Here is a 71,695-nt window from a genome sequence, read left to right as displayed (position 1 = left end):
TAAAATTTACTAATACTTATTAATTTTAATTATAATTTTTTGTCAATTTTTTGAGTAGATATTAAGATATGAAATAAATATAAAAAACATTTTAGATTTTTTTATTTGAAGGAATTTATAATAATTGGTATTAAAACTCATTGCAAATTTTTCAGGTAGAAGAAGATTTATTTTTAATGACATACAACAAACAACCATTTTTGACCAAATTTCAGAGTTTTTAAAACTTTCCTTTTTGATATTCTTAATTAATTGTCTTTAGATATTCAAAAAATTCAAGTTCTTCTAAGGTCTTTTATAAGATTCTAAAACCTTCCTTAGACTTTAAAACTCTTCCAAAAACTTTTGTAATTGTGTAAGATTGTTTGAGAAGTTAATGTAAGAATTGATTGCTATGGTATAGATAAGGGAAAAATATTGAAAATCATTTTTGTCTTACAAACTGAGTATTAGAGATACTTAATTGTTTCTATGATCTTGATCTAATTATTAAAATTATTTATAAATTAATGTCTTATATAACTTAAAATTTATATATTTTAAATTTTTTTGATAAATAAAGTAATAAAATTTTTAAAAAGATATCAAATTTCAAGTCTTTATTTTATATTTTATGATTATTATTATTATTATTATTATTATTATTTTATCTATATATGCCAATAATATGTTGAAATAAGTTGTAATAAAAGTTTTCACTATGACATCAAAATAGAACACATTATTTTAATTATTTGTAATTTAACAAATAATTTAAATAATTAAAAAACATTTACTATGTCAAAGTTTATAGTGGCAAAATTTTGATTATTTTGAATCCAATTTATTCTATTTCTATTACAAATATATAAATATAAATGAATTGAATCTTTGAAGAAGATATTTTAAGTAAATAGCTAAAATAATAGTTTCATTTTTTATTTTTAACATGAAAGATATAATTTATATTCAAAGATTTATCTAAGTGATATTGTTTTACAATAAGCATGGTTCAAGATAATCATCTAATTAAACGAAATGATCTAAAGTTTTGTAGTCTATATATCCTAATACTTTAAAAAATTATTAAAAATATATTTTTGGTCTGATACAAATTAGTTGGAAGTTTTTTAATTTTTTAGAGCATTTGTAAAACTTTAGAGTTTACTTAATATAAAAAATGTTGGTAAATTACATGCACAGGTTGGAGTTTTGGAATTTTTGCATTAAGTTTAAAAGTATGATAATGGAAATTGTGGTTTTTTTAAAGTTTGAATTATTTTTTCTATATCTAATTAAATACAAATTTTTAAAAAACTAATTTTTTTTAATTATAAATACCAAAATTTGACCATTTTATTCACTTTTTTATTCTTTAAATTATGAAAGGTCCAGAAAGTTAAATTTTATTGAAATTATAATTTTTCAATAATAAGCCATCATTATATACATATATATATATATATATATATTAGTTTATCAAGTTGAAATTATCAATTATTTTTATTATTTAAAAATATATTCTGTTCTTTGATTAAAAAATAAAAATTGAAAATATATCTATAGACCTTAAATAAATTGCGAAAAAATTAAAAATAAAATAATTCAATAAATAATTAAATAAATATACTTTTATAATTTATTAAAATTCCATGTTAACTCCTTTAGCAAATAAAAACTAGCAACTGTATTTATATCTATTTTACTTAAGAACTAGATAATTATTATACATTCAAATTATTTACATAAATGTATAATCTTAAAAATAAAAATTAATATATCAACCTTTTATATTATAATACTTTTTCCAAAGTTTAATGTTTTTTGAAAACTTAAAAATATTATAATCACTTTTCAAAAAAAAAAAGAAAAAAAAAGAATGTATGATATATTTTTTTAATATGTAGAGCTATTACATATTTTTAATGTGACTAAAACTATTATAAATAATTGGTATTAATATGTGATGCTAAATTTTACTTTAGTATTTAGATGAAAATTTTGAAAAGAATTAAAAAGAATTAAATATGCTATTTTTTAAAAAATAAATATCCAAATCGTATTTCAATATTTTAAGTAAGATTTACCGAAAATTTTCTCATTTCTACCAATTTTAATGAAGATATAGAGGCAATGTAAAAGCTAGCAAATATATGTAAATTTTAAAATTGTACTAGTTGAAGATAGTAAAACAAACTTACAATGCAATGTAAAAAAATCATTTTTAGTATAATAAATACATGTTTAAATTTTACTAAATACATGTTTAATACTGGATAACTTTGACTTATGGTATTCATCAAGATTCTACAAGTTTTGTTTTTTTCTTTAGTATCTTTTAAAAATACTTCTAAATGAAAAATAATTATGTTTCTAAATACATCTCCATTGCTAAATATTAAAGTTAAATGAATGGGTAAACTCAAAGGTTATTTAAAAATCGATCCTTACATTTTCAATATTTTCTAAATATTTTCCTAATCTAGAAAATTTAAAATAGATATGCCTATAGAAGCAAAAACCTTTTTGATATAAAAAATTGTAAGCAAATATAATAGATTTACTTTTTTTATAGAATTTTAGTACGGGATAATAAAATAGGTTTTCTTACAATAAAATGAATAAATAATGAAAGTAAGTTCAGATAAATTATACATATAGTATTATTATTATTATTGTAGTTCTATTATTTACTTGTTTTTAAAGTAATTTTGATAATAAAAGTAAATGTTTTAATCTTTTTCAAACTTTCATTTTCTCAGTATAGTATATTATTTCAATGAAGTCAGGATTAAATCCTCTCTTGAACAAAACTTTGATAAAAAAATCACTGAGCTGTGACAAACATATATTATTTCCTTGGATGGATCATTCGAACAGTTTATTCAGGTATTCAAAAAAGTAGTCAAGAAACTTTTCTCCTCTCAGTTAATATTTACATGAACATGTAATCTTCAATTATAGATTATAGATTTCAATTATTTTTTATTATAGATAAATGAATCTCCTTACATCTAATTAAATCATTGTACTATTCAACAAAATAAATTAGAACTATAATATTTTTATGTCTTAATAATGTTGAAATATTAACTATCATAATATATAGTTACTAACTTTTAGGTATGACTTGAGTAAATTATATTTCTACTACAAAATTTAAATCAAATTTTAATTTTTCATGAGCAATGAAATTGCTTGTGCAAGCTTGTAAAGTTCCCAACTTTGACCAAGTTCAAATAATAATAAATATCATTTTTATACTTAATAAATTTATGATAAATTGAAATATTTTTCTAGGGTATTGTCAAATATGGAGTGAAAATCAGACAATGATTTTTTGATGACAAGCCAAGGAACTTCAACAAAACCAATTCCAGGAGTTATCTGTATAATTTTATCATTAAACTTTTACAAATTCAAAATACCACCTCACGATGTGTATGTTGTTGCTAAACGTGTTTTCTCCATAACATATATGTATGTATGTCTATATATATATATATATATATATATATAATTCTCTTAACATGATTTTCACACAGTTTTTTAAACTTGTATTAGAAAAGTGCTTGATGTATATATATATATATATATATATATATGTATATAGTTCTTGTACATATAAAAATAATAATTATTATAATGTTAAAGAAGTGCAGTGCTTGGATAGAAGATTTTAGAGGCAAAGTCAACAGAGATCATCATCTTACCATAAAAAAATATTTCACAGAACTAAAGTGTTGCAACAATTTCAACTGAGCAAGTTTTATACAGTATTAGTTAATTTATTAATGGCAAAGATTGGTGTGGGATATATACCATAGAAGTTAAGGAAATTGTATTATATGGTATGATAGATTCCTTTGTGTATGACTATTGAGTTAGTTACTTGTGCAGTATAAACAGCTTGTGTTTGATTGATTTCCAAGCTCTCAATAGACAAGTCTCTTAAATATCGTTTTGTTTTCATCTTTTATTTTTTTAGATGTAAAATAATGAAAATTGCACATTAAAAGATATTTTGTGTGGCAATGTGAATGCCTTTTTTTATCTCTTTTTGTTCAATGAACTTTAATTTGAGTTCATCTTTCAAATCCATTTCATATCAAACTTTTTTATATTTGATAATTTGAGTGTAACTAGTACATAATTTTAGAAGGAATGTAAGTTTGAGATGGTGCAATTTTTTGATCAAACTAATTCATACTTGAGTGATTGAAATCCAGACATACAGAAACACAATTAAAAGTGAAAAATTAAATTAACAAATGTTGCAGAATTAATTTTAAAAAAATAGTACTGTGCATACATGAGTGATCTTTAAACATTTCACCCATTTGGAGTGATACTTCAAATCTCAGATAAATTTACTACAGAAACTTAAACAAACACCATTTATTAAACTATAATCATCTACACCTGACCAATTTGCAAAATCTAACTTGTGAATTCCAAACTTTGTACATAATGTAAAAACACACGATAATCAATTGAAACTTTTTTCACTAAAAAAGCACGTAAGTTTATTATCTAATTAAAAAAATTAAACAAAACTAAATTTAGAAGGAGATTTTTAAAAAATATATATTGATGGTGTAAATCTCAATGAAAATACATCAAAATTATATATATATATATATATATATATATATATAAATGTATTTATATAACAAGCCTGTTCATTAAGGTTGAAGTAGCATGTTGAAACTTGTTTATTACACAACCATTTGATAGCTTGCTATAATTACTCGTTGATCACCAAATAATGTAATGACTACAAGGTATTGTAGAAATGTGACAAATTTCTTTAACAAAACTGAAGTTCTATGATATTTTTCCAAAGAATCTTCCAAAAAAAGTACAACCAAACATAATTTTCTAATATTTACTTAAAATTAAAACACATGTATCATACAAAAGCCCTTTATCAATGGCATGGAAAAACACCATTATATACTTGAAATAAAGAATCATAAACACTCTGCAAATCATACACAATCTAAAATTGCATGTCAAGGTACTGCCCAGTATTTCTTTGTAAATCCCTGATCTAGAATTCTACTTATGCAATTGATTGAACTTCTGTAGCCTTTAAGCTGGCGCAGTTCTCTTTGCCACAAAGGAGGATAATTTTTCCTCAAACAAAAAACAATAAACATGTATATATATAAAAAAAAATTCCTTCAACATTTTAAATTATACCATGTTTCTATGCAGTTGTGGTATGATCTTCCACCAAGCGTTACCACAAACTGAGAGAGATGGGTACAGTGAGAAATAGTTTTTTTCCATCCAGGGAACACTTATTGCATGGCAATGCAGCAGATAAATGTCATTATCTGTAACATTTATGCGAAGTTTTTCAACCAGTACAAGACTGAGGGGAAATTTACATATCATTCTGCATGCACAACATTTGCATTCTATTGGGTTCCAGGTACAACCTTCTGCATGCAACTCATCTCTTTACAAGGAAAGAGTCCTTCCTAAGAAGTAGCTACAGAAGAAGAAGAAGATTTTAAAATGATAAATAAAATAAATAAAATAAAAACAGAAAAGGGGGCCTGGAAATCAATCTGTGTGGGTAGTTGGGTCAGACTCTAGGTTTGTCAATCTTCCTTCGTGTGACGTGAACGACGCTTTGATCTTTGGGGGCTCAGAGAGTACGTTACACGAGAGAGAGAGAGAGAGAGAGAGAGAGCAATACTGCCGCCGTGCTGGGCTTGCAGAGATCTGAACGTATGGTGAGTTCCTTCAGCTTTCTGTATTGTCATGCAGAAAAAGAGAGGAATATATAATCATGCAGCAGAAGATATGGATATGCCATGACCAGAAGGGTTGGTTTCTGGTTGAGACGTTGAAACAATAAGAAAACAAACGAAAAACGAACCAAAGAAACAACAAATGACACTTTTGTGACACGAAGAGTTTCTGGGTTCAGCAACTTATCGAATCGTCGTTCAATTGGTGCTCTCCCAACGGTGAATCGCCTTCGAATGTGATTAGTGTGGCCGCGCCATTCCCTACAGCGTTCCTCCGACTCAATGCAACCTGGATTCAAATTTGGAACTTTTGTATCTTGGAATTCATGCCTTCGCGTCTTCAGTGAGTGCTGTGTTTCTTTCTCTTGGCGTTGATGTCATCGGTATGTGCACACAATTTTCAAGTATGGACTACATAACTGGTCACTACTGTCAATGAGGCTGCATAAAGAGTTGATATAGTTACTTAACCAACTAACGAAAAAACATCTCGTCAGCGACGTAAATATTGAAGCGACAATCCTTGAACTGAATTAGCTAGGCATATGCTTGGTGAGCTACCTTCAATATGAGATGTGAAAATCAAATGAAAAGACAAAGATGCAAATTCAAAACATTAATATGAAGCACAATATGAGGAGTCGCTCCACCAACATCCACTAGTTTTTAATTTTCCAGTTCTAGTCAGTTTATAATGTTTGTAAAACACCGTTGAGAAAGTCACGTGTGTTAATAACAGGAGCTGTTACAGTAACAATTACAGATTGAACCCTAACGGCACTCTTTAAAACAGTCACGACAGAAATTGTGGCAATCAAGCGCTATAATCAGTCTCTATATCAAGCACTATAACACCGCAAAAAGAAAACAGTACAAGCTGTTGTACATTTGGCTCTTGAGATAATTAAATCCAAAATTAAACATTGATTGGTACATCCAACTTGGTCTCTACCCAGACGACATCCATTCCGCAGGACAATTATATGTAACACCACTGTCCAGCCAGAAGGGAGGAGTGATCTCCCGAACGCGAACCTGTTTCAAAACACGTTGAATAAGATCATAAGACCAACGACCCGAATGGTTACACCGATCAAGAGTAAAATGGTGAGAAAGTTTCTTCTTCTTATAGGTGAAAAGGTTCAAATAACCACTTAAGCACTGTCCATAAAATTGGTCATCTGTAAGTAAAATAATCAACCGTTTCTTAATGATCATGCTAAATTCCATGCATAGCACTAATCAACCTTTTTGAAACAAACTGCAAAGACATGGAAGTGATGCATCATAGCACATCTACTTTATGATAAAAACATGCGGAAATTTAGGGATTGAACGATGTTTACGTGGTTGTTGATGATGGAGAGACAAATCAAGTAGCAGCAGGAGTCTCATTCGCAAGAAACGGATTTGCAATTTCCTCAGTACCGTCTGTTGGAGCAACCAGCATTACAGCAGTTCCTCTACAAACCTGACACAACCAAGAATGTGTCAGAATGGAAAATATTCAACTTATAATGTTTCGACTTCAAAGGAAAAAGATAAAATTTATAAATCATAGATCATCAGGTTCTGCAGTGGCACCCCAAATCCTTACAAACTTAGCATACAGAAAGACATAAGTAGGAACTTACAATCAAGCCTAATTGTCTCATTTGATCTGTCGTCTTCAAAGGATCATCCGAATCTGCAATAGATGAAAGACCCGATCGGTATGGAGTGATACGCATAAATACACCAACTACTCGGTTTATATATCACAAGGTATCGTGGAACTCAAAACCGGACTGTTACCGGTACATGCATACGAGATTGCGACTAGTGTAACTTCTAATCTGACGTTGTAGCAAAAAACAAATAAACGAGATTTACAAACATGGATATCATCGACGATCCACCAAACGAGTGGGCTCGAGTTTAGATCTATAGAGCACGAGGAAGGGAGACTAAATTGTGGTGCAAGTCTAAACAAACTATTCATTAGCTCTAGGGCAGCACATAAGCTTCTGTGCATACGAACGATAACAATGCAGCATGAAAATTGAGTAAGAAGGGGATAAAGAAAAACCTCACCCCTCAAGTTTTCCGTAGCCTCGTCCAGCACCAAATTCAAAAGCTGATCATATCCTTTTAAAGTTCCTGTCACTGCCAGCCCATTGAAATGTCAACAGAAAAGAATGTTGGAGGCAATACGCATCACAACCCGGGAATTCTATTCAGCTGGCAGCAAGAGTAGCTACAAATGATCAAAGAGAAGAGATGATCGATCAACTACGAAACAACTGTCTTCCAACTAAGAAACAACAGTCCTCCAACTACACCTTTCAAGTCGAGATAGTTGGGAGTTGTCACTTAAGGAAAATCACACGGCCAAGGCGCAGTCCTTTCAGAGAAAACGGCTATAGTTCATCATAAACCCTACTCTCTAATTCGATGTGAAATGTCAAGTGACTGCAGCTACCTTGAGCTTAAATGAACTGACAAGCAGCCAGTACCCACAAACTGCGTTCATGAGCTAACAATTCACAAAGAGTGCCCACATCACCAACATCTAGCAACAATGTGCCCTGCACACATTTCCTCACAATGAAGAATAACCAACCTTGTCGGCCACCACTCAGCTTCACAGATACTCCTCTATCCACAAACTTGGCCAGATCCAGCACGGTTTCTTTTCTTCCCGACTGAGGCCCCACAGACCCACACAACACAAACATATCAACCATCGAAGCATGGAGCGACCCATATCCTTAAAACCCACATCGCAATTGAGTCTTCATGACAACGAAACAGAAACCAAGCGAATAATTCAAACAAAAACACAACCTTCCCAACACACAGACCCCACATTAGGGTTTCCAACACACGAACACATGCAATGCGAATCACCTGAATGCAAAGTTTAGAATCAATCATACCATGTTGGTAAAAATAAAGAAAAAACACAAGCTTTGATGCGCTCAGAGGAGATGGCGATGTGATTGAAAGGAACGCAACACGTGATTCTGCTAAAATCAAACCCGAGGCATAAAACCCTAGAAAACAGCACACCCAAGAGCAAACCCTAAGGGGTCCCAAAACCCCCTTCCAAGGCAAACCGTCTCCGTTTGAATTGAAGCCCCTAGCACATGCCTAATAGATCTAACACATGCCTAATGAATTTTAGATCTAGTAGGCATAAAATGTTACAAGTTTGATACAAATTGTGAGAATAATAGTAATATTAATAATAAATTTATCAATTTAGATGTGATAAGAAATAATTTGTACTTTGTTTTAGTAGTGCATATGTAAATGAAAAGTGGAGATATTAAATTGAGATAAATAGATTACAATTATTTTTATTTTTAAAATTTAATTAATTTTTAAAAAATGAAATCACTTATAATATTTATAAAACTTAAAACTTATTAATTTCAAAGTAGATGAAGATTTTTAAAGGTGAAAAGACATAGAGAATAAAAAATAAACTTACACATACTTTAACCAAATACAAATTTTTCAAGTATGGAAGGCTCTTGTTTTGCATTTTGGATGCAATATATTAAAGTGAATCATGTATGTAAAGTAATATGTAATTTAAGAATGAATAACAATGCAAAACAATGTAACTAAGTACTACACAAATATTTTAAATTAATATCATAAAAATACTAAATGAAATAATATAATTAAAAAATAAATAAACTTACATATATACACAAAGAGAAAAAGATAATAATAATAATAATAATAGTAATTAATAAAATAGCATGTGAACACACACAAGTAATTGTAAAACTGCAACACAAAAGAAATGTGGAATGCAAATACTCAAATCACATGATTTTGGTTTTTGCTGTATTTTGAAATTGTGTATACATAATGCAAAATGGATATTATCAATGTTTTTCTTTTTATTTCAAATTTGAGTTTTATAAATACATTTCGAATTTTGTTTTTGAAAAAAACTTAAGTTTAATCATTTTGAATGAATTTTATTTCATTAATAAATCATTATGTTTCATGATGTATTTTAATTTTATCTCAGATATCATGATATATATAAATATATATAACATTCTTTTAAAATAAAACAACAAAATAATATGAACATAGATCCAATTGAATTAAGCAAAAAAAATTCCACCTCTGCAAATGTGGCATCACATTCTGTATGGATAGAACATGAAGCAAAAGCAAGTTCTTTAGCAAATACTTTGACCATTATGTGCATTTGTTATCAATAAATACCTTTAAAAAGATAAAGAAAGACATAAATAAATAAATCAATCAATCAAAACTATTTTTTTACAAGAAAAGTGTACATCCTTCAAAACTTTCATTCTCCATTTTATAGGAAGCCCATTGATTAGTTGTAAAAATTCTACAAATAAATTAATGTGTAGGTAAATATTTTTACTTCTTTTAAAAAATAGAATACTACTAATGTCATCACAATTTTTGTTATTACCACCACAATCTCATGAAAATTTTAATTAAATTTTGGTAAAAATTTATTTTTGTTATTTTCACCAAAACCATTCCATCATATATATATATATATATATATATTCATATTTATTGGAAATAAATAAATAAAAACTATATAAATATATCAAGTGAATGGTAGTTTGTAGCAGCAGAAGCAAAACATAGTGACATTAGAAATACCAAAATTTTTTTATTTTAACATATAAGTATATATATATATATATATATATGTATGTCTTTGCGTACATATGCATATATTTGTATATGTTACATGGCAAAAGTGCATTATGTTTAAATTAGATGATGTTGATGATTGATGTTTTGTTTTTTTTCTTCTTTGAATAAAGTAGCATCCATAACCTTCAAGTTTATAAGTTATTTTTGGTCCAAGTTTATCTCAAAATTATTTTTAGGTTGTATATCTCAACCATCACCACCTTCATTAGAATTCTTCAATTAAACAAAACAAAGCTCTCTTCAACAATAAGTATATTAGTCTTAGCTCCTCAGCTTGCCCTTCAAACAGGTATTACTACTCATGACGGGTATTAAACGTATATTACTGTTTTTCCAACAGTTAATTTTGATAATCAATCACGAATTTTCTTTGTTAGTGTAATTTCTTTCTAAAAACAAACAAAAAGAAGAAGAAAGAACATCCCCCACCGCTGCACCGAAACCCCAACCTCGGCGCAAATCGATGCTGCCGAAGTTCATGCAGACCTGCACATTGGATCCACGCCCTTCCAATTGGAATTGGTGGGTGATGAAGAGATCATAGCGATCTAGCGATCACTTCTGGTGCCATTGCTTTTACAATTGCGCATTCAGTTTAGTTTTTGCTGTCGCATCTCGTGATTCTCCCCATGGTTTTCCCTTGCGTAAGCGCTCTCGGTGGATTCCTTAAGATTACCGCACAGATGTTTAACTGGAGCGGCAAACCATCGCTCCTAATCCATGCAGGCAGCGTCGAGATCGGCAGCAAAGGTATTAAGTTGGCCTAGTTGGGCCTGTCCGACCTGGAACTGATCGACGTTGGGAGTGAGGTAGTAGCACAATTTGGCACGATTAAAATGAAATTGCAAACACAGGATTGTTGGAATGTAAACTACATATCTATCTGGTTGAATCTTCACCTCGTGGAAGTGGTTGTTTCCGTGCCTTCACTCTAGCTCATGAATCGGCCGCAATCTCTTGCTCATCGCTGCAACTTCGACAATTGGGGTGGTTTGAACAGTAACTCGGAGTCATCTCAGATGGGTCACGTTTTCTTCGAATGATGTTTTGCGTATAATTAGTGTTATGAATGGTCAAGAGCTTGAGTAACGCACTGGAAGGGCTGTGGTGCTGATCGAAGTGAAGCTTCGGGCTTCATTAGTTAACCAAAGCAGTGGCAGCCTGTTCTGCTCCATCGTTGGATTGTGAAGAAAACATTAGAAAAAAATTGAGGGGCGTTAAGACAAGAGATGCGCTGGTAAAGTGCTCCAAATTCATGCAAACAGTTGGTTCGATGAATGAGTTGGAATTCGCACGGCGGGCGTCATTCTGAGCTGACATTCCGAAGGTGAAATTATGCGATTGTGGTGACTGGTGAGCTGAATGCGAAGAAACCCGCTAAAGAAATAGATACATGTGCATGGTCAACAGTGGTGTGGGCTTGGAGTTGTAGAAGGCGCCGACTTGCCGATAATTGCGAAGACCATGCCAACGGTACATCTGCATTTTAGTTTTGATCTGAGCTCATTTTACAGGTTCCAACTTCCTCGCTTGGGTGGGCCTATATAGGTATTCAGCTCATCGTACTTTATGCGTGAACCAAGCACCAAGCCTGGAGTTTAATTCTCCAGGTCGTCTTGCCGCCGCTGATAATACTCATCTCCAGAATACAGTATCAGAATTCTCTCCTGATGAGATAAGGTGCCGCATTATAGATCAATGGGAATGCTTTGTCTTAATTATCATTATAAAATATTCTAAGCTTTGAAACTTGTCACAAAATGAGACATTTCAGTTCGTTTTTTCCAACCCAATGTGAAGCTAGCTTCGCAATGGGAGACTTCAATCAGCGATCGGGTTAATCACTTGGTTGCAAGCAGATTTCTAGCAAATGAACAGATAACGTTATATACAACCTTGTACTGTGGAGCTCTGTAGCACCGTGTTCCTTAATCTTCACCAAAGAATTTTATTTACTTTCTGTTTTCATGAATAATCACTCGCTTCTTAATCATCCAGCCGGCAGTCTGGCTTTCGTTGCAATCAGGAATCATTTCTTACGTGATTATTGTGAGTTACCCCATGCTATTACGCACTAATCGACAGAAATCCCTTCTACACCTGTCATACAAGAAACAATATACCAACTCTGCACTGAATAAGCAAATCCTTGGGAATCAGATGCTTGATTATTCATGGGCCACTGTAGATTTCTGCACCGCTGGAGGCATACAACAATAGGATATTATGGCGGGCTTTATTTTGACTTTCTGCACCCTATTCCCGTTTCAGAAAATGAATATTCAAGATATATGAGGTGAAAGTTTATATTGAAGAGAATCATTCACCGTGAGTAGGTATATGTAAGGCGCGGGTTTCCTATAGACTTCAGTGCGCCAATGAAGGTACCCAAAACCATGGAGCGCCGGAGTACGCCCACAATTGGACATTTATCGAATCGATCTGGAGGACAGCATCATGAGGTTTGACTGGTGTCCAAGTGTGAACAACGTGGAACGCTGCCAAAACCGGCTGTAAAATGTCCGACGACGATGGAGACGGATGCGAGCCAATTACCACGAAAAAACAGTACATGTTTCTGATCTCTAGAGCTGCATTTTGATTGCTTGTTTGCATGGAAAGGGGTATCTATTACAATTGTTTCACATCAACGTTAAATTTGCATGGAGTATCTCTTTTCTTTTTGGCAAAGAACGTCTCGATTGCTCCTCAGATTGCAACAAGTATATTTTTTCATGATAAGGACCTAAGCTTAGACACACTGGATGTGCAGGTGGCTGTTTCCCATTTTCTTTCTCCGTAACCCGCGACGTTCTCATGTTTGATCGATATCAGGAAATCAATTTGAGATAAATGTACAGGGACAACACAGCAGTTTTTATTTTTTCCCCCCTTGTTCCCGGTGTCTGCCTCAGGACACAATCTCCTGCATGTGACTCAACAAAAGGTTCATGCTCAAGCATTCGAATCCCTCCACCTCCGTTGATCAACTCAGCTTACTGATTTGAGGGGACTTGTACAACAGTACCACATCTTGCTCCTCGTGAATAAAACAACTTTCGCAATGCTCCCGAGGGCCATCTCATGTCACCCAAACCTAACCAACATTCCTTCCCCATGAACAAACACAACATTCCCTCCCCATGTACACACACACAGCACTGCGAGTTTCACCATATCAAGTCGAAGTGAAACCACCCAGCATCACGGCATCTTCTTCACCCCAGATCCCCATCAACCGTCATCGCAGCGGCAGGTCCAACCCACAAGTTGGGCTTAGGACCAGTGCCTACTAGCACACCTGCGTGGGCGATCCTACGCAAATGGTGCATGCGAGTCCCTCCCCCGAATACCCACCCGCATACTAACATAAGAATAATTATTTTAAATAATACTAATACTACCGGATCGGGCCATCTGCGACAGGCCAGAGAGATCAGTGTAGACACTGGCATCGATGCAACCGGGCGGGGCAGGGCACCACCCAGTCGCAGTAAGCGGTGAATCGGATCTGCTATTTCTAGCATCAATATGTCAGTAAGCATCCAACGGAGGGGCTCATCTCCGGGTTTTCGATGTTCGCATCCGTGCCAAATCCGGTAAGGATGGACACACACGCACTCTCCAGACATAAGCGAACATAATGATCTGTCTGCCTGTCTGTCTGTCTAGTGGGGCCATGGCATCGAATCCCCGTTCCATTTCGATGACCATTGTGTGGAACATCTGCACAGTTTCCTTCCTTCGTTGTCTTCTACAACCCGGTGCTTCTCCGCACCGTGAGCTTTGTCTTCTGCGGGTGGTCTTGCCAGCTTTTTCTGTTTCACTGCAATTTCGTTGTGCTCTTTGTGGAGTTTTTTTTCGCCGGACAAAAGCTGTTGTCCAAGATATTTGAGGTTGCGTTGTCGTGGTTTTCGTATTGTCTGGTTTTAGTGTTGTTTGATTTCTATGTGTTGTTTTTTTGTTTGGTTTTTCTGGGGTGCGTTTTCTTTTTTCACTCCCCTCCTAGCCTTCGTTCCGACCCCCTAGTTCCCACCCCCCGCTGATCAGTTCCCAGCCTTCATCCCAAGCCTCATCTCAACCACTGCTCCCTCCCTTCCTTGCCTTTATCATGACTTCTCCCTCCTTCCGAGAAACATCTCATGCACACTCACTCACCTCACTGTAAACCTCCAAAGCATGGAACATCTTCACCATGCAATCCACTTGAAATGCCTCCATCTTTTTCTCAAAGTCGACAACAATCCACCTAAGAACATAAAATTGAAAACATACACATTGAACTTCTTTGCAAAAAATTCAATCTGCTTTTCTTACCCAAAATTCTCATCCATCAAAAAGTCACAAAGTAACAACACTATTGGCTTCTTTTAAGGTGCCTCAAACCACGCTCCTATGACATTATCTACTTCCACAATCTAGGACTTCAATCCATAAGCCTCATATCAATGCTTTAATTGACTTAGCTCCAAGTTAAGACTATATGTGGAGGTAAGAATGAAGCCTTCTTCACTCATATCAATGTCTTTTTAGTTCTTAGTCTTATTTAAAGACTTTTTAGTTTTCTTGTCTATAGCAATATCCATTTTAGTTTAATACTATATCACCTTGAGTGATTTTTTAGTCTTTTTGAGTGACATAAGAGTGTATTGTTATTTTAGTTCCTTTGAAGTTCATCTCTTTGATAGTTGACAAGAGCCCTAACTCATTGTCCTTATCTTATTTTAGAAGTGAGTGAATTATTTCTCTTTTATTGTTATATTTTGAAGGTTATAAATTATCCATCTTTAAAAAAAATATTTAATTTTTTTATATTAATTTTTTTTAAAAAAGAGCAGATTATCCATCTTTATAGAAATTTTTATTTGATATTATAGGTTATAAATTATTTTCCTATAATTTAATTTTTAAAATTTATTTGAATTTTTTATAAAAAAAGAGATTATAGATGCTATTCTTAGCAAAAATGAAAACAGATTTGTAACTATTATAGATCTTCACAAACTTATCAGTACTCTTAAATTGGAAATTTCATGCATTATCAATACCAATGAAAGAAACATTAATCCTATGTCTATAGAAGAAGTTTAGAGTCTGCATCAAGAAGTTATATAATTGAAGAAAGTAAGTAGATTGACTTCACAATCAAATCTAGGAAGTTCTCCTTTTATAAGTACAATGGAAAAAAAGGTTAATATGTCCAAGAAGTTTAATGGAACAAAATCAAAATTTTGTGGATTTTTGTAACAAGTCAAGCTCTACCTAAGATTGCATCCATTTCAATACCTTGATGGATTTGTTCAAGTTAGATTCATAGACACACTTCTATTTAGAAATACTCTCTCTTTATTTATATCTTTGATGGGAAATGATTCACAATTCTTTTATGATTTGAATTCATTCTTAGAAGTGTTAACAACCACATTTAGAGAAAGTAATTGAGAAAGAATAATATAGACTAAGTTCTTATCTTTATAATAAGAATCATGGTTAGCCACCATATATGCTATTGAATTCCAAAACGTCACTTATAATGTGGATTAGAATGACAAAGCCTTCATCAATCAATTCGATATAGGTTGAAGAATATCAAAAAATTATTATTGAAAATGCCAAAAGCAAAATCTTTGGAACAATTTATTGCTCAATTGGTTATTTAAAAAATGTTAAGAATAAATTATTTAAAAAATGTTAAGAATAAAGATTAGAGAACAAGTCAAGTAATGACCATAGATCCTAAGTTTTTAGAAACTTATTCATCAAGGCCAAAACTAATGTAAATTGATATAGTACATTTTAAATCACTTATTGAGCAAAAAAAGACTTGTCATTGTTAAAAAGATTTATGCCTATATTGTAGAAAATCCAAGTATACTATTCAATGTTATCCAAAGAAGAAATACAATCACAAAATGAGAAGTATGGTTGCCAAAGAGGACAATGTCTTAGAAAACGACTCTTTCCAATTATAATAGAGACCAAGTAGTTGAAATCTTACGTAATTCTTAATAAAGGTCATATTCTCTTTTCAGATTTCTTATCTTATTTTATAATAGAAGTTTTTTTAGGACCAAAAAAGTACAAAGTCTTAGCCTTATTGGATTGAAGAGCTTCAACATGTTTTATAAACAAAAAATTTATCAAAAAAATAAGATGTATCTTTAGTTAAGAAAATCAAACATATGCATGTAGAAATAATAGATGGTTGTTCATTGTCTTTTAAAAATATTATATATGAAACTATTCTTGTAGAAGTAGCAACTAATAGTCATAATAGTTCAATAATATTTAATATGATTATATCTCTTTTGAATCTAATTATTTTAGGATTATCATGGTTAAAAAAATATAACCTTCAAATATATAAATTTTTTTATAATTTTAATATTTTTTATAGATTAATCCAAAATTTTGTTAAGTAAGTAAAATTCTATAAGATCGATATATCCAAACCATTATTAGTAGGTGCGAGAACTTTTATACATGCTGCAAAAGAAGAATCAACTTTTGTTATATATGCCATATCTTTTGCTCATAGAAAAAAAAAAAAAAAAATGGAATTCTAAGTCAATATCAAGATTATTAAAATGTCTTTAAAAAGAAGAATGCAAATATTTTTTTAAAGCATTGTTTTTATGATTATTCCATTGATTTTCAAGAAGGAGCTCAACCACCATTTGGACCAATCTATAGCCTGTTATAAAACAAGTTGGATGCAATTAAGAAATATATTAATAAAAATTTGCCTAAAAACTTCATACGCCATTTTAAATTTCTAGTCATGGCTCCTATTTTATTTGTGAAGAAAAAAAAGAAAAATCTTTTTGGATGTGAATAGAGTATCGAGAACTTAATATAATCACCATCAAGAATAAGTATCCCCTACCTTTGATTTTAGAACTTCTTGATCAATTTAATCAAACTAAGATCTACACAAAAAATGATCTACGAGGAGCATACAATTTGATATGTATTAAAGAAGGAGACAAATAAAAAATTACATTTTGAACTATGTATGGGCATTTCAAATATAATATCATGCCTTTTGGACTCATGAATGTGCCAATTGCTTTTTAACATCTAATGAATGATGTTTTTCATAAGTTTCTTGTCAATTTTATTATTTGTTATTTATAACCCATCTTAATGTATTTTAAGAATACAAAAGAATATAAATTTCATATTCATTGTATAATATAAAAATTAAGAGATGCAAGATTATATACCAATATGAAAAAGTATATATTTTATATTACTTAAGTTAATTTTTTAGGATATATTATTTCAAATGATGGTTTTATTATAGATCTTAAAAAGGTCCAAACTATCATAGATTTAAAGATCTCAAAAACAATTAGAGATAAGTATTTTTTTTTTTTATATATTTGTCAATTATTAAAGGATCTTCATTAAAAAAAAAATTCAAGTTATGGCCTTTCTTAAATGCTTAATATATAAAGATAAACTTGAGTGGAGCAAAGAAATTGAAGCATCTTATGAAGCCTTGAAGACAACATTTATTTTTGTACCAAACTTGTATTGTATCAACTTTTTGAAGATATTTTTTATAGAAATGGATGCAAGAAACTTTACAATGAGTGTTATTTTGTTATAAATAGAAGTAGATGATAAGCTCCACTTAATAGTTTTTTATTCTAAGAAATTTTCATCAATCAAGATTAATTATGAGATCCATAACAAAGAATTTTTTACAATTGTGGATTTATTTCAAGAATGGTGTCATTATCTAAGAAGGACTTCTAGTCTAATCACCATATATACAGATCATAAGAATCTCAAGTACTTGATGTCAACATGTATTTTAAATTGTTGTCAAGCTCATTGGAGAATGTCTTTATTAAGATTTGATTTTAAGAATATTTATTCACCTAAAAAATAACAAGGTTTGTTAAATTTCTTTTTTGGACATCTTTATTTTGCACTAAAAGAAAGAAATGTAGCTTTTGATCAACAAAGAACAATCTTCTTAAAGCTAAAGCATTTTCATTTTAGAATAATAAAATTAACATTAACTATTGATTTAACTTTTGCCAAGTAAGTTCAATCAAGTATATCCCTTGATCCTCTTATTTATGATATCATGAACAATTATTCTAAATCTCATGATACTTCTAAGTTTCAATTCAAAAATAATTTATTCTATTTTAAAGAATAATTATATATTCTAGAAGGTGATATATAATTACGTGTTTTTCAAGCTTGTCATGACTTTCCAATAGTCAGACATTTTGAATACAATAAGACTTTAGATCTAATTTCAAGAGATTTTTGGTGGCCTCAAATATGAAAGGCAGTTAAAGACTTTGTACAATCATGTGATATTTGTGTAAGATCAAAAACTCCTCATAATCAATCTTATGGACTTTTCTACCAATTACATATTCAAAAACAATTATAAACTTCTATTACTATAGATTTTATCATAGATCTTTCAATCTTAAGTTTGAATGATTTTATATTTGTGATAGTAGATCTTTTTACTAAGATGATTTATTTTTTACCATATATAAAATATATCAGAGATGAAGAATTTTTTTTTTTTTTTTACAATATTTATTGTTATTATAGATTATTTAAAGATATTATATCAAATAAAGAGACTCAATTTATATCAATATTCCAAAAAATCCTTTTTAAGATTTTAAAGATGGATATAAAGCTATTTTTTGCTTTTCATCCTCAAAATAATCAGCAAATGGAATAAGTAAATCAAGTTTTGCAACAATATTTGATGTGTATCATCAACTATTATCAAGATGATTGAACAACTTTTTTACCATTAGCAGAGTTCATATATAATAATTCAATATATTTGTCTACTTAATAAAAACTTTTCTTTCCTAATTATGATTATCATCCATAACTTGATATTTTTGACTTTTGAAAAGTTGATAATCTTACGACAAAAGATTGGGCAAATTATTTATCAAAGTTACATTTAACAATGAAGACACAATTAAAAGAAGTTCAAGAACAACAAAAAATCAATACGGATGCCTATTATAAGTAATAATGATGATTCAATGTGGGTGACAAGGTATGGCTACTTTGTCGTAACATCAAGATTAGTTGTCTTTGTGACAAATTGAACTATTATAAGCTTAGAATTTTTTTATTAGCAATTAAGTTAATCTTATTGTTTATTAATTACATCTATCAAAGTCTATGAAGATCCATCATGTATTCTATGTATTTCTTTTTGAGTCATATAAGACAATGAATATCTTGAGAAGAAGATAAATGCTACCTCCTTCTATAAAAATGGATAATAATCAAGAGTTCAAGATTGAAGAAGTCTTAGATTCAAGGTAGGGCCAAAATAGATTAAAATATTTTGTTTATTGGCATAGATATATTATTAATAAATATACATGAGAGCAAACAAAGAATCTTGCAAATGCAATAAAGAAGATTGAAGCCTTTTATTGATGAAATCTATCAGATTTAAAATAAAAAATAAAAAATATTTGCTACAAAAGAAATAAGATCTAAAGAAGATAGCATTCTATCTTCTATTCTTATTTGTAATTTTTATATATTTATGACACTAAAAAGATGGAGAATTAACAACCAATAGATTCAACTCAAGAGTTATTACTTACTGACTTATTGAATAAGATATTACAATTGTTATAACCTTCAAGATAACGTAATCAAAATGAAGATCTTCAAAAAAAAATAAATCTTTTCTTAAGTAGATGGCAAGATACAATATATTTGGTATCATGACCTTAGAAGAAATTCCTAATGTTTGGTGTTTTTATTAGAGGTAGAAATAATTCTTGAAAGTCCTCCAAATGTTTTATTTGAAAGAAATTATAAAGGCCTTAATAACGATCAAGTAATAGGGTAGTCTTCTCGCCTTGATGTGGAATACTATTGATGGCTGAGAGGATCTATCAACCATGTTCATAGAAAACAAAGATCAAAATATGAGGCAAATACAATTTACTGCATCTTTAATTTCCTCAATATATAATCACTACTCTTCATGGAACTTATCTCTAAAAAGATGAGTAATGTCACGAATATACATGATTACTTTAATATTTACCTATATGATTAAATAGAAGTAGATAAAAATGAATTTATTTTATTATATTTTTTAAAAAAGCTTCTTAGAAGCTTCATAGATGTTGTTTTGACTTTACATGTATTTGTAGTTGATTGATAGATTAAAAACTTTGTCAATAAGTTAACCACATATAAGTAGCTTACAAAATAAGCTAATTTTGTTATACATATATAAAAAACTTACCTTGTAAGTTAAGATATACGTCTTGCTAAGTCAATATGTTTTAGAGGTCCTATTGGACATCGCCACATAGCTCCTAATTAAAAATATATATGGAGGCAAGAATGAAGACTTCTTCACTCTTATCAATTCCTTTCTAATCCTTAGTTTTATTTAAAGACTTCTTAATTTTCTTATCTTTGGCAATAGCTATTATAATTTAATAGTTATCATCTTTGAGTAATTTTCTAGTCTTTTCAAGTGACTTAAGAGTGTATTGATATTTTAGTTTTTTTGAGGTTCATATCCTTGATATTATGCCTCTAAGATCAAAATTTGCAAACATCTTGATCTCAATATCATTTTTGGTGGTAAAAATTCATACTAAGACTTCAAGTAAAGTAATGTAAGTATTTTTTAGAGACTTATGATATACAACAATTATATAATAATAGAGTCAATTAAGAATATAGTGCTTAGTTGGAAAGTTCTAAGATTGTCTAAATGTGGTCAAATTGGTAAAAAAGAATATAATCAATATAATGGTGTTTAGACATAATTTTTGATTAAGTATAAAATTAATACTCAAGTTTGTATTATAATTCATAGTTTAAGGTGAGATGACAATTGTGGATTGTCAAATATTATATAAATTATTTATATAATATGGATTATACATTTAAATCCAAAGCTTGGACTTATATTTCACATTCTTAAATTTATATTGAATATTTGGATTACTACCACCAATAACAATTTTTGTATCATGGAGAACAATTGCCATGGAGTGATATAGCTAAGGTCTAGTGGTGGCTCTTTTAATGAAGAAGACATTGAGTGAAGAATTGGAGAACACAAGCATAAGATTAGGCTCCTTTATTGATTTCTAAACCACAATTTTCCATCTAATTTTATTAATAATGAAAATCTCTCCCTATAGTAATACTAAAATATCTTTTAAAACTTTGCTAGAGTGTGTAATGGTCCTTGGTGCAATTTTTAATGTATGGATCAAGTTATGTTTATAATATTTATTGAAGTTGCAAGTCCTAAAAGGATCAAAATGAGAATTAGAAGTGGGAGGAATTAGAGAATTGGAGAGAGAGAGAAGGAGGAGGAAGAGGGGATTTGAAATGAAGGTTGGGAATGGAGAGAGGACAAATTGAGAATAAAGGACGTCAAGATGAAGGTTGAGAATAAAAGAGTAGTGGATTAAAATGAAGGAGGTTGTTTTCAAGGCTAGGAATAGAGGACCAAGGGCTAGGAAGAAGGGGAGTTGGGATAAAGGTTGAGAATGAAGAGAACATGGATTAGGAATGAGGGGGATTAGGATGAAGACTAAGAATGGTGAGAGAGTGGGTTGGAAATGAGGGGGGTTGAGTTTCTAATGATGGTTTTGGAAATAATTCATTTTTCTAATAATGTAATAATATGGTAGGTGGATTTAATAAATGGATGGATCATTTTAACATTTCCTTACATGTATTCATATATATACAGAGAGAAAAACAAATAAATATTACATGCAAAAGACAAGGCTTTTCAATAAATTCTTGGAGTTATTCATTGAAAAAAATTATCCATCTGGTGTGTGTGTGTTTGTTTGTTTGTTTTTTTTTCAAATGAAAAGTGGAGTTTTAACAAACAACAAGGCATCTGTTGGTTTACAACGACATCTGGCACCGCTGCGGATGAAATGGCGCCAACTCGTTCCGGGACGACGCACCCTGTGTCCACGTCGGAAACATGGTCGGGGTTGGAGACCGGAGCCCGCGGGTGGGTGTGTGTGCTTGCGTGTCTTCGTCTCCGAGACCTGCAACCGTCTCCGACACCCACCCCGCAGGGGCTACTGTAACAACTACTACTATGACTACTACTACTACAAGAGCGGAAGCGTTGCAGGGAAGCGCGCTCGTTGTTTTGTTTTTAGTCCAGGAAACTCGTGTAGCTCACGCCCAATACACCACCTTTGCTCACTCACTCACTTATCACCATCGTCGTAGTAGTCGTAATAGTAGTAGTAGTCCCACATCACACCGCACTACCCGAGTGGGATCCCGCCGCTCCTCACTCTGGAAGGAAGCAAGGAAAGAAGGAAGGAAAGAACCCCACATAAATCCACCAACTGCTCGGGACCTGCCTTTCCCTGCTGTAGCGTGCGTGCATGCCCGCCTGCCTGCCTGCGTGCGTGCGTGCGTGCTTTCCTTGGTTTGTTTGGGGTTGGGGTTGCGGTTGCGGCTGGTCTTAGACTCGAGCACTTTGGAGCCAATAAGCCATCAGAGCCAATCATCCTACTCCAGCACGAAGCCATTGGGCTTAACCCGCAATTCGCTGCTGACCTATTGCATTCGTGGGTGGCGCGTACCATCTCTGTCGTCGACAGTTGCAGTTCGTTAGTTTTGCGGTGGTGATCTTTGTTGGGGTTCATGCCCAGGGCTGGGGTTTTTATTGCCTCCGAGGGATTTATATACAGTCATCACCCGGGTTGTCGTTTCTCTTCATGCATTTTCATGAGAAGATCGATTTGAGATGGCTCGTGCAGCGCAGTAGTGCTGCCTCACGAAGGGTAAAACCATCAACGACCGTCGGTGGACGACGATGCTTCCAAGTAGAAGCGTCCGGCCTTTGCAGTTTAATCGGGAGTTGAGATAATGACCATGAGTGCATCGCGAACCCCAGATTGGCCTTGTCTGCGCTCTGCCGTTGCTGGTCTAAGACCCTCGCAGGTTCGCAACCCGGAGAAATTCGTGTTGGATTAATCCGAGCAGGAAACGTGCTCTGATCGCCTCATACTGCCAGCCCTTCTCTCACAACGTTTTTAGTTTTTGGTTTTAGTGTTTTTATTTTTTATTTTTTTCAATATGGTAGCACAGAAGCCGTGGCTCTAATAATCCTACAAGCTTTCTTCAACCTCCATTGCCGCCCTCGATCCGGAAAACTTACACTGTCCAATTAACGGATGACGCTGAAAATCATAGTCTGAGAAGGTAGCAAGGTTTCGAGATTGAGAAATCAATTTGTCCAGGCGAGGCCCAGGCTGGCCAGTGGTGGCCGCGTAGAGCGGCACGCTGGCGAGTCCTGGTAGTACCACGCTTAGGCAGCTCGGGGGAGGCGAGGGCGAGGGCGAGGGGTGGGACTTGAGGGTTGACGACCCCACTGAGAGAGGCAAGCGTGTAGCGTCACAGGAGAGTGACGCATCCCTTCGCGACTCCCAGAAACTGGAAACGTGGAACCGGGAGCCCCTAGTGAGTTGGACAGGAAGCGTGAGCACTAGCGACAAGGATCTGGACCAAGGCTGGAAAGAGAAGGATCAACTGGAAAACTGGGAGCAGCATTTGGGAGACAGGAATCCGAGGGGATCGGAGATTTTGAGTGCCCACAATCTAGACAGTGATAAGGAACAAGGAGCGACTGATTCCGCTGCAGCCGGAAGCACAGATAGAGAATGCGCGGGGGCGTTGGATAACTCGATGAGGTATACATCCGCATCAGCGGTGAGGGCTAGAAACTTAGGGGCTCAGGATTATTCAGGTCGCAGAAACGCTAGGGGATACCATTCCTCCATGAGCAGTGGTGCACCATGTGGCGCCTGCAAATTCCTGCGCAGGAAGTGTGTAAGGGGTTGCATCTTTGCGCCATATTTTAGTGCGGAGCAAGGAGCGGCGAAGTTCGCCGCCGTGCATAAAGTTTTTGGGGCCAGTAATGTAGCTAAGTTGCTGTTGCATATACCAGCGCCGCGACGCAACGATGCGGTGCTGACCATCAGCTACGAAGCGCAGGCCCGATTGTCCGATCCCGTGTATGGCTGCGTCGCTACCATTTTCGCTCTCCAGCAGCAGGTGCGCTGCCTTAACACCATCCAAAATTTTCTCCTCTGCCCTGCTTGGTAAAGTTGGGGCCACATACTGTTCGCGAGCTGAAACCCTTGTAACTCCGGGAACATAGGTACAGATACGACTCGTGTAGGCGAAGCACTCGAGCTGCTAGTATTTCCCCCAACCATGATATGCATTGGATAAAACCTACTTTTCATTCTGAGAATTCACTGCAGAAGTTGCCGACGCCAAGCCACTTAGAATCTTTCCCAGTTTCTCACAACTGATCGATATCCCATCCTATCGATTTTAGTCTATCCAATTGCACAAGTATCCATGAACGAAAGCTTGCAGAAAAGGAATTTTATAGCATACAGCTGTTAAGGGTATAAGTTCCTAGGGAAATCAAAATCAGTCATTTCCTAGTTCGGCTGTGCGGTTAATGTAATTCGTTGTAGAAACTCTGAAACTTGACAGTGGGGAGGTGAAGAGTTTCATTCGATTGGTATTTGCATGCCTCTAGCCCATTCGTATAGTGCATTGATTAGGAGTCGGTCCGGTTTGGTTAGGTCAATCCCATCCTTGGTCCCAAATTCTTAGGATGATGACATGTTCGATACTAAATGGTATTTAGAGAACTTTTGCGACGTAGTACAGTTTTACTTAGTTCGAGTGCTTATCTCTATACGCTACATTCATACTAGTCACCATGACTTCACATCTTAGGAAGAAACTCTGGCGACAACTAAATTCCCCAGTGTTGAATCAGACCGCCATCGTTAAGGATTGAATGAATGTATGTGAGCGATCCAGCATTAAGTGCACATAGAACCTAGATTATATTACAGTACCCCTCGTGACTTGCATGCTCATTCTGGCCCCATTCCAGCAGTGATTCAGTTGTTAAACCACTCCATCGAGAAGTGTCACAAGATGCGTGTCCAATCAGCTCTAATCACAGCATCCCGATCAATTATACGCGGATTGGATCTAGTTTTGTTTTTGATTTTTTGATTGATTTTTTTCTTTTACGATAAATATATATATATATATATATATATATATATATATATTTTGTATCGTGAAGAAAGTTGAGCCTAACCGTCGTGAGTGTGAAAAAAATCCGCCGCTGCAAGCTGGCCCATTCTAGAAGCTCAATTTCTAGACTTGACGATCTAACTTCCGTAGTCTGCCGTAGGAGAGTAGTGTATGGGGATCCTACTCCATCAAGGTAGCAAGCCATGGGTGCAAGTTTGGTGCGTCCAATGATGCATCATTAGACTCATGATCAATGTCATGAAACTCATCAGGCACTGCAGAAAAAGCTAAGTTCACAACAGTTCAGAACCTCAAGAATTCTAGAACTTTTGTACTGAACATCATTACATTTGATAGCATTGTAAGGGGTACTAGTGATTACTTCTGATTTCAGAAGTTACCAGACAAGCGTACTTTTAGACTCCATGGGTCTTGTCCATGAGGTTCAGAGGCATGGTTTCACACAAACGTGAAAACTGGTACTTCAGGCTCTTTCTAGATCATCTTAACAACACAGGACGTCTGAGAGCCTCAATCTCGTAGCTTGTGATTAATGAACCTTGGGATGAAGAGGTCAGAGATTTTAATCGTTGACACGTGATACCTGGATATGATCGACAGCTAGGCTGGAGATGCTAGGTCTTCATAGTGGTGTGGATTAATCCTTCTGATAGCTCATTTACCTCTAATATGTTTAAGATACAAGCCTTGTTTACCTGAGCGACGTAGAGAGAAAGACTGCCGAGGTATTTTTAGAGTCTTATAAGCTCCGGTGCAACGATCTAGTTTCAAGTTCGAAAACCATGAGTAGGAGGGAGGAACTATGAGAATCGGACTTCTGATCAGCAAGTCAAGACTAGGTACTCATGGATTCCGGAGAACTCTACTCCTCGACAGTACGACTACCTTAGCTACACCGCTGCTCCTATATTATTGAAAAGAAATTGTAGTTGTACCTTCCTCATACACAATCTTGCATTCTCCAGATTTTACGTCTCTAGGAAGTAACCCAAAAAATGATACGGCAGCTGTATTGTACTGGATTTTAATGACTAAAAACGATTGGGTTTGATCTCTTGCACGCCCAGGTACGATTCTAACCTGGTACAGCTACACACACATCTGACACAGGAATGTCTACTGCAGGGTGACGGTGGGAACCTACCGCAGTTGCATTACCAGATCTAATGTACCCAGTTATCACAATATGATCAGAGCTCAAAACGATGTATGTCAAGAAACTATACTAATTAGATTAACCTGTGGACACTTCGATGTATTCTTCTCTGCTTTAGTAACTTCAGTTTGGAACGAATCGTAAACTCTTAGGAATCGAGAGGTGTAACACTTCGGCTGCATGTCTGTCATGAGAGGTTAGTACCGGCAGCTCATCATAGCAGCGGACTTGGAGCGGCTATCTAAATTCCGTAGGGTACTTTTACTGCTGTACGAGCGTGGCACCCAACCCCGCTGGGTGAGTACTGAAGTGCTGCTACGTATCAAATCTTTCCAAATAGTCTGGTAGAGCCGCCATAGTGGTCTCCTCCAATATCCCAGCACCTTCATTCACCTATCCAAGCTAAACAGTCACGAAATGTAGATGTAGCATTCAAAGTGGTCTGCATAGAACCGTTCCACAAGTATAGTACCTTGGATGACCGAATATCTAATACAGTAACCATAAAATTTAAGTATTTGCTTATGGTCAGAAAAGATGAGTCACTTATTGAGTTATTACAGCGTGCATGTGTTGTTTTAACACAAGGGATTTTTGTACTTATTGCTAAACACGTAAAATGGAACGTAGTGACTAAATGCTGAAGAATGTCAGGGGTCGAAGAAGGTTTGTTCGCCATGAGTAACATCGACAAAGATGTCATTTTTCATGGGGAGTCATTGTAAGTGATTAGAACAACGACCGCAGAAGATCTCATACAAACCTCTGCTGTCAGGATCTGTACTGACGAGCTTGACACTGTTGTGGATTGGTGTCCTTGTATTTCAGGTTGCAAGCTTGCAAGCGGAGCTAACTATGATGCAAACCCAGCTCACAGACCGCAACACACACCTGCTGCAGCAACAACGAATGACAATGGCCTTCGGTGCTCAGGGTACGCAGGCGGTTGAATTCTTGCAGCCCCAACACCTCGCAGATCACTCCCAGCTCTCGTCCACATCCGGGTTGTCAATGGGCATTCCTGGAGGCTCCAGCACGGGTCCATACACCCGTGTGAAAGCAGAAGACAGTTACCTTCATGGTATGCAAACTCACCTCTACGACGTCGGAATGCCGGCTACGAGTATGGAGCCTACCATTATGTCCACCGAGCATAGCTTACTGGAGTCCATGCAAAGATTCAGAAGCGGAGGAATGGCGGAGCAATCGGATGAGGGGGAACTGCAAGCTCTCACATCTCTCTTCAGGAGGAAATAGGAGCTGGCAGCCTCGCTCGTTGTCCACTGTGTGCTTTCATTTTCATGTTCAGCGGATTCGCGTGGTTTTCGACTTTGTTGGTTTGTTAAGAAGTGCAGTTCCAGGACACGTGACGGTTTTAGCTTGGCAGTGGAAGATTCTGCTTGGACCCTAAGCGATTGACTTGATTAGGCTGGACAATGAGGCGTTAGCCATTTAGCTCAGGGAGAGCATATTAACTTTTATGAGATTAGGCATGGTACTGCAAGGCTATCATCTCGGCATGAGGATTGGCGGTCACCGTAGGAGGCTAGCAGAGATCGGAAGGTAGTACCATTTGCAGCACGAATCTAACGTACAGAATTAATTCATGGATCGTGATTAATGTTTTCGCTTCATGTGTCTGCATGCAATTTGAGGAGTTGGCACCAGACAGCTTTAAGCAATGGCAGCCTTGGCCCCTCTTGGACTTTGCCTCTGCATGAACCAGTAGGATGTGATCCTTTCCTTTCACTTTGTCCGTAGTTTACAGCAAGTAGGTCCTAATAGAATTTACCTTGCACTGGGTCAAGCTTCGACCTCCTGAGGTTAATACTTTTGAGCTATGGCTAGTTTAAGTGAGAATTTTTGCATCGAAATTTGTCTATATATGTGCGTCATATATTGTGTTACCTAATCTAAAGTGGGGATTTGTAATGTGAGATTATGGCAGAACCGTTGTTCTATGTAACATGCTCAAACCTGTTGGGAGTCGTTTTCCTTTCGACAGACACGTAATGAGGACGATTGCTTCTGGGTCAATTCTTGACCATTACTGCACGTCACATCATACTCAATTGGTTATTATTGTTCATTCTTGTGGGTTGTAAATTTTGTGATCTGCTGAGATGGGCTGATGCGGATAACTCCCATATTCCAATATGTCCACAAAGCTCCCAAGCCCTTAAAGGGTACTCTTTCTTAACTTCGCGTTTGGGTTGGTTCTGACTTAAAACTCCTAGTTACAATCTCCAGATTCACCTCACCCTGCATGAACAATGATTGCATCAATGACAACAGGAAAGGACCGTGAGAGATTTAAGGTGAACTGGAAGACTGTTGTGTAGACAGAGCTTGCTACATCCCCTTCAAAAATATGGCAGCATGAGATAACACCCTGATAAAACAACATAAAATTAGCAAAGTTAGTACATGCAGACAAATTTTACATTGAAGTCTGCAATTTGTCTAGAACACTATCATGTTTGCGAAGTAACGGCAATAGAATCAACCAACTGGCCAGATCCTGAGTATCTTATCTTTGCTGCTAGACAGAAGTATCTACAGAGAATCTCAGACTGTCAAGGTGCTGGCCTGATCTTAGGGGCTAACGATAAGCAATATTCAAAACACATTATGAGGATTGCATTTGAAATGTACAAGCAACCGAGACATGTAACAGCCCTCAACAGAAGCCTCATATACTACCAGTTTAACCACCTGTAAATAGGAATACAATGGCCCAGCTGTCATCTTTTCTGCGACTTTATTCTCATTAATGTTGCACATTTGTCCAAAATTGTGCGCTCACTAATCCGCAAAAACATAGCATGGTAAAGCTTTGCATCACTTTTGCAGTCGATATTTCGAAAGAATACCCTGTCCTCTTCCAAGGAGGATCCTACAGAGCCACCTACTGGCTTCTCACTGGTCAGTGAACCTACCCCTGGAAAAATGCTGTCTCTTTCGGTCACTATTGCCAACAAGCATATACAAACCGATTTTGTGAGAAGCCACTTGTCCAAATCTGAAAGCCAACTGGGATCCTCTTCTCTTGGCTTGGCGGAAGCTCTTAGCGGTGTCATCCGTTTGTTGCTTCCATTTGGTGTAGCCCGATCGTCCCTATTCCTCTTGCGACTGCAGATGGGCCACAAACATTGACATTGGACGTGAAAACCACCAGATTTAGAGTCTTGCGTAGTTATGAGACCACGGTTAACTTTCAAAGACTAAATGCAATCACGACCTGAAAGGTATTCTTGTAGGACAGGACCACGGAAGGAACAGCATGAAAACCGAGAGGATGCAGCTAGATAGTTTACCTAGTAGAGTTCTTTTTAACCTTAGATGCCCACCCTAGTGCTTTAGCCAGCTTGTCCACAGCAGCAGATGAAACTCTATCAATCTCGTCATCTGATAACTCGACTTCGACTGCATTCCACTGAGAAGCGTCCTTCTCAATTTTTTCCCGAGTTGCGTCATCTGTATGAATAAGATATAGCAACACCAAAAGTTCCGGTTGAGGCTTCCCATCCACTGAGAACTCGAAATATTCTGATCCTTGAGAGGAACAGGGGGCACACCCAGCTTTACGCCAAAGAGTCAGACATCTCCGAGCATGCCGTGTCGAAGATAACCGTCCGCAGACCTCGATCACCAACGAAAGATCGACATTTACCATGTCGAAAGGGTTGTCGGGTTCTGTAAATCCATAGCGGTGGAGCAAGGCTGCATTGCTCAATGAACCATAAGTATTATATACCTGCATGAAACGTGTTGTCAGGTCCAAGTGTTCGAGGTTAAGGGGTTTGGTAAGCAATGTGCACAACTGAAAACAGACACATGATAAGTTTTACCAAATAAGTTACTGGTTAAAATTTCCTAAACAGCAAACCCTTTAATTTGACAAGAATGCCACATCGAGAGAAAGGATGCGTCATTCATACAAGAATGAGATGCATAACGAAATTGCGGATGTATGTTTCTAATAGAAATTGCCTACCTCAGAACCCTTCGCAACATCTTTGACCATGATCATCTCAAGAACTTCACTGCTTCCCTCCCAGTCCGCATTGTCTTCTTCGCTATTCCCTTCAACCCCATTCTCCTCATCAACAGGCTTGGGCGCCTTGACTGTTTCGTCTTCACCAGCAGCTGGATTGAATTTGTTCTTCTTAGTTAGTCCTTCGGGCTTAGGGCTCAGATTGACAGTTGGGGCAGACTTGCACCGCTTCAGGATTGCTTCTTTAGGCTTGGGGCTCTCGTCCACGGATGCAATAAGCTTGCCACCCTTCCTGGGTTCTTTTTTAGGAGTTTCATCAGAAGTCTTCTCCACAGCCTCATCAGCACTACCTGGCGTGGTAGGTTCATCCTGCTCTGAATCCGAATCGGAGTCGCTCAACACAGATGTAAAATGCACATCTTCTGCACCAGTCTTGTGGTTAAACCTGCAAAACAAAGACGTAAAACTTGTAAGCATTCGGTGTGTGTACACATCACATAACAAGAAAGGAGAAACATAAAACACAAGTTTCAGAACACAAAGGAGATGAGGTAGATAATCATAGCGTACAAGTCAGCCAAAGGTACCATGCCAAAGCCATGAACGTCATCGACTTCAAATGCCCGTGAAGCAACCAGCGTCTTTGCCGCGAAGTAGTGCTCTATCGAGAACCATTTGGCAGGAAATGTCTCCTCTCCAAAAAGTTCAAGAAGAATTTCATAGCATTCTTTCCAATCTGACCTCATGAGCTTCCTGTCCTCTTTAAGTGTCTGTCTAGATGGATCACCCAACTTAATCAGCACACGCATGGCCAACAAATCAAGAACGAAATGCAACTATGCAGTAACCAACTGAATAGCATGCTATTTATTACTCGCGGAAAGCATAGCCGGAATGCTCGTTAACATCCAAGAAGGCTAAAAAAGGCTCCCAGTAGGATTCAAGACACAGACCTTGTGAAGCTCGGTACCAGTCAGCAGCCGATCAATTTCTGACATCTCCCACACAAAGGGGAGGCATTGCTGAAACGGAAGAAGCCGCAAGTACCCAGCCCATTTCGATTTCTCCCCAAGACTTCGCTCATACATCAAGGCGACAGCCAGTCCCAGACCCCCACCCAATTCTGCTTCGTTCAGCATACTCTCTGCCTCAGTAGTGACAGTCGTAAGACAAGCCTGCTTAGGTATGGTCGCTATCACTTCCCCTTCATGTAAGTCATACACAGCTTTAACTCCAATATCAGCCACAGTATCACCTATATGAAAGGAGAGTCCATCACTATACTCAACATTGTTGTCACGCATCCATCGGATGAACCCCCGCAGATTCCTGAATCACACAAGCAACACGATTCAACCCAATGCACTTCCAAGAGGAAATTCCAGCAACCGAAACAGCGTCTCCAAAAAATCTCACCACAACACATGTTTCCAAGCAAACTCACTACCACTAATACAACCCTCAGATTCTTCACCCACACAGCTTCCTCCATCAAAATTGCTACAAAAAAATTAAAAAAACCACCATTCTGCAATATGGGTATCGTAGCCACCTCTTCGACTGAGATACAGTGGTTGCCATTGCTGCTGTTTCCCACTTCCTAATTGCTTGCCCTTCAGTATGAGCCTACCAAGCGATGTAAGTCAATGTATCCGCAACCATCGCCATAGCAGACTGTGCACAGATGAGGATTACTCTTACAAGAAAAGCTTTGCAGCAGAGGAGGGCATAAGCGGCAGCAATGGCTATGGCGGAGAATGAGAAGAAGGAGGAAGGTGATGCTGCAACGAGGGCAAGATGGCCCAGAGAACAAGGTTTAGGGTTTTAGGGTGAGTTCGCATTCAATGCACTTCCATTGCGTTATACATTAATACTTGGACCATCTACATTTTAAAGATCTTCCGTCCTCAGATCTTCAAAATCTTCGGGAAGTTTGATTTTGTTTTCGAAGCCTGGATTCGAGAGAAATCATTTTGTAACATTACAAACGCAATCTCTCATTCGTACATATGTGTGTATTCTGATATGTGAAAATTTTAAAAAAAATTATAACTGGGGTTTATTTTGTGATTTTGTAAATCATTTCGTACCAATTGTGACCTTCAACTCGACAGTATGAACATTATCATGATCATTAGTAATAGATGAAACCAAATTCAGTCATGCTGTATTTTATTTAATATCTACAAGAAAAAAGACACTGACCAATTCTGATTATTAAAAAAAAAACAGCACCTAATGAAAAATTATTATAAAATTTATAAATAACAAAGTATGTATCTTGTTAAACGACTACTAATTTTTTCAAAGATGAACATTAAAAATCTTGAAAAAAATTACGTTCCCATTTTGAGTAAGGTATTAACACTCATTAAATTTTCTGTGTTCAAATTATGTTGTAATCATTTAACTTAAAGGAACCTCTCACAGAAAACACTAATTTTTCACCTTCAATTATAAACAGGACATACGTGTTCTACATTCTTGTAGAATAATAAGACCAATTCATAAAACAACTTATGTCTAAAAAATTAAAAAAAATAAAAAATAAAAAATAAAATCTTATATACTCAGAAAACATAACAATTACGACTCCATACTGAGTTTACAGTTAAGATTTTCTGTAAAACAACTTATTCACATGGCAAGTTCAAGAACACTGTACAACTCTAGAAGAAGAAAATATTACACCAAAAGCTGAAAAAAAAAAAAAACCATACGAAACACACCAGAGTTCTCATCACGCACTGCATCAAATACAATACCCATACAAGCTCTCACAGTCGATGCAACCTCAAAAAGAGGCAGCGGCAGCATTTACTGAAAGAGCATCAACGATCAACCGCTGGTGAGGACTGGCATCCACAGGAAGAAACGCAGGTGATCATGGAGAGGAGACACCAAAGCTTTTAATTTTGTGAATGCAAAACTCTCGCCTTCGCAGATTCCATTAGCATCAGCTACTGTTGATATGCAAAGTTGTTGCATGCTCAAAGTGTTGTATAGAATCAGTCTACAATGTGAACGGTATGTGAGTGTTAGTGTGTGTGTTTGTGTGTGTGTCTCTAAGTCTAAGCTGAGTTGGGTGCAACCCCCGAGAGACGGGGATGCCTACGTTTACCTAGTCAAAAATATCGCTCGCAGCCTGCACAGGCTGGTAGCGTAAAGGCAACCGTGATATGGGAGTGTATCTAATTTCCTACCTACGACTGTACGAAGTAGTCACAATGTTGACAAAAGGAGATATTCGTCGAACAGAAACCAGCCCAGAGAGGGTAGTGTTGTGTGTATGGGGAGGTGTAGAATTTGGCAAGAGGATGAAGAAAGTTTGGATTAGCGTCTCATGCCAACGTGCGCCAGGTTTTGTTGATACAACGAGGAGTTGGGGTTGAGATGCGAGGGCCGGGAGCTTGAGTCCCCTTGCTCCTGCTTCGGCCTGGACATCATCTGTGGTGGGTACCCGTCCATGCTCTGGGAGCCTTGTTGTTGTTGCCGGTGGTCGCCGTTGGAGGACAAGCTCATGGCGATCGGGGCAGAGATGTAGGTTTCGTCGTCCTTCCGTATCCGCTCCCTCAGTCCCATAGCTTGGGCGATGCTTTCGCCGCGGCGGGCGTCGCCACATCCGGCCGACACTTGTCTACCGTAGCGGAGGCCTTGGTCTTGTAGCGATGCCGCTGCAGTTGGAGGTAGGCCTACAGGAGCAACCATGTCGTGCCCGCTATTCCGTGCCGCGGGAACGTCGTGGTTGTGTTTCCCTTCGTAGGTAGTGATCACGGCCTTGATGTCGGTGGAGGCTCGTTCGACATGCTTGCGCACTGGGCAACCAACGTTCGTGCACTTGTAGTAGCTCCTGATTAGAGACGACAAATGGGTGAGTGTGTGTGTGTGTGTAAGTTATGTTCCGTATTCGGATGAGCAAACGAACATAGCCAGAGGATTATGAATTGGTATGGGAAGAGTAGTACCGAGGATGCGGATTGCCTTTGACGACCTTCTGGCCATACTTGCGCCACCGGTAACCATCGTCGAGAATATCCACGTCGCTAGTCGTTTGCACGACTACTCGAGGCTCTCGTATCGTCCTCGGCGCTGCCGCTACGTCCTTAGAATAATCATTCCTCTTCCTATTAACCATGAAGGATCATTGTTGAGAAAAGCTTCTAAAATAGTCAAAATCTCAGACAAGAGATCGCCATTCCTACAGCAACAGGGAAGTGGACAAACCTTCGCTTCGAATCCTGCTCGTCATCGTCGCCGTCCTCGTTCGAAAGTTTGCTCCCATCTTCGTCGTCACTCCCGGAAGCGGATGACGGCCCACCATGTCCCTGGGTTTGAAATCCCATCCACCCATCTGACCTACCGTCATTGCCGTCTGTCTCTCGAGACAAACCATCCGCGAGAAGATGCGCCCCACTCAAGGCCATTCGGCGAGTAGGCTGGGGCTTAGGGTGGTTGTGATCACCCTTGTATACAATCTCCGTCACCTGTCCATCGTGCGACCGCTCCACCTTCTTCTTCATCGGACAATTCGCCTGAGTACATTTATAGTAGCTGCGGGGATACTCACTGCCCTTCACCTGCTTTTGCCCATACTTCCGCCAGTTATAGCCATCCTCGGACGGCCTGTCCAGAAACGTTGGGACGGCCATGGGGGGTGGTGGCTGATTATCTTGCTCTGAGTCTTGCGAATTTTCTGCTTCAACTGCAGCTCTATGTGGCACTTGACTTGCTTGTTGTTGTTGTTGCTGTTGTTGCTGCTGCTGTTGGTGTTGTTGTTGATGTTGGCTCTGTATGTGTGCTAGAGCCTGTGCTTGCTGTTGAGACACACCGGCGAATTTCTGCAGGTTTGGTATAGACGACATTTGGTTGCGAGAGACGGACTTGACACCGAGAGGTTTAAAGACGAACCCTTGGCTTCCTTGATCGGCGTTCTGGGCATCCTTGGGACCATTCGCCATTCCTCGCATTGCGCCATTGTAGTACGAATGAGCAAATGAGAATGTGCCTGTGGTTGGGGACGGCTCTGACTGCATTTATGAAGACATGACTTATATATGTCAGACAAAAGAAAAAGATATAAACAAAATGCTCTCCATCTACCATGTGAAGCCTAACCAATTTCACGAGAATCAAAACCTGACGAGATGAACAGAAATAGAAACTGTACCTGTGCATTTGAAAGCATAACAAGGGAGGCGTCGAACAAAGTGGTGGGAGAAAGTAGACCCGGGGGAATAGTTAGATAATTGCCATCACCGCCGCCGCCTCCTCCTCCTCCTCCTGCTACAACGCCACCTCCACCTCCACCACCACCATTTCCACCACCTCCATTTCCTTCACCACCTCGAGGGTTGGGAAGGCTGGAAGGTGTAGACTGGTTGTACCGGCTGCCATTGTTGGACGGAGGCAGACGACCAGCGGTACCTACCTCGGAGACGGACTCACTCTTATTCGCTGCTGCTCCTCGAGCTGCAAGTCTCTCTGCGAAACTACGACCGGGGGAGTTGCTCCCCACGCCATCCAAGGAGGGCGAAGGTTTCTCTTCAAGATTGGAGGCGGTGGAGGGATCGGAGGGTACCGGGGGGGACATGGCACCTGCGAGGAGGTGCGAGAAGGACTTCAATTCATGCTCCGCGTCTTGGTCGTTAAGGAAACTAGAGGCTATGCTCATAGGACTGTCAGCCTTGTGAGTGGTCATAGACGATGACGATGGTGGTTGCGGACGTGAGGGCGTTGGTTTTACGAGCAATCTTGTTCTAGATTCCGTCGATGCTGATTTGGTACCTTGAGACAACTGCCCTTTCATGTACTCGCATGGAATTTCGCACAAGCAGGCGTAAACTCTGTTCTTTAACGATTACGACAATATTTCAATAGCCCTACAACAGCAAAATACGGAGCACCAAGCCACAGCTTTAGTAGATGCACACGCGCACAATTTGTGTATCTTGACGCTCCAAAGGCTAGAAATTGAACTGAGAGAATTCAGTGCAGGCAGCGCATCGGCTGTGAGAAGGCGCAGGGTCCAGCAGAATTGCACATGAATTTCAATATCACACGCCCAAAATTGACCTGCTAAAAGGGATTAGACCTGGAGGACTTGGGGTGGGACAGTGCTGAATTGGCGAGTAATACTGTAAAGAGGCAATTTCCAAAGAGCCCTTTTCGATGAATCGACTATCCCCACAGTCCAAGTAGCAACAGAAAAGCGCAACACTCGCATCTTGATTATGTAAGTTGTTAGAAGCAGGGCCACAGACCGAGCATCTAACACCCGCTTCCTCTCATTTCATTCTTGTGTCTACCTCTGGACGAAGGTTGAGGGGCTAAACGTATCTGCTAGAGCACTAACTAACGAGCAGAAGCACAACAAATGACTGGGCAGCTCCAGTGAAAAACTTTATTTCGACGAATTTATCGTCAATCACAGAATTCATGATAGCTGTGGATCAAACAAGCCGCAACAAGAGAAAAACCACGCATTCGGCTGAAACGCTCACTCTACTTGACTCAGCCCCGAAGTAGGGGAGAGAAAATCGATTTAACATGTATTTCAGCAAAGCCAAATTTCACGCTCTATCGCTGCCAGTAACCAAATTAAAACGAAGATGGTGCTTCAATGACGGACTACACTTGCGGCACAGAGCAAAATTCAAAACGCTGCAACCATCTCTTGTGTAGCGATAGGTTCGGGGATCGCGTCACTGACTAATTTCCGAGCCGCTTATCATTACAAATGGGGTGTAAAGCACGTCATTAGAACCCCAACTTCCACTCCACAATTACCAATTATCCTCCCCTAAACACTCCTCACCTCGCTCTCACCCTCTCTCACACTCTCTCTCTCACACACACAGCCTGCGGCCCAATAGAGACCCAAGAGGACGCACGACCAGACAGGAGGAGGAAAGCGAACGAGCACCCTCGTACCTGCCACAGCAGCCACACCGACAATAAAAAATAAAAAAAAAAAAAAAAAACACTCACTTTTGGTGAAGCATCACCGTATCGCGAAACCTCCTCGTCAATCCAAGTATCGCTCCAGTCTCCACTACGTAAACACCAACCCGACCAACGTCGTCTCCTCCACGACTCCAAATCCCAACACACTCTCACTCCCACTTCCCCTAACCCCTGAACTCCCGACACTCACATCCACATCACCTCACCAAGCCTCACATCCACGCATCGCAATAACCCGAACTAAAAACGCTCCACAAAAATGCATCCCCTCTAGTAATTCCCACTGTTCCAAACACACCCAATTGACTAAAACAAGAGCCAACTGTAGAGAAAGGTGAGGAGAAGCAGCAGGGGAGGCTTTTGCGGAATGATTCCGTCACTCTTTCGCTCACTCACTGTGGAAAAAAGTCTAGATCCAGTTGAAACTGAGGGGCAGTGCGTGTCGTAGTGCGTCTGTGAGGTCGTGACGATGCACAGGTTGTGAAGAAAAGGGCGAGAAGACTCTGCTGGGGCGAGGGCAATGGCGCGACCCAAACACTCTCTGCACACACACACGCAGTGGATTCAGTCAACTCCAGCCGCCCCGCCCAAGTTGCTTATTCCAACACTCCTTTTGCCTCCGATTCTGTCCATCCATTGGTACGCACTTTCATCTGTTTTGCAGCCTAGTTCCACTGTCGGAACAGTCCACCCCATCCCCCCCCTTTTGCCCTTCTGGTTGAGCTCCACCTGGTGAAGCCGCATCATGCTTGTCCTGCACCTTGTAAGAAGGCTCCACTAGGAATTATTATTATTATTTGCTGCCTTCCATGTGAGCCTCTGCCCCCCCACTTTGTGAGTTTTGTTTATTTTAATATGTAGATGAAAGTGTGGGTGGGGTGGGGGAGGGGGGAATAAAGGGTCTATCATTGTAAAGTGGAATATGGTTGATGATGAAAAGAGATTGTATTTGAAGTTGGGGCAAAGGGTATGATTAAGCCTGACTGGGTTAGTGTGGGTGCTAATTTTAGGGTGACACTGTGTCCCCCCTTCTTCCTGATATTGCTGCTTCTGGGTTATGAACTCTTCCAGTATCCAAGGACATGACAAGCAAGTTACAGATGGATGGGAGTGGTGTGGATGTTGAGTTGGAATATGGACGCTTTTCATCCCCTTGTTGTTGTTTCTTTTTTTCTTCTATTGTTTTTTTCTTTTATTGTTTTTTTCTTTATTGGAGAAATAGAAAGACTGCCCTGTGGAAAAGGAGATTTTAAGTCTTGAAAGGTTTGGGTGAAATTGATACATGGAAAAAGGAGCTTGAGCTTACATCCATCTCTCATACAAAATATGAAAAGTCACACATATATATATATATATATATATATATGGTTTAAAGAAAGGTTGGCCTCCTGCTGCATTGGGTGAGGATTTCTCAAGCTCATAAAAATTGAGGGTCACCATCTGACTGGGTTTGGTGATGCATCACCACTTTACAGTACAAAATAAACCTTTGTTTCTTCATTTGTTTCTCCAAAAAACCAATGTGGAATGGCCCATGTGTAGGACACTTGAGAGGAACTCTTAAACCCAAACAATGAACCCCAAACCCTAAACACCCACTTCTCTCTCTATATATATCCCTTGCACCTTAACTGGAACAAGGTTCAGACATTGTCGTCAAACTTCATTCCATGCACCATTGACTTTGCATTTGACTTGCCCAGTTGGACCACAAGAAAAACACACACACGCAGCTTTATGGTCAATGGATATGAAAGCAAAAATCTATGCACACACAAAAGGAATAAGGGTTTTCAATGTTCACTCAAACTTCATTTTCCTTTTGCTCTTCTTTTAGCATGAGTGTGTTGTTATGGAGTCACCCAACATTCTTCTTTACCCAGCAATCAAGCTGACTATTCAGTTCATCCTCTTTAGCAGGAAAATAAAGGGCACTGTGTTTCACTTATGTTAGGGTTTCCACAAGGTGCTTAACTGGTATTATTATTAGAACAAAGTGTTAATTGTAAACACTGGGTCTGGAGGCAAGAGAGGGAAATGGGTCTTGGTAGCATTGAAGCAGGCAAGCTTTGACCCAGCCAGCCAAGGTGGAGGACTTGACAGCCTAATTTCTTCCAAACATTAAAAAAATAGGAAAAAGGGCAACAAAAGGACTGTGTGAGAACCCTAAATTTGAACTTGTCTGCTGATTTATACACTGTTATGGGATCTTTTAATCCCTGTTTTGGGGAACATTGGGTCCCTTTGTGGTCAATGAACGCTGCCATGGTCATTGAATGCCACCCAAATCTTTCTTCAGCTTTTCGCCTCTTTCCCATTAGTGAGGAAAAAATCCCCTTCGCTCTACCAGTTTTCATGTAAAAGCCTTGACACTCCTCCATGTCCACAACAGTTTTAGGTTTGAAATGAAGCATTGATTGAAGAACCTGACATGCAGTTCATCTGATCGTGGGCATTGAGCAGCCAATCCATGTTTATTTTAACTTCAATTGTTAAGTTCTGTTTAATGTTTTGTGATTGCTTCCCATGACAAGAATCTAAGGGCAGTTTATAACACAAGATGATATTTATTTATTCTATACTTACTATGGTGAAGTCTTAGAACAAATAGAAGTGGAATTCCTTCCTCTTTCTTTGACACTGCTGAGGTTTATCCAATACATTGATCAGCCTTTGGGTGTTTGAAAACCAATGGCATCCAAGGTCCTATTTTCATCTAATTTGCTTCCAAATTACATTAATTGCCAGTATGGTGATTGTGTAACAAGGATATGGTTGTTTTGTATCTTTAGCTGTATAATTATCAATCAAAATTTTTTTGGTAATAATTTATTATAGAAATAGAAATAAACATGCACATTTTATTGTGTATAAGGAAAATAGATAGATACCATGTTGTTATTCCTAGTAGACATCTTATAAGTTTTAATCCACACCAGCTTATTTTTAAAATGTCTAGTGTCTAAAGTCACACAAACTATGTAATGAAGATTTGTAAATACTAAATTTCTTTTCACTACATTATAAAGGATTTTCTTACATATATTATTTAGAATAAACATTATAATAATTTACATTTCTTAAAATACAATAAGATGACAATAATACATCTTATCTATCACCACATATCTTGTGTCTTTAAAAGTTGAGGATATCAAGTTGACTATTCAAACACCCAAAGGCTGATCAATGCATTGGATTCTTTACATGTGTAATATATATATATATATATATATATATATAATATTAGAACAATTTAGATTTTATATATATATATTTTTGAATAATTTAAGTATTAAATTTGACCACGTCAATATTGTTTAAGTCCATAATATATATATATATATATATATATGTAAAATTGTGATGCACAAAAGACATAAAATCATTTATTTTATGAACATATATATATATATATATATATCTACTTTGGCTAGTGTATTGCTATATATTGGTTGAATGAAAAGTAACAATATAAGGTGCTTAGAATACAACTTTTGGCACCAGATTATTTTATAGTATATTAAAATCTCAACAGTGTAACAATTGGATAGTAATTAATATACTCACTTGATACATATCTACTTCTTGACCTACTTGTCAATTAGGATTATTTTGTGCAATCTAAAATATTTCTTTTGAATACTCTTTTGATATATCTTTTTATACAAGTTTTATCAAAAGTATAGTTTGTTAGAATCTATATTTTTTTATAAATGTCATATTTATCAATTTTAATATGTCTAAGTATATATCCAATTTATATTTTAAAGAATTTAATTTATAAATAAATGATGTTTATTTTATTTAAAATTATTGATAGTTAAAATTTAAAATTTAGTTTAGCTTATATTGTGATCTAAATAAAACAAACTTTGATATTATCATTATTCACTTACATTCCATTTATTAATTATAAAGGCTAAGTTTGGTCATACCAAAATGTAGCATTATATGTCTTAGACAATCCTCTTCTTATATAAAGAAATTTAATGTTTATACAATATTATCTTTTATTTCTCTCAAGTGCAACTTTTCACAAGATATAACACAATGTATTGTAGTAGATTATACAAGTACATTCATTTGTCTATGTTGTTTAAAAAAAAGGATGAGTAGACAAGTGAATAAATATATTTTTTATTCTCTACAATTGAAAAGTGAATGCAATGACATTGTATTGAATTATTATGAAAGATAATATTTTTATTGTTATCTTTGATTAGAGTTCTTGATTAGCATGTTATTTTAAAAAAATCTAATGCTTAAAAACAAAAATAATAAACAAAAAAATTAGTAGCAAGTTTATATTCTTTATGACTATCAAAAGCTTGAAATTCATGTTTTATATTATTAAAAATATATAAAATTTTTAAAAAATATATATAAAAAACAAACAAACAAACATTCTAGTTTAACTTTTGAAAGATCGATATTTGTAGTTTGATAAGAATAGCTAGTGCCTATATTTTTAAATATTAAAAGCACTAGCCATAGTTTTACTTTAGAGCTGTTAGTTTAGAAGTTTATAAATAGTTCATGAGATCGATCAATTAATAGAAATCTTAGAATAGATGAGATTTTACTAAAAGAATGTAGAAATAATACAATTACATAGAAATAAATCAAAAGAAAATTAAGTAATTTTGCACTGAACCTGGGTATAATCAAATGCAATCAAAATTTAAATGCATATAGTGAGAATTCTTTCACAATTACAAAATAGCTAAAGCAAAAATTTGAGTAGGTGGTTGTTAGTTTGTATCTCAACTATCAAGTGAACATCACCCAGTTTTGGTGTGTAGAAACTAAAACTCTAATTTGTGACCCTAATTTGTAACCCTGAATTATGCTGATGTGTACCACTGCAAGGGCAGAGGGGATTTTGAGCACATGGGTCAGGCAGGTTGGTACTATTGGGGGTGTATGGAGGTGATCCACTTCTATTAACAACCCATAAAACTAAACATGCAATCTAAATTACATACACAGTTAGAGAACCAGTGTAGAGTAAAGACAAACAAACAAATGATGTAGACTTCCAACTTACAATTCCCATGGAGAACCAGACTAGGGGGGGCAAAGGGGAACAGCAAGAGCGACATCTCACCCGAATAACATAGTGATGTGCATGGGGTGGCAATGGGGGGGCCATTTCAATCATGTGGCAATTATCTCAAATGGGATGTGCACACACCTTGATTATTAATCTCCCTCCCTTAATGCCTCCTTTGTACATTACATATGCCCTTTATACGGATTGTAGGAGAAGGGGGATTGCTTTGCCATGTGGGAATCTATTCTCATATATATATATATATATATATATATAAACACACACACACCAGCACAATGAAACTTGCAATTGCTTTGAAATGAGGATATATATATATATATATATACACACACTAGCACAATGCCACATGGGATTGCTTTGAAATGAGGATGTGTATGCATGTATACTTTGTCATGTATAATACTGAAGTGTATATATGGCAGTAGAATATACTTTGTGATACTAGAATATGGTAATAGATTTTATTTTATTTTTTGTGATGTTTGAAGAAAAATTCCTATTGTAAAACCTAATCAGTAGAATAGGCTTTTGTTTAATTCAATTTTCCTTTAATTATTTGTGTATATTTATGCCTTTGAAATGATGGTATTAGATTTGGATTGCAAAGGTTGCAGTGATTCTGCAATAGTTTGGAAGTTGTTTTCAAAATCAATGTTTAATTGGAAAATGTCACAAAAATATAGCACATGTCAAAATAATACAGCTGGTTGTAGAAAATTGTCATGAAGTATCTTACAATTTCTATTGAACTAGAATAGCATGAGAAATCTCCTATATACATACTTGTAATATTTATTAATTTCAGTTATCTAGTAATTGTGTGTCTTAAATGTCACAGTGTAACAGAAATCTAGTACTTTATCATATGTATTAATATACAAAAGAAAAAGTGAGCTATTTAGTTACTGATACATACTTTCTATCATTAAAAAAATAATAATGAGGATCCCATAAAGTAATGTTTTCTGATCTATGTATTAAATAACTGATGTTTGTGTGTTTTAATTCTCAACATCCATTCTATACAAAATTGTAATACTTGTAATGGTAAGCATAAAATATAAAAACAATATTGAGCTCTATTCATTCATATAGTTTATTTTATATGCCCAAAGTTGATGCATAGAAATATATTTTGTTTTAGATTTGTAAATATATTGTACAAGTAGAAAATGATGTATTTCAACTTTTTTACAAGTTTTTATCTTCTGAAAGTTTGAAAATAAGATAAATCTTGTTTTGTTAATAGATTTTTAATTTATATGGAAAAGGCATTTTAGTATTCAATGTAAAACAAATTATTTATTTTATTAAATTGAAAAATAATTACTAGTATCATTTTCATTTTTCAGCAATATTAGTAATCAACTATTATATATAAATTTAATCAATATCATATTTCTTAAAACCTGATTGTGTTAATGATATGGATAAACGTGTTTTTATCTTAATTAATAATTACATCAAAATAAATATTGAATTCATTTTTAACTTTTCAGATATTTAGAATTTCTTTCCTTTTACGGGGAAAAAAAAAGAAAAAGGAATAAAAGAAACAAAGAAAAAAAAAAACTATTGTGAAATTTAAAATACTGAACTTAATTATGTTTCTTGGTTAATTGATTAACTGTGTACTTAAATAATAAATAAAATTCAATGAAAAAATATCTGCCACTCTATAAATTTTATTCAACTAACAAAGTTGACATCAGCCAACTCATAGAATGGCCATAAAATTAAACTTTTTCAGCCAAATATAAGTGCACTGTGTAATCTATGTAGAAAAAATCAATCAATTTAATATTCATATTTTTAATAAAAGCTATTGATCCAAAATCCCTACAGGTTGTTTATCTTTTCAGTAGGGATTTTGAATCAATATCTATATTTTATCCAAATTGTTTTAGATGGTGTCAGTTTAATAAAATCTACTCACTTAGTATTTTAATGCAATTTGATCATGATATATTGCAATAAAATCATTCCAAGTCTTTATTGAGAACATAATCTTCTACACACTATCTTCAAGTAATCTTGTGGCATTAGAAGATTAGATCCTTGTACGTAATTTATTAGCAGTTTATAAACTCGGAATTTCAAATAAACATTTATTTTATGCATATTCTTGCAAATTTATATTTTACTAAGCCTAAACACTTCCTATACTTCTATTCGTGGTTATTCTACTAACTGTAACAAATATTTGTATCATAGTAAAAAAAAAGATTATGATAAACTTTCAAAAAGATTATTGCTACAAAGCAGACCAGTTTTTTACTCAAAAATATTTTAATACAGTTTAATTTATTGTACTTAGTTCAAGTAGGTTTTATTCATATCAAGTAGGATTTATTCATATTAAGTAAACAACAGTTTTATTTTTATTTGAAATTTATTTCTTGTTATAATTGACAACATTTTCACTTCATGCTACCAATATAGTATATAGAATAGTTTGTTTATGTTTAAAAAAAAGAATTCAATTTTTAAAAATACAACACTTATTAGAACTAATTTTATTCATTAATTATAAAACTTGTGTTGAATTAATTGTTATAAAAGATAACATATTATGTTTGATAGAGAAATTTTTATCAACAAACTAAATATATTTACAAATCTAGAACATATATATATATATATATATATATATATATCATTATACATAATTATATATAATTAAGCTTTATTAGTATATATATTTATTATATATAAAAAGTATAGATTTATTTATTTAATTTTACATGCATAGAAATATATTTTATTTTTAGATTTGTAAATTTATTTATTTATTCTAAAACATATTTATATATATATATATATATATATATAACTTAATTCTTTCTTTTCTTTTCTTTTCTTTTCTTTTTTATCTTGTTTTGTTTGTTTTTAACTTTTTTTTCTTTTTTGTAAAGGCTTGATTTGGTTAAATAAACATTTTTTTTCAATTTATTTTAAGCTGATCAATTTTAACAATATCTAAATGTTACAAAAAAAATAGTTTAGTTATCTTAAAATTTTAATAATAATTTATTATATGTAACAATATATGAATATAAGAAAAAAAAAATAAACCATAATTATGGGTTTTTATAAGTATTTATTGATTGTTTGGAAGAAAAGTTTGCCACATCAACACCTCAAATTTTCATTATTTACTGTCCAAAGAGTGAAAATAAAAAATTTATTTATTGTTAGTAGATAAATCAAAAGTACGATTTAATAATATAGAAACTTATACACAAGCATTTATTGCAGTGTTGACTTTCTTTCTCCAAAGATATTCCAATAAAAATAATAGATTATAATAGAACCATTCAAGTAAATTAGAATAAATTACAATTAAATCATGAATTACACTTTAAAAATGCAACATCAATGTAAAAATTCCAATATATATATATATATATATATATATATTTCAAGCAATTGCAATCGTATTTTTATCAAATTGATATTATTTATATTCATCAATCTTTCAAAATTTAGTAAAAATATATTGATAAATGTTACGATCACAACTACAAATATTAAGGGTTTCCCAATAGTGATAGAATTTAAAAGTGTATAGCAACGTTTTTTGTTAGTACTATACCAAAATATAGAAACTTTGAAACTTCTATAGAAAAACCCATAATTAATTTTATTGATTTTATTTTTTTGTCAACATTAAATAAAAAAATTTAGATGAATTTTATAACATTGTAATAATTTGAGTTAGAACTTTTTTGTTGCTTCATTTTCATGAAACTAAGTCATAAAGTATGTTGTAAGTTTACCAATGATGGTTGTGTTGATTTAATAAATATATGGATCAATTTAACAATTTCCTATATATATATATATATATGCTATCACAAAATTAACTTTCAAACTATGTTGTGATTTTTTTGTAATGAAATAATCTAAGTCTTTTTTTACTAACTATTATTTTAAATAGTCTTATTTAGGATTTTGATTTTTATAGCAATTGTTTTGTTTTTTTTTTTGTTTTTTGTTTTTCTTTTCTTGAGTACATTGTAATATTCAACAATTTATTTAGTAATGAAACTTTTTTTAATAAAGAAACCATTTGTATTATTTACAGATTTTATTATTCATAATAAATTCATTGTTGATACTATATACCATTAAAAATAAGTTATTAGTTGTTAAGTTTTTTTGTAATTCGTATTCATTATAGATTTTGAACAAATGAATAAAATTAAGTTGTTTTCAAAGTTTCTTTTTTCCATCATGTATTATAATATATTTCTTTTTTCTATTAGTTATTCCTCCTTCAATTTAATAAACATAAGTTAATACTATATTAATATGGTTTTCTTGTTTTGATAAAGAAATATGTACAATTGCTAATTTTAATGTAGTAGCTTCATGTTATCTAACTAAATCAAGAATGGGATGCAAAGTGGTCACTATATTCTCAAACAAAAATTGAAGTTATTGCCACAGCATACAGTTATTTTAAATAACATAAGCACTAGCCATTAAAAATTCATAACATTTTATGCAAAGCATTATATATATATATATATATATATATATATATGTTGTCGGCATATACGTGGCCATATTTGATTGGCGCTGTCCATGTGGTTACGCGCAAAAGCTCGTCCTTTTTCATGGTTTGAAAAGTCGCCTACTCCATGGCCTGTCAAGAGGCCCGCCTCCAGAATCCCAGGCCTTGGTCTGCAAGTGTGAAACGGTCTCTGATCCTCCACGTCATTGTGCAAGATCATGGCTGAGTTGGCACCATCCAGGGGGTGAGTGCAATGCTGAGTTGGATTTACACAAGATCCTCGTGTACAGCTGGCAGTAAGGGCCCCATTCCCACTGTCGTCGCTGGGCGGGCCTTGGGAGGCTTCAAATCTCAATAAGGATCCCTTAAAGAGGGAAAGTCAGTGTCCCTCTATAGTTTACCATGTATTTCGTCATGGCTTTATTTTGGTGATTAGAATTAGTATAATTTGTGTAATTTGTACAATTTTTTTCCATAATGTATCATGGTCTATGTAGAAAATGATCGGTTACATCATGTATATATATATATATACATGCACATGTACAACATAGTTTTTGAAATATGCTCGTAAGCATGTTACTTTCAATAGTTTTTATTTGGATTTAAACACTTATACTGATTTTTATTAAGATTCTCAGAAAACCTAATATTATATTTCAAGACATCTTATAGGGGTTTGATATTTTAAAGTGTGTACCATCGATGAAAAAAAACAGAACTTAACGCATTCAGTTAATTTTTTAAATTATAAAATTTGTACACACAGATTTTAAGATATATGAATAATAATCAAGAAAAACATTCAGTATCTAAATCACTATCAAATTATATTACACTTGTTTTCAGAATACATAAAATAATTAATGAGGTTATATTAACGTTATTTCTTAAATATATATATTTTTTTTTCAAACACTCTTTTTATTTCTTTATGGTTCTCTTGATTTCATACCAGAAAACAATGATAATATTTGAACGAAATGCAGACATATGAAGTTTTTTTTACAAATGTACAAAATTTATACAAAATAATATAAAAATAATAATTTTTAGCACTTATTAACTAGTTGTTTTAACTTTACATTTTTATTTTGAATTCTTCTTTGAATGTTTTAGGTAATGATTATGATAAAAGAAGATCACAATTGTTGTTATATAAAGTTTTAAAGTTAGTTGCAGCTGATACATTGTTATAACACCCAAATTTCGTTAAGTTTGTGTTTGGCTCATGATATCTTTGGTTGTTCTCGCATGATCCTAGTGCAATGTAATTGACGAGTGGTTGTTACCAATCCACTACAAACAAAAATCAACATGTTGATAGTGAAAAGAAGAAACGTTACCAATTTCAGTTCACCGAATTATTTTAATCGACCAAGCATTGATATTTAATATTAATTTTTTGAAGAGGAGAAAATAAAATTAAGAATATGAAAAAGCTACCAGCATACTTTCAATGGTTTCCGTGATATTTATCCCCTTCTACATTTGATATTCCCAAATTGCAAATATTTCTCTAAACTGATTCCACAAATGAAAAAAAGGGGAACGAAGTTTCCTAGAAGCTTCTTCCTCATGTTGGGAGTCTATTCGTATGGAATGAAGATCGTGGGGATAATAAAAGCAGAAATGATGCCAAATAAGCGACCCAAAATGAAGCAGAAACAAAGGAAGAGAGAGAGAGAGAGACGCATATTCCGAGCGAGGGAGACCCACGTTCCAAGCGAGAATCCTACTGGAAGGTTGCATTCCACATGGAATCTCTTCCCACACAGCTGGCAGGGAATTTTGGACGGGTGCTCACTGCCCCTGAGGGGGGGGGGGGCACAAGGCGGCAAACATTTCACTATCAGGTTCCTTTCTTACGTTTGAATTTATCGCGTGGTTTTTCCCTCCCCCGCCAGTTGCAGCTTCTCGATTACTCTAAAAGAAGAAAGAAATTAGTGATAAACAAAGATTCAATTTAGTCATGTATTTAATATTTGTTGCGGACGGAGCGTTGTCAACATCCCTCGCGGTTTTTCGGCCCCCTGAGTCTGGGGTGTTGTTGTTATTAGAGTTTCAAGGAGGTTGACGAGACGAGAGCTGCGTTCGTACCTGCTACGGAGTACGAAGAATCCGAGAGTCGGTTGCCGTGGTACGCCATCCATCAGTGTCGTTTCTTTTGATTCTTGTATGGAGAGGCTATGTGAAACATGACCATGTCGTATTTAAGTTAGGGAGGAAAGAGGGGAGTCGGTAGCCGTGCAGGATCTTGGTCTTTCGATCGCTGACCTTGTGTCGGACGAGTTGGCTTCCATTATGATACCCTTGCTCCAAAGGCACGGTGGATCTTTTTCGATTTCTGCTTATCTTTTTGAGAATCGAGAAGATCGTTTGACCATTTAGTTGCGGGTGAGGAAAGGAGAGAGTAGCGTAGCTTAACCAAGGCTAAGTTCTTTTATCGCTTTTGCCCGAATGCGTGGATAGTATTCTGGTATTCGTGATGGAAGCGCCCATCGTTTGGTTTGTGGGATTTTTTTTTGTCGGCAAGGAATTCTGCTCTTTCCTACAGACACGACGTGTACAACACCACAGCGAACCTCCAGGTACATGACGTCTTGTTGAAGTCGCAGTGGTTCTTGAAAGAAGAGCGGTTTGACAGAGAATTTCCAGTGTCTGTTCTTTGACCGTGAGGTCATTGGTTGTGAACTCCATGTCAGTAGGTTCCTCACCAGAGGCTTGGTCTTGGCATATTACGCCGCGGAGACGATGAGAGCTAGCACAGTAGCTTGCTAGTGCCGTAGTGGGAAGCTCACTATTCTCTTGATTCCAGGTTGTGAATGGTCACCGCTGGGCTGTCGTGGTCCGTGTGCACCAAGTACATGCTCGTCGTCTCTCTAACGAGCGTCTCCCGACAGTGAACTTGGACGCCCTAGTATCTGGAAAATACCCAAATCTAGTTCTCTTTCTCTCACCTGCCACACCATCCTAAAATTAATGCTCAGCACTGACGCACTCAATCCCTCTCTTCTCTCGCATTCTCGTTGCCTTAACTGCCTTATCCTTTGTCACTCTCATCATGAGCCCTCATTTGGTCAAAAGCACAACCAAGCTTGTAGGATTCTGTTGCATTGGTGGCTTAAGTTGACGCTTGATGTACCTCCGCGATGTGTACCAAGTGTTGAATAGTGAAAGGCAACAAGCAAAAACGCCTACAAAGTAGATTTTCTCACTTAAATTCATGAAATTCAGGGCTTACGGTTTGCACTGAAGTTGCCTTATTGTGACAACGCTCATTGCTAATATACCAGGCATTCATCACAAACTTTCACACAGAATAAGTGGGAGGCAAATGTGGACTGTTCGCTGTGATTTAAACTCAACTGCTAAAGCAGTCGGCTGTAAACAATCACGTAATTGCAAAGTGATGTGGAATATTACTGGTGAAGGTGCAGCTACAGATGGGAAAATGCACCATTCTTCTCCCTCATCCTCCACCCTGAACCAATGAAATAGTGTTTCGCGCATCTGCATATGCCATTAATGCTCTAGCTATGTCCACGATGCACACATCAATCATCTCTTGAACAGAAACGAGAGCATGTGTTTGATTGGGACATGATTGGATTCACCATCATAACCTCCTGATTTCGCTAACCATCAAGATGAATTTTCAGGCCACAGCTTGAAACACGTTTCAGGTTTCTAAAACGCGTCCCACTGACATGACGGTGCAAAAATCAATACATTTTGCCCCTCAGAATGGGGCCTGTGCACATGCTACCATCCGCAAACACTTCTTTAACCAGTGATTCGTCCTGGTGCCCCATTTCGCATGCCTTGTTTTGTTTTGTTTTTTTTTTCGTTTATTCTTTCCTATCAATCGTCTGATCATCCTCCAAAGCTCCTCATCTGCTCATGACCCCACCATAATCGCACCCAATGCTTCTACTCTAACAGCCAATTCAGCTCAAGACAGAACGGGAATATCGTATCCGCGACAAGATAAACATGGAGCTCGTGACCATGCCCACGAAGGGCAACAACTCAAGGAAAGATGATAACGCTAGTTCTTCTCCATTGATGCGCAATTTCTTCAATTTCTGTTCGTCTAGGGCTCAGATGCCGGTGGAGGAGGGTGGAACAGAGGCGGCAGCGCGTTGAAGATGGCCTTGGCGTCCACTCCCGTATTCGTTGCCGTCGAGAGTGAAGCCAAAGCTCCCACGAGTGCGGCATTGGCAGCTAACGTCGGCTCTGATTCTTGGTAGTTCGTGCGTCGGTCATGGTACTTGTCGAACTTGTTCGGTCCACCAACCATAGCCCCTTCGAGAATGTGGGGATTCGGGGATTTCGCGTCCCGGTACTTGTGACCTTGAGTACAACCAACTCTTCCTGCAGATTTCGGGATGGATGCTGCTCTGTGGTGGACTTGCTGCGGGTATCTCTCGCCATAGCCAACAACGTAGCTCATGTTCATAGGGTTGTGCCCAAGTACGTAATCTATCTGCACAATTTTCACATGATAATCGGGTCGTTAATTGCAACTATAGTAAATATGAGGAAATTGGGAAGGACAAACATGAACTTTGCTGGCAAGAAACACTGCGTCACGAGTCTCACCTGCGATCTTGCCCAGTCATTCAAGGTTTCAGCGGGGTAGAAGGTGCCATGGCAATACCATCCAGGAACATCGGTGGCCTTCATGTACTCAGCATACAACGAAGCTAGCATGGAATTAGCGACTGCATACTGCAGTTGCTGCCCCTGGCCGTATAGGAACATCGTCAACCCTCCTGTACACATCCTCCAGAGTATCGTCAACACTTCGAGGTTTTGAGGCAACCAATTTTTGACGTTCAATCTCGTGTACAAGTCAATCTATCGAAGATCGTCAAACATACAAACTACTTTTTTCCAATGCTATGTAGCATCCAGAGAATCGGCCAAGTTGAGGCAACAAACCTTTCGTGGTATTGAATTTCCCGTGTTGGGGGAGGTAGTTACACATAACAGTCTGGGTCTGATTGTGGTACTCTCGGAGCAGCTGCTCATAAGGATACCCAGGACTTTTCATAATCAGAAGCCTCGACAAAAGCACCTGACCCCGAGCAAAAAATCTCCCTTTAATCGAGGAAAGGGCAGTGAGAGCAAATCAACAACTGCGTTATCTCAACGTAACATACTGCTTCAGATGCTCTTGACAGGAATGAATCACAAAGACTATGCGGTGTAAGTACGCTGAACGATCAATTCGTCCAGTAACGACAAACCTGGGCACCAGCTAGCTTGTTGTCCCAGTTGAAAGTGCCGTAGAAGGGACCCCCACCGTCTGCATTGGCATGCTTAGCAAGATCTGGGTGCGTAACTAACTGAAGATATGAGGTGTTTCCCGTGGCGTAATACATCCAAGCTCCACCCCATATGTACTCATCCCAGTAGCTGGTGGAGTTGTAGAAACCAGCCTCTCCTTCGGGAAGGCCAGTGACGAAACGCTCCCTTTTACCCTGGTCTCTTGCGAACTTCCAGATGTTGGCTGCCCCGGTTGACAGCTTGTTAGAGTATGCTGGAGAGTCCTTGAATACAATGGAGGCTGCTGCGAGGGCAGCTGCAATTTCTCCACCCAGGTCTGGAGCGGAGCTAACTGCGTATGCTGGACGGGCGTAGTCCATATCCTCTGGCCTTTCCCAGCATGTGTGGTCATTTGGGTCGGAGGTGTTTGCATCGCCCACCTAGCAAGGAATAAATCAGAATTGCTTCAGACAAGACTACAACAACGTCGTTAACCCCACCAATTAACGACGTGGTTTTCCAGCCACCAGCAGCTAATCCTTAATTTCCCAGCTGTTGAGTGGTGAGCAACAACCTCGGCATCAACATTCTGAGCTTAAATCTAGCAGAGGGGTAATACCTGAGCAAATACATAGTCCACATTTGGTGAGGTATAGTTGAAGGTCTTCAACATGTAATCAGTGCCCCACTTGATGATTTCCTTGATGTGTGAAAGCTCCACAGCAGCTTCGTATTTGGCTTTGTACTCTATCACGCTCCAGCTCAAGAGAGTCATTGCAAAGGCCCCTGGAAACCCGAACTTGATATTATCCCCCGCGTCATAGTAACCGCCACTGAGATCAGTAGGGTTTCCGTTGATTGCAACTTGTCCATCCAGGAGCGCTGAAGATTCTCTCCAGGAAATGTTGTTCGATTTTGGCAAACGTCCAGCTACAATTGATTTCAAAGCATGTAAGTTTCCGTCAGAACATGAGCTTGCCTGAACTACTTTAACAGATCTACCGAGTTGATCTCAATCCTTTAGCAAACATGAAACAAATTTTTTAGATGTTTCTTAATGGCCGAGATAGCATTCATCAAATTGCGTAATACTCATGTCGCAGCTGAAGGAATTACTTGATTCTTGAAAAGATACTGATGAAACATGGGAGTGAAATCTTAGCCTGTGCATGACGATTATCGAAGCATAGATTTCTCAAGTCAAGCACCCGCGGATTGTGGGAACGCAACACCCTTTACAAGGATCCCCACTCGATCTCCTTTCTCTCGCATTTCCTTTACAAAAATTGACTAACTCCAAAGTATGTGATAGGTTCATTAACCGAGAGATAGAGAATTTCACTAGAGGGGATGGAACGGAGGTTCGGAAGTTAAAAAAAAATCATCTCAAAAATGAAAGCACTCGGGGTGATGCACCGAAGTCCAAAAAACAAGCAAGGCCATCGATCGTGAGAAGAGTATTTTTGCGGAGTTGAGGATTTGCGTAAGTGGGAATTTCTATACTCAAGAAGGACTGGCTGTAGAAACCCAGGTGATGGGCTGCGATTGCCGTGGCATCGAGCAGAGAAAGAGATCCATGAGGGTGGTTAGCATCTTGCCAAAGGGGGAAAGGTGGTGAGTGCAGGAGCGTGCAAGAGCCGCCTTACATTTCTGGGCGTCGAAGAATTTTAGAGCCATCTTCAAGGCAATCGTGTAGTTGTCGAGGGGTGGAGGGTGATGGTGCTTGCGGGGCGTCATTTTCCAAAACAGAACTGACAAGCCCACAATGCTGCTGGCGGCGATTGTGGTCACAAACAGGATAAGGAACAGCTTCCGGCTGCAGACCATACACCCCAAGTCGATCTCCTTTTTCTTCTTCTCGGCTTTTGGCTCAAGCAACCAGCTCTGGTGCGTCTCCTCCAAGCTCTTCACCGAAGCTCGGTCCACGTCGGGGTTCTTGCTGTGAGTGTCATCCTCTGCCCCTGAGCCTGTGGCCATATCCACGGACCCTCCCCAACTGTTGAACATGGCTGCAGATTTCGCCCACCCACCTCCTTTACCCCAATCTGCAGTCTCCCTCTTGCTCCCCGTTGATGCACAACTCAACGCCCTACCCTCCTGCTGCAGATGGACATTGACACAGATATCCAAGTGAGAGATTACTCTTTGGCGGACATGCAGACAGAGCACCAGAGTTCACTGTAGCGCACATCATCACACCACTGTGTGCATCACAGCTAAAAAAAAGCCTATTCTTGCGTCGAACCCACATTACAAATTCCGTGGTCTTGCTTTGCATTAACATAAGATAATCTCGATAGTCATTGCTAGGTCCGATCTTGGCGCTGAAAGCTCTCTCAACAGCTGCAGCAAGATGAAGAGTACTAAAGCGGGGGTGTCTCGGTACGAAAGGAAGCTCACCGCAATCAGGTAGGCTACAGCGATGACAAGGCATAGCTGGAATGTGATGTAGCGGAGAAGAAGCTGTAGTGCCGCATGGGCAAGAGACGTATAATGCAGCGGGCTTAAGACCTGCAGTCATGTATCAGCTACTGATTCAGCTACACAACACACGCCTCTCGCTCTTTCTTCTGTCATCTTCCAGAATCTATCTCCCCTCTATCATCTTATAACCCATCCTTCAATTGGGATTCTGAACCTTCGATATCGACCTTGATTTCAGACCATATTGGCTATCATAGGCGAGGCCCGGGATCAACTACTGAGAGGTCGGGGGGCAATAATGAAGAGGGCCAGTGTCAAAAGAGAGATGGAGCCTCTCTCATTCCGCAATCACAGCACAATTCTATGCATGTAGATCCAGCATCTCATGCGAAAATGTCTTCTGTTCACCGATCTGTTCACGCTGCGATCTCGATTCCGTCGTGGGTGGGCCCCAAATGTGTATGAGCTGCGTTCAAGGACGACGTAAAGCAGCGACGATTTCTAATTTTCGTGACAATCATTCAGCTGTTGGCGCCACAATTCATTGCTCGCTTTTTGGTTTTGGTTTCATTTTGTTAATTTCTCCTTTTTCCCTTGGCTCATTTGTTAGATCCAGACCCTAGAAATATACGCCCAACGAACACTTGGCTTGTCGCTCGTGTCGCTCAATCATAGACTGCCCGTGTCGATCTTTGGGTCGTCAATTCACTCTACTGATCAGTCATCGCTTTTGGTTAGAGAGAGAGGGGGGGAACTTTCGAGGTGGGTCCGCATTCCTCCGAGCAGCGCCTGATAGCCTTAGGGCAATCTTTGGAGTGCATAACCCTGTACGAATAAAGCCGGTGGGAAGTGGTGACCCAGAGGAATGTAGGAGAATAGTTTTGACGTCCAGAATTTGTATAGATAGATTAGGATCAATTTAGGGTTTTTGCAGATGGATGCTTACTCAAAGTATTGGGGTTGGGAAGGAGACAGTAGTAGTGGGGAGGATCTCTATAACAGAAGTCTCCCTTGGATATTTGGAACAACAAGCATTCAACAAAACTTTAGTGAAGAACAACTCATAAAATAGGTTTTAGGATCATTTGGACAAGTTAGGTATTGGTATGCAACAAAATATGTTCTTGATAAGTAACTATTTTTTGGATTTCCTTATGTTTATGTAGAATTCTTGACAAGAATAGATTCTCACATGATTGAAGTTGACATGTAATTGAAGGAAAAACATAAAATTTAAAAAAAGAAGTTGTAATACCATGTTTTTATTAAAAGACTTCTTTTTTTGTAAACTAATTAATTTATTTGACTAAACCAACTATAAAAGGATAAAAGTACTGATCACAATTCACAATATTATTAGAAAGGGGACTTTATTTTTGTTTTTTTTATTTTTATTTTTTTTATTTTTAAAAATAAAACTATAAGATTTAATATAAAAATAATAACTTAGTTCTATATGTAATGTAAATAAGAGTATCTATATATATTGGCCTTTAGATCTAATTTTTAATGTCAAAGTATTTCTCTTTTCTATGTTAGTTTTAATTATAAGTATTGCTACTAGTTTTTCATATATATATATATATATATAAATTTTTCTCTCTTAGAATTTTACCTACCTATTTTACGAATATGGAAGTACATTAAGTTATGGACAATGTATCTTTACTAATAGAAAAAAATAGTAGCAATTCTTATAAACCTTTGAGTTCTTATAGATAGTTTAAAAGATTAGATTGCATTCCTTCATAATCCAAGAAAAGAATCTCAAATTAATTTCATGTTTGAAAAAAATAGATGAAATATTAATAATCTATAATAAGACATCATTTGATTGAAAGAGGCAAATATTAGACATGTGCTATATATGACGTTTATAAATATTTTAAAGATTATTATAAAAGAAATAAAGGCTAGCATTAAAAGCAATTTTGATAGAAAAAGATCCACATTTGGTAGCTTTGTGCAATAAGTACATTTTTACTTATGCTTATATCTTTTTTGTTATGCAAATGAATTTATTGAAGTTACTTTCATAGGTATTCTTTCATTGAGAAGTTCTTATTCATATTTTCTAGTATTAAGAAATAATTCTATAATATTATATGATCTAAAGGCTTTTATGGAGAAAATTATTGCTTCATTTGGAGATGGTAATTAAGAAAAGGTTTAAAAAATGAAGATACTAAACTTCTAGCAATGAAAATATTCAATTATAATTATATTGTAAAATTTCAATAGTTTACTCATGACCTTGCTTGGAAGAATAAAACATTTATTACTTGATTTTGATGTTGTTTAAGAGATGATGAGATTTGTTTATTGATTAAAATACTTTAAGTTGACAATTTAGAATAACTTATATCTAAAGATATTACTTGAAATATTCACCTATTTAAATTGTGATAAGAAAGATATTAAGTTTTTGATAATAATCATAAGAATGCAATTGCTATTTCTTCAAGAAGATGAAAGAAGCATCCAAAGGGCTCTAAACCATTTTAAATTGATGGAACTCAATTTAAGCTATTAAGTCAAACAAAAAAAAGATAGATATTGAAAAGAAAATTTGTAATTCTATTATAAAATTCATAATTATAAAGCATCAAATTACATAAAGAAGTTTAAGAGATTCAAAGCACAAAGTTTAATATCAATTATAAAATTAATAAAATTAAAAAATGATGAAATATAGTCACAATAGGAACTATGTAGCAATATACCACCAAATTCCAACTACTAAAAAATATCATGCTTTACTTCTAAATCTTATATCTTTTTTTTATACTTCTTATATATGTAAAAATTCTAAATTTTGAGATTTGTATTGAAGCTCGTCTAGATACTAAAGTCCTAGTATATTTTAGTATCTATTTATAGATAAAGATTTTAGAACTTAACATGACTTAAAATTTGTGAAGAAGATTCATCTTACACTCGCTAAAATCATTGATAGACAATACTTACATTAGAAGATATTATCAATGAATCATAACTATTGGAAGTGGTTGTAACAAGGTATAGATAAGATAATTATATAGATAATTAGAACCATGGAAGTTTTTAGAATTAGAATTAGGTTAGTGAATCAAATAGGATCCCTCATAGAATATTCTAAAAAGAATTTAAGACAGTTATTTAAGTAGGACCCATTATAGATCTTTTTAGAAAAGAAATTTAAGGTAGTTATCTAAGTGGAGTCCACTACCTAAGAACATTCTAAAAAGTCTAAAGTAGTAGGACATGATATAAATAAGAGTGGCCAAGGCTTTTGGAGCATCTGATTAAGTATGGCTTTGGACCCTTTCTTTTAGTAAAGTTTGGTTCTGCATCTTTCTGTTCAAATCTATTCTATTCTGTTTCTGTTTGCTAAGTTTCGTCTTTCATGTCAAATTCTATTTAGTTTTATTTAATTTTTTTCTGGTATGTTTTGTCTTATTTTGTGAAAAGGCCTTATATTATTCTGTAATAGAAGGATCTTGGATTTTTGAGTTAGTCTATTTGTGTTTCATTGATATTAGAGCAAATATTAGACTATTTACTTTTGGTAGCATGCTAATAGTCATCATTTAGTCCAAGGTTAGTTGTTGTGGTCATATTAGATACTGTATTGAGGCTATCACAAGCTAATCTTAAAAAATCAATGAAGAGGTGAGAAGGTACTACAATAGTAGAGTCCAGTGGAGAAATTACAACATGAGAGATATGGTAGAACAATCCTAGACGGAAGCTCAAATGCAATACCTCTTAAGCCAGATAGCTACTTTGCAAAGGTAAATAGAAGCCTCGAGCACAAGAAAGTGGACATTTGCTAGGTTGAAATTGAGTAAGCCTAATACATACTCTAGAACTTCAAGATAAGAAGATTTATGTCAATAGCTCTTCAATTTGCAACAATACCTTCAACTATCTAAGGCAAATACTACTAAAGGAATTATATGTGTAATGAGTTATTTGAGAGATGCGACAGGCATTTGGAAGTGACATTGAGTTCAAATATATGGAGCTCAAGGTGGATTTTGTGAATAGAAAGAATTTGAGACCGAGTTTAGGAATCAATTTTGGCCTATCAATATAAAAAAGATAATATGCCATCACTTGATAATTCTTATACAAGCTTGGTCAATACAAGATTATGTCTCCCGATTCAAGTCTTTATGACTCCAAATTAGTAATATTTTAGAGGTAGAGATGATGGATCAATTCCTACGAGGGTTGAAACCTGGAATACAGTTAGAAGTAGATCTAAGAGATCCACAAATATTTGAAGAAGCAATTTGGTTTGTAGAGAGGGTCGATGCTATAGATTTCAAAAATTGTGGAGTACGATCTATAGCATGAAGTTCTATGCCACTATTTAATATTACAGCACAACAACCAATGCCAATGGACATTGATGCCTTATAAAGATCATTAACACTACAAAGACAACAAATATTGGTATAAAAAATATTATGTTTTTATTGTCGAGAGCCATGCCATCAGATTAAAGGTTGTCCAAAACATCAAAGTACAAGTACCAGTAAGATAAGACAAGTTTACACTCTTAAAATCCATGAAGTTGATAATGAGTCAGAGCAAAGAAATGTGACTCCTTAGTAAAGGCACGAAGGGCCAGTATTAGGCATAGTAATTGTTTCTCAGAGACAAATGGCCAAGCCTCAGATAACTATAAAAAGAATTAATTGGTGCCTCTAACGACACTACTAAGAGAACAACTATGTCAAGTGCTTGTAGATTGTGGCTCTACAAAAAATAATATCTCAATTGAAATGTCCAATTGACTTAAAATTAAAACCAAGGAAATCAAAAGAAGAAGTAAATACCTCACAGATGATTGAGAGAATATATTGAGTGAAACGTGTGAAGAAGAAAACTTAAGATTGATGGACATCTATATCTTAATAAAGAGATTCAAGGTAACAAAGCTAAGATATGATGTTATCTTTGGTATATTATGGTTGGAGATGAAAAATAAGTAAGTTGATTGGGTAGCAAAGACAATCTCTTTTAAAGTTAGAAGATGCAAGGTAATTCTTTGCACATCCATATCAAGTGAAGAGGAAAGATAATCTATAATCAAAGATTTACTTGTAAGAACAATCTTTATAAAGAAGCAACTACAACATGAGCAACTAATATATATGATGGTTCTAAATCTTGTATCAGTGGTAGAAAAGACAACCAATGGGATAGAATGGGCAGAGCAACTCATACAAGCATATCAAGATGTCTTTCCAACTGACCTACCTAGTGGCATATCTTGTGATCGAGGTGCCTCTTTTCAAATAGAACTATTGTTTAGAGCCAAATTAATAAGTCAATCAATTTATCGCCTAGCACCAAAAGAACTTAAAGAGCTTTGAAAGAAATTGGACAAACTATTAGAGAAAGGCATCATTTAAGACTGTACATCATTATGGGGAGCACTTATATTCTTTACATCTAAAAAAGATGGTGGACTTTGCCTTTGCATCGACTATCAAGGTTTCAATAATCAAACTATTAAAATACATATCCACTTCTACGCGTAGATGATCTCCTTGATCAACTTTGAGGTGCGATCAACTTTAGTAAATTGAATCTTCATAGCGGATATTGACAAATACCTATTGTAAGTAAGAATGTAAAAAAGAGGGCATTTTGTATGTACTATAGTCATTTTGAATGGCCTATTTTATCCTTTGGCCTCACCAATGCTCTAGCCTCTTTCATAGGTCATATGAACAAATTATTTTGAAACCTTTTGGACAAGTATGTAGTCATCTTTATTAATGATATCCTTATATATAATAAAATCTTTGAAGATTATGAGTAACACATATGAGAGATACTATATCAATTGCAAGACAGTTGTCACAGATAAAAAAATACAGACTTGAGATCTAATAAGAAGTTCAAGAAGAACTGGCAAGAACTAGATTAATCAGATGAATACAAGAACAACACCAGAGAAGTGAGCTAGAGCTCCAAGAGATGTACTGTCGAGACTGAAGAAATCTTCAGCCTCGATTCCAATATATACTCCTATTTAAGAAGCTTCTCCAGCAACTTCTACCAACTAGGAAGCTTCTAGAAGGTTCTAGAAACTTGTCTCTAGAAGGTTCTAAGGACTATGTCCTTAACATCTTCTACTAACTAAGAAGCTTCTAGAAGATTTCAGAGACTTGCTTCTAGAAGGTTCTAGAAACCTATCTCTAGAAGGTTCTAAGGACTATGTCCCTAACATCACCCCTTCCTTTAGCTTTGAGGTCTCCGAGAAGCAATGTTGTTGTTAATCAGTACCAACGCAAGAAAATGAAGATCTGTCGCATAACGTCTACTATGAACTCCAACTGTTGTTCACGAGGCAAGTGGTTCATTGGCCCTTGAAGCTAACGGTAGTGGCCCACTCTTTTGACTTCTGACCAAGCATGAACTTTCATGTCCTCATTGTGAAATTGTCCTGCAAACACGCCTTCTGGCTGACCATCGTAAGCAGGCTCGAACTCAAATACAATCACCAGTGATCGGTTACTCAGTATCCTTTGCCGTCGTCGTGGTGTAGGTAGTTCTTCATCTCGGGGTCGCCTTCGTGAGCTAGTCGGTTGAGATAATCTGATTGGCATAGTATCTAATTCTTGGCTATCCTTATCAGAAGACCAAACTATGGCTACTAAAACAATTCTACTTTATCTTGGAGAAAATAACTACATCAACTACGAATTTTGGTGGTGCTCTCTCCCTTTCTTATATTTTTAGGTGAGCAAGCTTCAGAAGGAAGCTATCATCGAACCGGCTTAGGTTTATGAGGATGTTGTTGATGAAACTCCTGTACCTTTTGTGGTGCATTGGCGAGATTTTCAACTGGCTCCTACATTTGCTCATTAATGTCGTAGCCATACCAATGAACAAGATACTCCAACTTGCCCCACCTTCGTCGTGAATCCAACACCTGTTCAACCTCGTATTCCTCGTGGTTCTCGATCTCATTACTAGGTGGTGGACATTGCACTCTTCCAAGAAAAGATGACTCTCGATAAGGCTCCAACACAGAAACATGAAAGACTGGATGTATCTTCATAGAAGCCGATAATTCCAAACGGTACGCCACTGGATTGATTTGCTTCTGAATGATAAATGGTCCCAATCTTCAATAGTCTAACTTATCACATGGTCGCTTGGTCTTGATATTTCGTTAAAGAAGCCATGCTTTATCTCTAATTTTGAAAGTAGGTGCTTAATTCCAAAATCTATCTGCAGTCGCCTGGTAGGATTCTTGAGCGGATCGTAATTGAAGCTTCAACGTATTTTGAAGCTCTGATAGTTGTTTCGCAAATCTTTTAGCTGCTAGATTGTTATTTATTGACGGACTCAATAAATCTAGCTTCGGATGATACCCATAGTTAAAAAAGAATGGTGTATATTGAGTCGACGCATAGAGGGTATTGTTATATGCAAACTCGGCTAACAGCAGATATGTGGTCCAATCATCTTGCTGATAGTTGATGTTGCATCGTAAGTATTGTTCCAAGACTTGGTTCATCCGTTCCATTTGGACCTCAATTTGAGGATGAAAAGCCGAAGAAAGCTTGATATCCACCTTCAATATTTCAAAGAGAGATTTCCAAAACTTTGATACAAACTGGGTTCCTCGATCTGATATGATATCATCTAGTAGTCCATAATATCGATACACATTATCGAGAAAGAGCCTTGCTGTGACTTCATTGGATGATGTTTTCTTGCAAGGGACAAAGTGTGCCATCTTTGTAAGCCGATCTACCACGACAAAGATGTTGCCAAATGAGTTCGATGATGGCAGGTCCGTAATGAAGTCCATGGAAACTGAAGACCATAGTCGATGTGGAATTAGCAATGGCTATAAGAGTCCATAAGGGCGATGCCAAGGATTCTTGGATCTTCAACAGATGTCGCAGGAGAGGACAAAATCTTTCACATCCTTCCATATTTGGGGCCACTAAAAATCTCGAGAAATAAACTCCAAGGTCTTGTTGAATCCAAAATGTCGTGCAGCTGGAAAATCGTGGCGAGATTGAAGAACTTGGAGTCGTCTTGGTCCTTTTGAGATATACAACCGCTCCTCAAAGTATAAAAGATCTCTCTCCACCTTGAACTTGTTGTCATTGGCATGTTGCTAGATATTAATGGCTACTGAATCTTCAATGGTCACGGCACGTACCTGATTCAGGAAGTCAACATCAATTGGCACAATAGTAGCGCAAAGCCAAAATAGCTCTGGCTTCAACAACGTCGTACATTGTTGATCAAACGCTACTTCTCCAACCTTTGGTACAAGATACAAACTCCTCGATAAGGCATCAGATAGTCCTTGTTGCTTTTCAAGTCGATAAGTGATAACAAAATTGAACCTAGATAGCAACATACTCCACCAAGCTTGACGTCAATTTAGAACTCGAGCCGACATGAAATACTCCAAATTCTTGTGATCTAAATATACGATCACTGGGTGTGCACCTCCTTCAAGAAAGTGATGCCATTCTTGGAAAGAATCCACTATAGTAAGAAGTTCCTTATCGTGGATCTCATAATTGATTTCAGCAGCAAAGAACTTTCGAGAATAGAATGCATTTAGATGGAGCTTCTTGTCTTCTTCCATTTGTGAAAGTACAACTACCAAGGCAAAATCCAAAGCATCAGTTTTTAAATAAAAGGCCTTTGTAAAGTCTAGATGTACTAAGATTGGAGCTGTAGTAAATGCGGTCTTCAGGTCTTGAAACGCCTTCTCCGCTAGAGGTCCCCATTCCAGCTTATCTTTGCATGTCAACCGAGTGAGAGGAGCAGCAACTTGTGAGTAATTCTTAATGAAGATCCGATAGAAGTTGGCAAAATCAAAAAAGCATTGTACGTCTCTGACCGTCTTCGGAACCTCCCAGGACATGATTGCTTCCACCTTCTTGGAGTCCATCTTCAAGCCTTCCGTAGTCACAACGAATCCCAAAAACTCCATATCTATTTGGTGAAATAAACACTTCTCCAACTTGGCATATAGTCCTCGCTCACGTAGTTTCTCCAAGACCAAACGAACGTGCTTTTATGCTCTTCCTCGTTTTAGGAGAATATCTGAATATCATCCAAATAGATGACAACGAAATCGTCAAGGTGTTCTCAAAAAATGTCATTCATCATATGTTGAAAGACCGTTGGAACATTAGGAAGACCAATGGGCATGACATTATACTCAAAATGGCCATACCTTCTATGGAACGCTATCTTCTACTCATCTCCTTCCTTGATTTGTACGAGGTTGTAAGCTCCCTTTAGATCAATTTTTGTAAAGATCCTTGCACGTCCAAGTTGTTCTAAGAGACCAAAAATTAAGGGTAACGGGTAACGATTCTTTTTTGTTACCTTGTTGAGGCCTCGATAGTCCACGCACATACGCAATGAGCCATCTTTCTTCTTCACAAATAAGATGGGTGCTCCAGCTGACAATTTTGAATGATGGATGAAATTCTTGGCTAGATTCTTGTCGATGTACTTTTGCATTTCCGCCAACTCCATCTGCAATAGATTGTAGATTGGGCCAAAAGGCGGTTGTGCTCCTTCCTGCAAGTCTATGGTGCAATCATATGGTGGGTGTTCTGGTAGCATGTTGGCATTCTTCTTTTAAAACACGTCTTTAAAATCCTTATATTGCTTAGGTATACTTGCTGTTGAGATCTTCTCCCCAATAGTTGGAGCTACATAAATAACAAATGGTGTGCCTTCCTTGGACGATCTTATAAACGCTCTTGCTCTAATGAATAAGGAATTCTTTATTCGTGGTTTTTTACTAGGCTTGCTCTTGGGTGGTTTTGTGGGAAAGGTCATCTTCCGCAACTTCCAATCTATGGTTGGGTTATACTTTTTCAACCAGGAAAGACCAAGAATAACAGGATTTGATGGAGTTCTAATAATACTGAAAATAATATGACTACTATGGCCTTTAAACGTCACTTCTATAGGTTCTAATTCATGGATGACACTACCAGACAATAAAGGTCGTACATCTATGACCTCAATGTGAACAGGTTTGGACTTTTGTACTAAAGGGATCTTATGACGCTTTGCAAATTCTTCGTCTGAAAAACAAGCAGATGCTCCTGAATCTAATAATGCTAAGGTTCTCAGTTTCTGAGGGCCAATAAGCAAAGAGATTGTAAAGTAAAGGGCAGGTTGAGCGGAAAGTAAAGAACCTGGTTGTTGTTGCGATATTTCACTGTCCAGTTGCATGGTTCCTATTGTGGCTAGGCATCCTCGTTTTTCTAAACAAACGCTGTCGTATTACGTGCTTTCCTGCTTGAGAACGCGTCGGGCGTCTGGCTATAGAAGGTAGTATGGAGATTTGCCGATAGTCGAGCAGTCTATCAATTTTGACTGTTGGAATATAAACGACTGCAACAATGTACCGTAAATCTATACGGATGCTCTTCGACTGCTTGTCGAAGTCCTTTTTGTCCCAGTCGGTAGATCTCTAGATGTTACAGAGAACCCCGAACAATCCAAACTGTTAATCTTCAATATCGCTTTGTACTTACGATCTTGTATCCACTGACTGTCTTGTTAGATTAACCCAATAAATTTCATTCACTCTACATACTCAATCCTATAGACACCCTTTTAATCCTTCAATCACAGATGTAACTCGATTTTACAAAACAGTCAAGAGTATTCAAACCCACTTCATTAAAAATCCCGATTCACCATTAGAATACTGACTTTAGCAGCGATTGCCTCAGTCTTCCCAAAACCCTACGAAGAAGAAAAATCCAAATTCTATGTCTTCCCTTCTCCGACCCGAAGCATGAAGCTCCTCTTCTCTAATCCCCTTGATCTCCAAAAACCTCCAATGAAAACCGAACTAGTAACCTTGCAAAAGCTTGAAAACTAGCTCTCGCCGATTCCCAGAAAAAACCCCCCCCCCTTTCAAAACTATATTCCTTCTAACCTTATCCTCTGAATTTCTTCAATCTTCCGTCTTAGATCCGGAATTGGCTCCCACCGTCAAGCTTGGATCCAAAATTGGCTCTCGTCGTCAGAGCTTTTACCTCCATTTTTACCTTTAAGAAATCTATTTACCGAAAACAACGTTCCCTGAAACGTCATAGACAACAGGACAGCCTGAAACAGAATCGAACCCAGTAATCAAGACCACATTGAGTCGCCCGACCAATTCAGGTCTCATATTGGATAAGAGTCCAGTAGTAACCTGGATGTTCCCGTAATTGGGTCAAATTGGTCCTCGCGTCGGATTGGCTAAGATCCGTAGTAAGACCTGGATTTCTCGTAATTGGGTTGACCGGCCAATTCAGGTCTCATATTGGATAAGAGGACCCGGATTGGATTCTCGAAATTGGATCCAATTGGCTCTTCGAACTCGTCGTGTGAATTGGTCCTTCTCTTCCTACTGACTCCCATTATTGGAATCGAATGGAGCATTTCAGTATGCCCCGGCTGACTGTAACGGAGTGACTGAACCTGACCACTCAGTATTTGCACTGGAGTTGGTCGATGCTTCCAATATTCGAGGTAACTGAATATTAATAAAATTCCCCTTTCTTTTTATTTTCACTGTATACTCGTGTTACAACACGACAACGCGCCCCTAGTCTTGATAATACGTCAATTTTGCTTCTTGGGGCAGTTTCCAACTTTGTGGCCTTCTTCACCACAGTATAAGCATAGACCTTCTTCCATACGCCGCTTTTTTTCTTCTTGGATAAGGGATTTGACTCGTACCGCATCAATTTGCATGTCTTCTAACTCTGAATATGACTTCACGCTGCTTGTTGACATAGTTGGGGCGTAGCGAACTATATGTTTTTTTGAACGTTGGTCTTGGCGGCGTTGGAATAGCCGATTATCATACTTCATTGCTTGGCTAATAGCTTTATTGAGTATTTTCGGATGAGAAAGAGTTAATCGCAAATCGTTCACATCGTCCCTTAAATCCCAATATAATTGACTTATCAACGCTTCTTCGTCCCAATTGATGTCGCATGTTAATTGCCTGAAATCCGATGCATAGACTGATGTAGAGCGCATGCCTTGTCGTAGTGACCGGATCTTTGTTGTAGCCCATCAAACCTTGTCGTGTTCACCAAATGCTTCCACAAACGCATGCAAAAAGGTTTCAAAGTTGTTTAGTATGGACGATCGTTTCTCAAACAAAGGAGCAAACCATGATAGAGCTTGCCTTGTAAGTAAGGTTTCAACAAGCCCAACACGTGACTCCTCCGTTGGATAGCGTTCAGGTTGTAAAACTATTATCAATCTGATTTGGTTGATGAATCCTTGAAACTTGGAACGCGTTTCATCAAACTTGTTTGAAAGGCTAACTTGGAGCTCATTATGTTATAGAACCAGGGGTGCTTGTCGAACCTATGGTAAAGTTGCTTCTCCAAGTGCAGAAGTTTGAGGCTGATGCAACCTAGATTGTGCCATCCTAGATGCTCCATCATTATGAAGCCTTGCCATAACTCCTTCAATTTCTATAGTTCTTTGTGATAACGTAGCGAGGGTATTCATGATAGCATCCAACTTGGACTCTGAACTTTCCGTCATACTAATGTCTTGGCCTCCGGCCATTCTAAGAGAAAGACAAAAATGACTCTACAAGAAAACAATATTGGTTTAGAGGAGGGTACTCTGCAACCTCTAAAATACCTTAAGAGCTCTAAGAAAAGGGGTAATCCACTCTCTTCAAGAAGAATAACACTCCAATATTGTAACAAAAGAAGTATCAGTTTAGAAGAGGGTAATCCGAAACCTCTAAAATGCGAGTACACTTCCAAGCAGAGGGGTAATCCACACTCTAATGAGGAAGAAAGTAGCTCTAATATCTCAGGTGAGTAAAGTCTCGACAAACTGTCATGGACAAAGAAATACAAACTCGAAATCTAACAAGAAGTTCAAGAAGAACTAGCAAGAACTAGATTAATCAGATGAATACAAGAACAACACCAGAGAGGTGAGCTAGAGCTCCAAGAGATGTGTTGTCGAGACTGAAGAACTCTTCAACCTCGATTCTAATATATACTCCTATTTAGGAAGCTTCTCCAGTAATTTCTACCAACTAGGAAGCTTCTAGAAGGTTCTAGAGACTTGCTTCTAGAAGGTTCTAGAAACTTGTCTCTAAAAGGTTCTAAGGACTATGTCCCTAACATCTTCTACTAACTAAGAAGCCTCTAGAAGGTTCCAGAGACTTGCTTCTAGAAAGTTCTAGAAACTTATCTCTAGAAGGTTCTAGAAACTTATCTCTAGAAGGTTTTAAGGACTATGTCCCTAACAATAGTTTCTTTCATTGCAAGCAATAAAAATATGAACTTTGAAAGTTGAAAGTCTCTTTTTTGGGGCATATGGTGTCCTCTGAAAGCATGCATTGTAGGAGTAGAGAGAGTTTGCCTCAAAAATGCATTAGACTTTTAGCTATCACTAAATGCTCAATTAAGTCTAAGATATAAAAGTACCAAGTTTATATATATGATATATTTTCTTTTAGGACAATTACATCAATACATAAGCCCAAGTACGAAGAAAACATCCAAATGTATAATAAAGTATCTTAAAATCTTATATATCCTTATGAAAAATGTTTTCTAAATTTCAACAGCTCATAATTTACGATCGGACCATCCAAAAAATCCTAAATTTTACATATAGTATTGATATCCTTTCAAAAACTACCACAAAAAATTTCAACTACAAATTCATTACAGATCTTGAGATATCATTAAAATCCTAACAATAACTTTAAATCCTAGCTTACAAATACCTATGTACTAATTTCTTTATATCTCACAAAATAAGTATTCAAATACAATGAAACTTTGATCTATAGCTTTTTAACTTAATAACTCACACTTATAGAAATTTTGAGCTAAAAATTCGTCCTGAAATTCAAGATATGGCTCCAACCATTACTATCAACAAAATGACTCACTTACTACCTTTGAATTACATGTGCTATCTTTAATGTCCTATAACTCCTTCATCTAGACTTGAAATCCATCAAAAAGTATATGTAAAGTATAGTCAAGAAAGTGTTCTCTCTAACTTCAGTCGCCGATCTTTCATTGTTCTCCATACACATATGTTATGCTTCAAAGAGTGACAATAGGTACAAATTTGCCACCTTAACTTTGAACACCTATATTTCCTTCACAAATACTCAAAATCACACAAATTCTTCATCCAAATTATACCCAAAATCTTGAACTTGCTGATCCTAGCCTCCAAAGTTCAAATGAATTTAAAAGAGAAATCCTAATCCCTAATAAGGCCTTGGATAGCCTCCTTGAAGCCCATTGGGCATGGCCTTCGACCAATAGGAATGAAGGTCTCCATTCCTTGCCTTCATCCAACCATGCCTTGCTTTTATCCCTCCCAGTAAGCCTCCTAATAGTTTAGACTTTTATCTTTAGACTCCAACCTTCTCTTAAGTTTTATACTAAATATCTAAATCTTACATAATATAAATACTATAATCAAAATAGATAAATCTCTAAATAAATTTTCCCATATCAATTCTTTTTGAATTTATTTACTAACCACTTTAATCTACATCAAGACTTATAAACATATTATATGTCTTAATTAATTTTTACATACTATAAGCAATTACAGTATGAAACCATTGTCGTATGGCATGATTTACTATCTGGAAATACACTGGATATCTAGCTGTAGAGAGTGTAGCTTAAAACTTTTTATTAATCTTGTCTTAGCTTCGAAAACTCCTTTATTTTGCATAAAACTCAAAATATAACAAAATCCCTTTAAAACATATTTTTTCCGCAAAGGATTTTCTTTTCCCGAAATTTAGAAATTCATATCTCTTGATCCAATCGTTTAGTTCATTTCAAATTTAAAGTATAGGTAGAATTCACTCTTGACTTTTATCAAAAAACAAACCAACCAAAAATTCACTCCCAATCTTTTGGCATCAAAGAAATCCTAGCAGATGCTCTAAACATTAATTTATAAGTATCTGAACACTATTTTCTTAATATCTCAAGAATCCTATACTCGAATGTCATAAATCTTATGTTTAAAGTTTACTTACATGAAATTAAACATTTCCTAAAGTTTTGAGCCAAAAACTTGTCGAATTGCTCAAGATATAGCTCAAGACACAACCACTAGTAAATCGGATCACTTACTACCCTTAGATTGCATGCACTAACTTCAAAATCCAATAGTTCCTTCACTGTAATTTAGAATCCGGTAAAAAATTTGTGAAAAGTTTTGCTTCAAAAGTGTTCTCTTTAATCACAGTTGCCGATCCTCAATTGCTATCCGTATGCATGCGTTATGCTAGAAAGAATGACAGTAGCTCCCAAATCAATATCTTAACTTTGAGCGCCTATATCTCCTTCATATAAACTCCAAACCATATAAAACTTGCACTAAAATCATAGCAAAAAACCTAAATTTGCTGATCCTAGCCTTCAAAGCTCAAATGGCTCCAAAAAACTAACCCTAATCCCTAATATGGCCTCTGGCAGCCTCCTCAAAGTCCATTGGTCATGATTTTTGACCAACAGGAATGGAGATTTTCATCATTCATCTCCATTCATCTATATTGGTGCCCTTATTACTTCTTTTGCTATCAAAATCCTTCTTCAATCCTTTTTCTTACAAGATTTACATAATTTATGCTCTAAACATCAAATAAAAGAACCAAAATAAGTTTTCAAAGGTCACCAATGTCTAACAAAGGTGACTCTAAATATTTAGGAGTTACTATCAACCAAAACCAATCCTTAAAGCCACTATCAAAAGAAAATTAAAGTTATAAGAATTCTATAGTAATCTTTTTAAACAACCTCTTCTGAAGATAATAATCAAATTATATTCTAAAACCAACTAAAATCTATCAACATGGCTCTCATCATGTTACTTAATAAATTATATATTAAGTACATAATTACATTATTTTCATATAGTAGCCAAACCACAACATGACAGCATATAGAGCAAGATAAGGTAAAAGTAGTGGAAGATTGGTTAATCTCTAATATTGCTTTTGAAGTTCACTCATTTTTAGGCTTTATTAGATACTATCATCGTTTTTTTTGATGATTTACTGTCAAGGACAAGAACTCGATGAAAGCTAAAGAGTAAGTGAGACTTTTCTCAAAAAGAAATAGGACAAAATAGAAATATGTATATTAAGAAAGAAACTGGAATGGCTATTGCCAAAATACAAGAAAACTAGAGACCCTTGAAACTAGACTAGAAGCAAGAAAGGAGTTGACAAGAGTGAAGAGGGCTTCACTCTTGCCTCTATATATACTATCTAACTAGAAGCCACGTGGCGATGTTCTATAAGACCTCCAATATATGTTGACTTTCTAGGCCACATGCCTTTGCTTGCAAGGCAAGTTTTCTATGGATGGACCACGTAGTTAGCTTGTTCTTTAAGCTTCCAACATGCGTGGCACATGGCTAACTTGTTGACCAAGTTTCTAACCTAAAAGTCAACTATAGACTCCTATAAAGTCAAAGCAGCATCTATGAAGCTTCTAAGAAGCTTCTCTAGAAGATATTACACAATTAACCTACTTTTACATACTTTTATCTATTCATATAGGTAATTATATGTATGTCCGTGACATTACCCCCCCTTCTAGGGACGAGTTCCACGAGGAGCGGTGATTATATATTGAGAAAATCTAATATGCGGCGAATTGTATTT

General features: G+C 36.4%; 5 protein-coding genes and 1 long non-coding RNA gene across 9 annotated transcripts; 2 read left to right on the top strand and 4 right to left on the bottom strand.

Moving 5' to 3' along the window:
• Positions 1 to 6,404: 6,404 nt before the first annotated feature.
• Positions 6,405 to 8,712, bottom strand: LOC112285431 (sm-like protein LSM7). Its single transcript, XM_024526261.3, has 6 exons — positions 8,663 to 8,712; positions 8,347 to 8,428; positions 7,818 to 7,889; positions 7,379 to 7,431; positions 7,091 to 7,215; positions 6,405 to 6,779 (listed from the first exon to the last, which is right to left on the bottom strand). The coding sequence occupies exons 1-5, from the start codon at positions 8,663 to 8,665 to the stop codon at positions 7,117 to 7,119; spliced, it is 309 nt and encodes a 102-aa protein (XP_024382029.1). The 5' UTR covers positions 8,666 to 8,712; the 3' UTR covers positions 6,405 to 6,779; positions 7,091 to 7,116.
• Positions 8,713 to 22,587: 13,875 nt separating this feature from the next.
• On the top strand, positions 22,588 to 28,674 carry LOC112285314 (uncharacterized). Of its 2 annotated transcripts, XM_090252332.1 has the most exons (3): positions 24,363 to 24,548; positions 26,709 to 26,790; positions 27,568 to 28,674. In XM_090252332.1, exons 1-3 carry the CDS (start codon positions 24,511 to 24,513, stop codon positions 27,994 to 27,996), a joined length of 549 nt encoding a protein of 182 aa, XP_090108458.1. In that variant the 5' UTR covers positions 24,363 to 24,510; the 3' UTR covers positions 27,997 to 28,674. The 2 variants fall into 2 exon arrangements, with proteins under 2 accessions (XP_024381783.1, XP_090108458.1); XM_024526015.3 differs by lacking the exon at positions 26,709 to 26,790 and having other exon boundaries at positions 22,588 to 24,548.
• A 787-nt stretch (positions 28,675 to 29,461) lies between these two features.
• LOC112285967 (ribosomal lysine N-methyltransferase 3) lies at positions 29,462 to 32,574 on the bottom strand. Its single transcript, XM_024527396.3, has 6 exons — positions 32,289 to 32,574; positions 31,690 to 32,065; positions 31,307 to 31,506; positions 30,737 to 31,181; positions 30,057 to 30,496; positions 29,462 to 29,871 (listed from the first exon to the last, which is right to left on the bottom strand). The coding sequence occupies exons 1-6, from the start codon at positions 32,315 to 32,317 to the stop codon at positions 29,484 to 29,486; spliced, it is 1,878 nt and encodes a 625-aa protein (XP_024383164.2). The 5' UTR covers positions 32,318 to 32,574; the 3' UTR covers positions 29,462 to 29,483.
• Positions 32,575 to 33,643: 1,069 nt separating this feature from the next.
• On the bottom strand, positions 33,644 to 38,273 carry LOC112286055 (WRKY transcription factor SUSIBA2). Of its 2 annotated transcripts, none has more exons than XM_024527584.3 (5): positions 37,724 to 38,273; positions 35,904 to 36,615; positions 34,961 to 35,763; positions 34,702 to 34,860; positions 33,644 to 34,586 (listed from the first exon to the last, which is right to left on the bottom strand). In XM_024527584.3, the coding sequence occupies exons 2-5, from the start codon at positions 36,540 to 36,542 to the stop codon at positions 34,070 to 34,072; spliced, it is 2,118 nt and encodes a 705-aa protein (XP_024383352.1). In that variant the 5' UTR covers positions 36,543 to 36,615; positions 37,724 to 38,273; the 3' UTR covers positions 33,644 to 34,069. The 2 variants fall into 2 exon arrangements, with proteins under 2 accessions (XP_024383352.1, XP_024383353.1); XM_024527585.3 differs by having other exon boundaries at positions 38,096 to 38,273.
• Positions 38,274 to 49,298: 11,025 nt separating this feature from the next.
• LOC149988425 (uncharacterized) lies at positions 49,299 to 50,765 on the top strand. Its single transcript, XR_016504385.1, has 2 exons — positions 49,299 to 49,435; positions 50,114 to 50,765. It is a non-coding gene; the product is annotated as an uncharacterized LOC149988425 (long non-coding RNA).
• On the bottom strand, positions 50,623 to 55,197 carry LOC112285287 (endoglucanase 25). Of its 2 annotated transcripts, none has more exons than XM_024525966.3 (7): positions 54,970 to 55,197; positions 54,216 to 54,669; positions 53,189 to 53,499; positions 52,551 to 53,009; positions 52,243 to 52,378; positions 51,901 to 52,073; positions 50,623 to 51,784 (listed from the first exon to the last, which is right to left on the bottom strand). In XM_024525966.3, exons 2-7 carry the CDS (start codon positions 54,574 to 54,576, stop codon positions 51,392 to 51,394), a joined length of 1,833 nt encoding a protein of 610 aa, XP_024381734.1. In that variant the 5' UTR covers positions 54,577 to 54,669; positions 54,970 to 55,197; the 3' UTR covers positions 50,623 to 51,391. The 2 variants fall into 2 exon arrangements, with proteins under 2 accessions (XP_024381734.1, XP_024381736.1); XM_024525968.3 differs by having other exon boundaries at positions 54,216 to 54,666; positions 54,970 to 55,109.
• Positions 55,198 to 71,695: the final 16,498 nt, after the last annotated feature.

This window comes from Physcomitrium patens, chromosome 8, assembly GCF_059467195.1.
Source record: "Physcomitrium patens ecotype Gransden chromosome 8, ASM5946719v1, whole genome shotgun sequence".
Lineage (NCBI taxonomy): Eukaryota > Viridiplantae > Streptophyta > Bryopsida > Funariales > Funariaceae > Physcomitrium > Physcomitrium patens.
Note: the sequence above shows the minus strand (reverse complement) of the source record. Positions and strands in the feature narration are given on the sequence as shown.

Coding starts and splice junctions, on each gene's coding strand:
- LOC112285287 (XM_024525966.3), bottom strand. CDS start 54,576: ATGTTCAACAGTTGGGGAGGGTCCGTGGATATGGCCACAGGCTCAGGG. Junction 53,500..54,215: donor ATTCTTCGACGCCCAGAAAT/GTAAGGCGGCTC, acceptor AATCAATTGTAG/CTGGACGTTTGCCAAAATCG. Junction 52,379..52,550: donor ACAAGCTAGCTGGTGCCCAG/GTTTGTCGTTAC, acceptor GCTCGGGGTCAG/GTGCTTTTGTCGAGGCTTCT.
- LOC112285314 (XM_024526015.3), top strand. CDS start 24,180: ATGAGGTATACATCCGCATCAGCGGTGAGGGCTAGAAACTTAGGGGCT. Junction 24,549..27,567: donor TTTTCGCTCTCCAGCAGCAG/GTGCGCTGCCTT, acceptor CTTGTATTTCAG/GTTGCAAGCTTGCAAGCGGA.
- LOC112285967 (XM_024527396.3), bottom strand. CDS start 32,317: ATGGCAACCACTGTATCTCAGTCGAAGAG. Junction 32,066..32,288: donor ACTGTATCTCAGTCGAAGAG/GTGGCTACGATA, acceptor TGTGTGATTCAG/GAATCTGCGGGGGTTCATCC. Junction 30,497..30,736: donor ATGTTGCGAAGGGTTCTGAG/GTAGGCAATTTC, acceptor CGTTTCATGCAG/GTATATAATACTTATGGTTC.
- LOC112285431 (XM_024526261.3), bottom strand. Junction 7,432..7,817: donor GGCTACGGAAAACTTGAGGG/GTGAGGTTTTTC, acceptor CATCTATTGCAG/ATTCGGATGATCCTTTGAAG. Junction 7,216..7,378: donor TGAGACAATTAGGCTTGATT/GTAAGTTCCTAC, acceptor TGGTTGTGTCAG/GTTTGTAGAGGAACTGCTGT.
- LOC112286055 (XM_024527584.3), bottom strand. CDS start 36,542: ATGAAAGGGCAGTTGTCTCAAGGTACCAAATCAGCATCGACGGAATCT. Junction 35,764..35,903: donor TTATGCTTTCAAATGCACAG/GTACAGTTTCTA, acceptor TCATAAATGCAG/TCAGAGCCGTCCCCAACCAC. Junction 34,861..34,960: donor GAGCAGGATTCGAAGCGAAG/GTTTGTCCACTT, acceptor CATGGTTAATAG/GAAGAGGAATGATTATTCTA.